We start from the raw sequence: 56,720 nt of genomic DNA on the forward strand, positions 1-56,720 counted from the left end.
TGACCTCACACTTTCCCACATTAAACTCCACTTGCTCAGCTTTCACCCACTCACTTGATGCAGGGTCACAATAACCTCATCACAACATCACTTTCCACCTAAACTTGGCTACATTGCACTCTGCCCCCTCCTTGAGCTCATTAATACAAATAGTAAATAATTGAAGACCAAGAACTGATCCTTCAGGCACTTGACTAATTACATCCTTCCTGCCTAACAAAGACCCATTTATTTTGAATCTCTATCTTCCGTTGCGATAACCAATCTTCAATCCATGCTAACACACTTCCCCCAATACCTTGTGCCCTTCAGTTGTGCACCAGTCTTTTAGCAGCTTATTAAATGCCTTCTGAAATTCCAAATGCATAAGTTCCCATCTATTGACTCAGTTTTTTATATCCTTGAATAAATCTAGCAAAATTGTCAAACATGATTTACCTCTTATAAAACCATATTTACTTGGTTTGACTACATTAAGCTTCTCTAAATGACTAGCTATTTCTTTTTTGATTATAAACCTCTGCATCATGCCAACAACAGGCCTATAGTTACCTGCTTTCTGACTCCTTCCTTTCTTGAACAATGGACTCACATTGGCTGATTTCCAATTCCTACTGGAATTCAGTGACAATTTTCAACCAACGGGTCCACTATCCCTGCAGTCACTTCCTTTAAAACCCATGGATGCAGACCATCGGGTCCCGGTGACTTGTCTGTCTTTATTCTGGTTAGTCTCACCAATACCTTGTACCTTGTGATAGGGATTAGAACATAGAACATAACAGCACAGTACAGATCCTTTTTTTTCTTTTCCCGCTCCTCCTGATCCAACTCGCCCTATCATCCTATTGCTTACCCCTCCCCCTACCCCCCTACCCATCACCCACACACTCCTCCCACTGGTTCCCCTCCCCACCTCCCTCCCTTTATTCCATGCCCCACCTCCCTCTCCTATCAGATTCCATCATCTTCAGCCCTTTGTCATTTCCACCTATCACCTCCCAGCTTCTAACATCATTCCTGCCGTCATCTGCCTATCACCAACCCCTCACCTGGATCCACCTATCACCTGCCAGCTCTTGCTCCACCCCTTCCCTCCATCTTCTTATATTGGCTACCTCCCCTCTTTCTTTCCAGTCCACATTGAAGGGTCTCGGCCTGAAACGGCGACTGTCCATCTCCCTCCATAGATGCTGCCTCCCCACTGAGTCCCTCCAGCGATTTGTGTGATGCTCATTCATCTCCTTCTTTTGGAACTGGAACTGGAACTGAAACTGGAATTGGTTTATTATTGTCACTTGTACCGAGGTACAGTGAAAAACTTGTCTTGCAAACCGTTCATACAGATCAATTCATTCCACAGTGCATTGAGGGAGTACAGGGTAAAACAATAACAGAATACAGAATAAAGTGTCACAACTACAGAGAGAGAGCAGTGCAGGTAGACGATAACAAACAGATGAGCTGCAAATAACAAACCTTCAGCACCCTCTTTCAGCTGACACACCAATTGCTTCTGCCATTCAGTCTCTCTCGATCTGATATCTATTACAAGCATGGAGGCACAAGAGATTCTGCAGATGCTGAAATCTGGAGAAGTGCACACAAAATGCTGGAAGAACTCAGCAGGTCAGGCAGCATCTATGGAGGGAAATGAACAGTTGATGTTTCGGGTCAAGACCCTTCATCAGGACTCCCAGCCAGAAACATCGACTGTTCATTTCCCTCCATAGATGCTGCCTGACCTGCTGAGTTCCCCCAGCACTTTCAGTTCTTATTTGCTGGCATTTGATTGGTGGCATTTTCTTTTAGGCGAATGACTTGTTTGTCTCATTCACTGCCTGTGGCGTTACGGAATGTGCAGCTGATGCCGGGTTCAGCTACACCGCAACAGTGGCAGCACATTGTGGGTGAGTATTCACCTCTGATGCACTTTGAGATGAATCAGTAGGGTGATTCCTTTCAAGTTGTTTTGTAGTTCAAGATGACATGGGGCACACCAACCATACAAACACACCTTTAGGCTTTGCCACGTCACACCTTTTTCCCGAGAGCAGGTAGTCCACTTAGCTCACAACAATAGAAAAGCAGCAGGTTAAAACTACGATAAAAAGTGTTTCCACTTTAATAGTGTATAGAAAGAGCCTAAATGGAGACACTCACCCATCCGCCCCCACCCTCTCCATGTGCCCACATTAGTTCCCCTCCCCACCTCCCTCCCTTTGTTCCATGCCCCACTTGTCCTCTCCTATCATCTTCAGCCCTTTGTCACTTCCACCCATCACCTCCCAGCTTTTGACATTATTCCTACTCCCCCCCTCACCTGCCTATCACTCCCTTCACCTGGATCCACCTACCATCTGCCAGCTCTTGCTCCACCCCTTCCCCTCCAGCTTTTTAAACTGACGTTCTCCCCTCTTTCTTTCCAATCCTGATGAAGGGTCTCGACCCAAAACGTCGACTGTCCATTTCCCTCCATAGATGCTGCCTGACCCAGAGTTCCTCCAACGCTTTTTGTGTTGCTTCTGAATAAAGCTAATATGAGTGAGCTATGACAACTAAAATATAAAAAATTAGTCCAAGGCAGTAACTTCAGGTCAGACTTTAAAGCAGGTGGAGCACACAGCACAGAACTAGACCATTTAGCCCATCAAATCCATGTTGTTACTACTCCAACCAAGCTTCTTAACAACTTTCTTGATCTAACCCTGTCACCATATCCTCTGCGGCTGTTTTTGTAACAATGTTATAGAGAAGTTTATTCTCTAACTTTTTGATGCCACGTCCAAGAAAGCTCACGAGCGCCTCTACTTCCTCAGGAGGCTAAAGAAATTTGGCATGTCCCCTTTGACCTTCACCAATTTTTATCAATGCACCATAGAAAACATCCTATTTAGATGCACCACAGCTGCGTAAGACAACTGTTCTGCCCGTGACCGCAAGAAACTGCAGAGAGTTGTGGACACAGCTCAGCACATCATGGAAACCAGACCCCCCTCCATGGACTCTGTCTACACTTCTCGCCGCCTTGGTAAAGCAGCCAGCATAATCAAAGACCCCTCCCACCCCGGACATTCTCCCTTCTTCCCCTCCTCCCATTGGGCAGAAGATACAGAAGCCTGAAAGCGCGAACAACCAGGCTCAAGGACAGCTTCTATCCCCCTGTTATAAGACTATTGAACGGTTCTCTAGTACGATAAGATGGACCCTTGACCTCAAAATCCACCTTGTTATGACCTTGCACCCTATTGTCTACCTGCACTGCACTTTCTCTGTAGCTGTTACACTTGATTCTGCACTCTGTTATTGTTTTCCCTTGTAGTACCTCAATGCACTGTGTAGTGAATTGATCTGTATGGACAGTAAGCAAGACAAGTTTTTTACTGTACCTCGGTACATGTGACAATAATAAAGCAATACCAATTCCAATTCATTGTTTGGTGACCACACTGCTGTAAACGGCTGAGATATCATCTGCAAAGGTTGTCATTTTCCACTCACTGCATGTTTCTGGGAAATTGCTCTTGTTTTATTGGAGAAATTGATGTAGATTCTGCTTCCTATGCTCCAGATGAAGGATCTTGATCTGAATCATTGACTATTCAGTTTTCTCTACAGATTCTGCCTGACTTGCTTAGCTCCTCCAGCATCTTGTTTTTTGCTCCGGATTCCAGCATCTGTCTCTACAAGTACCTATCTGCTTCACAATAGATGATTAAATACCCCGCTCATCTCCAAATCTTTGGCTGAGGCAGTGTTGACGCGAATACTCTGATCCTTTCATCTTTTCACATTCCCATCTTTATCTGGTTTCCTCTTAAAGTCATCAGTGGTATTTACTTCAGCTATTTCTTGCCTTATTACTGGCACACATTCCAACCACTCTATGAGACAAGTGGTTAATGCAGGCTCATTATAATACTGGAAGAATTGATCCTTGAGATAACCAAACTTTAAAAGACTATTGAAATGGGGAGTTTCTGATCCTGATCACTCTCCAATGTCCACTACTTGAAAGCACTCGTGTATATAGGAAGAAACAATTCACCATAGGTCAAATGTAAGGGGAAAGTATACAGTTAATGGCAGGACCTTCAACAGCACTGATGTACAGAGGGAGCTTGGGATCCAAGTCCAGACCTCCCTGAAAGTGTCCACACAATTAGATTGGGTGGTAAAGAAGGCATATGACATGTTTGCCTTCATTGGTTGGGACATGAGTATAAGAGTAAGGAAATCATGTTGCAGTGACATAAAACTTTGGTTAGGCCGTTCTTGGGAGTATTGTGTGCAATTCTGGTTGCCTCATTACAGGAAGGATGTGGAGGCTTTGGAGAGGGTACAGAAGAGGTTTACCAGGATGCTGCCTGGATTAGAAGGTATGAACTATAAGAAGAGGTTAGACAAACTTGGGTTGTTTTCTTTGGAGCATTGGAGGCTGAGGGGAGACCTGATAGAAGTTTATAAAATTATGAGAGGCATGGATAGCGTAGACAGTCAGAATCTTTTTCCCAAGGGAGAAACGTCAAATACTGGAGGACATGCATTTGAGGTGAGAGGGGGAAAGCTTAGAGGAGATGTGAAGGGCAAGTTTTTCACACAGAGAGTGGTGGGTGCTTGGAATGGGCTGTCAGGGATAGTGGTGGAAGCAGATACGATAGTGGTGTTTAAGGGGCTTTTAAATAGACACATGAGTATGCAAGAAATGAAGGGATATGGATCATGTGCAGGCAGAAGAGATTTAGTTTAATTTGGCATTGTTTTTGGCACAGACATTGTGGGTTGAAGGGCCTGTTCCTGTGCTGTACTGTTCTATGTTCATTGTTCTAAGGTCTCTTATACTTTTACACACTTCAATTAATTCTCTCTGCAGCTTCCTTCACTTTGCAGTGAACAACAACCTGAATGTGCGTTAGGATATCAGTCGTTTACCCAGTTTGATCCCAAGAGTTGGTCCATGCTTTGAAGAAACAGGGGAAGATGCAATGGTGGCTTAAGAGGTGAGATTGTCCATGTGCAGATCAATTGCAGATCAGGAAAAACTGGGAGTCTCTCTCACAAGGTGAGAGCTGTCGGAGATTAGATATGAAGGGTGGTTCTTCCTCCATCGAACCCGTGGAACAGGCTGGCGTTGTGGCCATTTCCATGAATTATTTCAGATGAGAGCTAGAATTTATCTGGTTGGGTGGAGATCATCTGGTGACAGTGTTTACTCTGTGACCTAGTGACAGGGATGTCCTGGACCCGTTTCAATTGCCCAATGAGGTTGCAAAGGAAATTCCTGCCCCCCACCCCACCCTCAAACTGCCTGTGTTTTTGATCTGCTTCAGAACATCACGTGGGGTGTACTGTCATAACAGGACTGGCTGGATGGACCGGTTGGTCCTTTGTCAATCAGCACTTGTGAGTTTGTTAGTAAACAAGGGTAGTACGTCTGCAGGAGAGTGCTTGCTACTTGGAACACGCTAATCAACGTTACAGAGTGTGTGTGGTCACCAGACCCTCCCAGTGCTCCCAGTAAGTTAATCTTTCACTGGCTGTCTGACCTGACACTCAAGTTTGTGAACCCTATGGTTGACACACTTCCAACTCCAGCCAGATCCTGAAGCAGGATCTTATGACACAACTTCAGACCCTTCAAAACATTGAACTGGGAGAGAATGGTTGACACACTTCCAACTCCAGCCAGATCCTGAAGCAGGATCTTATGACACAACTTCAGACCCTTCAAAACATTGAACTGGGAGAGAATAAGGGCAGGGAAATGTTATAAAAACTTTGAAGGCTGCTGAAGCTAACTGACCTTTAATGCGTTAATTAATGACATCAGTGTTGCCATGGCATCAGGGCAAGAATACCAACTGTTTACCTTTGAAGCTGATTGTTGCTTTCTGCACCTTAGTACCTTCTAGAATTTAACTGAAAGCAACTTTGTGAGGTAATACAATTGGATCATGCTTTTCTGTGTGGCCAACTAGTTAAGTAACTGGCGGCACTTGCACGGTACAGTGGTGTGGTGGCTACCTGACTCACTGGTAATCCAGAGGCCGAGAAGAGTAAGAGGGAATATGGTGTGTAGTGGGGTCCTTGTGTAATGGTTCATGAGACACAGTAAGTTAACACAGAGTCTCAAGAAGAGCTTCTTCCCCATTGCTATCAGATTTCTGAGCCAATCACTTCTTTCACATCCCTTTCCCAGTGGTGTGGCCACGTTCTCGCTTTTAGTTCTCCCTCTCAAGTTATTCCGTTATCGACACTTTAGCATTTCTTTTTTCACTACTTCAGTTTGCACTACTATCTCTGCACCATTCTGTTCTCGTCGCTGTATCTTTTTTTACCATGTACGCTGTTTACTCTGAGCTTCATGCGAACAAGGAATTTCATTGCAACCTGGTGTATGACAATAAACTAATCAGATCAATGGATAATCCTCCATAATTTCCCGCCACTCCAATGAGATTTCATCGCTGAGCAATCTTTCCCTCACCTAGATGAGATGCAGACACATCTTCCATATCTCATCGATTCCCCATACCTCTGCTCACACCCTCTCCCCTCCTGGACAGACCAAGGACAGAGTTTCCCTGATCCTCACCTTCCATCCCACCAGCTCTGTATTTAGTCGATCATCCTTCATAGCTCCAATAAGATTCTACCAATGGGTACATAGTCCTCCTATGTACCACCTTGGTACATAGGTTGTGTTACCTCCTTGTGCTCACCCCACCTCCCCTCTTTTGTCCACCTATCACTGCTCTGCTTTTCCCTCCTATATATTGGGCTTCCCCTTTTCCTATCTTCAAATGCTGCCTGACCTACTGAGTTCCTCCAGCACTTGTTGTGTTTTGCTCCAGATACATTCAGCATCTGCAGAATTTCTTGTGTCTCTGCCTGGAGCATTTTCTGTTTTTATGTCCGATTTCCAGGATCGGCAGGGTTTTTTTTGACTTCTCACATCCATCTTCAGCATTCATTTTAAGAGGATATTCTCTGGTCCATCTTTCCATCTCTGTCTCCACCAATCTCTCCCCTTCTCATGGCCCTTTCCCATGCAACCCCAGAAGACGTAACACCTATACCTTTACCTCTTGCCTTCCTATCATCTTGGGTCCCAAACAGTCCTTGCAGGCGAAGCAGCGATTCACTCGCATTTGGTGTTCACAATGGGGTCTCCCGCACATTGAAGAAAACAAATACAGGTTAGGTGTCGACTTTTGCAGGACACCTCCATTCAGTCTACGCTGAGCTTCCAGTCGCCATGCCAATTTAATTCTCTATCCCATTCCCATTCTGATCTTTCTTCAGCCTATCGATCCAATGATACCCAAAGTAAGCATGAGGAAAAAGTACCTTACCTTTGAAATATCTCTGGCGGATAGAATTAAGGTAAATCCGAAGGTGTTTTACAAGTAGATCAAGGGCAAATGAATAACTGGGGAAGGGCAAGGCCCATTAGCAATAACAGGGGCAATCTGTGTGTGGAGCCAGAAGATATGGGAGTGGACCTAAGTGAATACTTTTCATCGGTATTCACTAAGGTTCTGGACTTAGTCGTTGGAGAATTCAGCAAGTCTCAGTGAGGAAGTGTGTTAGAGTGGATGGAAAACCCACTGTCTCACAGGAAACAGAGTGGGAAGAAATGGGTCCTTTTCAGACTGGGAGGAGGTAACTAGCGGAGTACTTCAGGGATCAGTTCCTGCCCCACAGTTGTTCACTCCTTACATGAATGACCTGGGAGAAGGAACAGTAGGTAAGTAAGGCTTCCAAATTTGCTGATGATACGAAAATAGATGAAAAAGCATGCTGTGATAAGGATACTGTGAGTCTGCAATAGGAGATAGATAGATTGAGTGAGTGAGTGGGCAAAATAATGACAATGAAGTTTATGTGGGGAAGTGTGAGATCATGTACATTGGTAGATCAAAATGAGATTATTTTCTCAATGGAGAGAGATTGTGTGAGCAAAGTACAGACACACTGAAGCCTTTGGGACTTAATCCTGAATTTAACAATTACAAGTAACCATTCCATCTTTCTCTCTCTCCACAGATGTGACCATACCTCGCTGTTTCAGTTTATTTCTCTTTCCTTTTCTGCCTCCAACCGTTGGTTTTTCAAGTCAGTGCTACCATTACAACTTTGGTCTGCAACCTAACAGGCATTTCCCCTTGTTTTCTCCATCCCTCTGCAAGTTAAAATGAGCTTGCTTTCTTGCCTTTTCTGTTCTGGTGAAGGATCCTTGATGTGAAACGACGCTTTAAGTGTTTTACCAGCGGAGAGCTCCTGTGGTCTGAAGCATTTTCGAAGTTCCTTTCGGGCCACCCTCCTCACAAGGAGCGTGCCAACAGGATGGGCACATGCTTTTTTCTATGCTTGTTTTTATTTTCCACAATAGGACACGTAGGGAGGAGATTGGCAGTTGGTCAGTGTCAGATGGACTCAGTGCATTGGATTCTTGCCTCGGAATCAGGAAATTGTGCATTCATCTTGAGCTTACAAAGATGGGCTGTTACTTCAGGACAATAATTCAGGGAGTGTTGCACTGCTTTTCACACAAGTGACCCTCATTCCTTCTCTAAGGCGGACATAAAAGATGCCATTGAACTATTTACAAATTTCAATTTTTATTTATTTGCAGCGTGGTAACAGGCCCTTCTGGCCCAACGAGTCCACGCCGGCCTTCTTGGAAGAGATCCTGGGGTCCTCTCTGGCTATTCAGTATAAGAGATTATCTGGTCATTCTCACATTGCAGCTACTTCCCTTCAACCATTCGGTTCTTGAACCAACTGGTACAACCCTAATCACTACAGTTTAGCAACACTATGATCATTTTGCACTAAAGTGGACTTTGTTTTATTTTGTTCTAATTGTGTTCTTTCTTGTAAAAATTGTGTATAATTTGTTTTTCTTGTGAATGCTGTTTAGATGATGCTGTGTGCCTGTGACGCTAGAACACAGAACGTTACAGCACAGTACAGGCCCTTCCGCCCACGATGTTGTGCCAACCTTTTAACCAATCAATCTATCCATTCCCTCCCATATACCCCTCCATTTTACTATCATTCATGTGCCTAAGAGTCTTTTAAACGTCCCTAATGTATCTGCTTCTACCAGCACCCTTGGCAGCCTGTTCCACACGCCCACCACTCTCTGTGTAAAAAAACTTACCTCTGATATTCCCCCCCCCATATACCTTCCTCCAATCTCCTTAAAATCATGTCCCCTTGTGTTAGCCATTTCTGCCCTGGGAAAAAGTCTGACTGTCCACTCGATCTATGCCTCTTATCATCTTGTACACCTCTATCAGGTCACTTCTCATCCTCCTTCGCTCTAAAGAGAAAAGCCCTGGTTCGCTCAACCTATCCTCATAAGACATGCTCTCCAATCCAGGTAGCATCTTGGTAAATCTCCTCTGCACCCTTTCTAAAGTTTCCACATCCTTCCTATAGTGAGGCGATTAGAACTGAACACAATATTCTAAGTGTGGTCTAACCAGGGCTTTACAGAGCTGCATTTATTACCTTGCTGCTCTTGAACTCAATCCCCCAACTAATGAAGGCCAAGACGCCATATGCCTTCTTAACAACCCTATCAACTTGCACAGCAACTATGAGGGATCTATGGACTTGGACCCCAAGATCCCTCTGTTCCCTCCACACTGCTAAGAACCCTGTATTCTGCCTTCAAACTCGACCTTCCAAAGTGAGTCACTTCACAATTTTCTGGGTCCAACTCCGTCTACCACTTCTAAGCCCAGCTTTGCATCCTGTCAATGTCCCGTTGTGACCCTTGACAACCTTCTACACTAATTTTTCATTGCACTTGTGCATACATGTACTTGTGCACATGACAATAAACTCAACTTTGACTTTACAGTAATTTGTTCTGTGCTAATTGGCTGCTGTGTTCCCTACACTACAATGACTACATCAAAATATGTTCTTCATTCATTGTAAAATGGCTTTGGGTGTGAAAGGTGGATTGGAAATGCAGACTTTTGAAAAGATAGTATTTATTGACAACACTGAGCCAATGAGTTGGAATTGAGGCCTCTGAGGTGCTAATAGACAAATTTACACTAACCATCCTGAACAAGTAGGTTATGCAATTTGTACTGTAAAATGGCACTGTGGTGTAGCTGGTAGAGCTGCTGCCTCACTGCTCCAGCAATCCAGGTTCAATCCTAACCTCCAGTGTTGTCTGTGTAGAGTTTGCATGTTCTCCCTGCAACTGCATGGGTTTCCTGCCACATCCCAAAGATGTATGGATTAATATGTTAACTGGCCACTGTAAATTGCCCCTCGTGTGTAGAAGAGTGGTAGAATCTTGGTGGGGTGATGAGTAGTTGATGGGAACTTCAGCCCATTGTCCATCCCTTACCTCATTTCTCTGGACTTGCCCCTCCACAGTCGCCGACCTCGGTCTCTCAGATGTGCACAGCCTGCTTCTCCCACCTCCCCAAGATCCACAAGAGGTGCTGAAAGTCCTATCATTATAGACTATCCTTGTCCCTCAACGCTTATTTCTTCCTGCCTTGACTCTATTCTTTCTTCACTTGTCCACTCTTCTAACTTACATCCTCCACACCTCTGCTGCCCTCTGTCACTTTCACATCCAATCCCTCTACCCACACCAGGATAGCCTGAGGATGCCTTAGTTCCTCCTTGAGCAGAGACCCAACCAGTCCCTCTCCACCACCCTGTTCCCCTAGCTAAACAGGTTCTCACTTTGAGCAACTTTTCCTTTAACTCATCTCACTTCCCCCAAATTGAAGGTGTAGCTGTGGAAATCCACATGGGTCCAAATTATACTTGTCTAGGTGTGATGCAGGGAACAGTCCTCCTTTCAGTCCAACTTAGACCCCTCCCCTTACCTACGTTTCCTTTACATTGATGACTATATTCTTGCTCTCATACAACACTCGAAGGCTTCATCACCTTTGCTGCCAATTTCCACCCTGCTCTCACTTTCACATGGTCCATCTCTGACTCTTCCCTTTCTTGATGCCTTCATCTCCATCACTGTGGATAGGTTAGTGACCAAGACCCATTACAAGCTCACAGACTTCCACAGCTACCTTGACTGCTCCTCCACCCTGCTTCCCACAAGGGCAACATTCCATTCTTTCTGGCTTCTGCTGCTCCGTCGCATTGGTTCCGACGACCTTCCACACCTTTACTCCCAAGGTATCCCCCTTTCTCCTTAACCGTGGCTTCTCCTCCACCAGAGCCAGCACTTCACGTACTTTAAGGTCTCCCGCTCTCTCCTCTGACCCACAGCAAGGATAGGGGCTGCGCCTGACCACACCACCAGCCTCCACGTTCCACACTCATTTCTGTGGCTGTGTGGGAAAGGGCCGTGAGAAGGGAATGAGTGCGATAGAGAACGGAAGGAGGGAATGGTCCCTTTAGCATACTGAAAGAGCTGGGGTAGGGGACTTTGTGTCTAGTGGTAGCATCACTTTGCTTAGTTGGTGGAGGACTATTGGATTAGATTCAGAGCATTCCCAGCAGCTATCCCCTTCTCCTCCCTGGATCCTGCTGGGAAGGATGGAGTTGGAACACTACTTATCCCTTCCCTCGCCAGCACCACTGCTGATCACAGCTCAGAGGACTGTGTCTAAACCCACCTTTAAATACTGAGAGCTGGTCATATTTAACTGCCCAAAAGGAGGATATTAACCACTTCTGTATCTTTATTAACATTTAACAATTTGTGAGAAGCTACAGAATCAAGGTTCAAAGTTCAGACTGATGTTCCACCAACAGGGAGTGGCGGGGAGGTGGCTGGGGATTTTCTTGTCATTAGAACCTATTTGCAATCATATGCTGTTCAATACACAGGGGGAAAGATTTGGTTTAAGCAGGGAAGGACAGATTTAAGCTATAAATGGGGCTGATTATGTCAATTTCTCTGCTCCTGACGATGGGTCTGGCCTCTCAGTCTTTCTTGAAGTCTTGCAGGTTCAGGGCAGTGGGCTTGTTGATGAATGGGTTCCACTGACCCTGTACACTCGGGCTGTCGGTGTGATATGGTTTGCGGATGCGGATTTTGTCCAGGCCCGACTGAGTGGCCATTTTCTGGATGAGCTGGGCAACCTCCCGTGCGGTCTTGCTGCTTAAAGACTCTTCTCTCACTGCTCCATTCACTGCAACGAGATTGGGACAGGAAACCAAATATTTACATATTTATACATCTAACATAAACAGGAGGCACCACTGGATGATCAATGCAGTGAAAGGAGGTGCGGCAGATTTCTGATCCCCGCCCAGGAAAAGCCAACAGTAATGCAACTCAGTACGTTTAATCACTGCTCTCTACACTCTTTTACAAAGTGGCCATTCGGCCCTTCAAGTCTTTTTCATAGACTTGCAAAATGACCAACCTTTTCCCCCAAGTCCATCTTTCCCCATCTGTTCCCATTTATTCTTTCCTTTCCCTGCATCCTCCTTTATCTCTGTATCTGCAATTGCTTACAAACTGTTAACTCGCTAACAGTTCCGTTGCTATGAAGCATTAATTGTCCAAAGGTGCTGCTTGACCTGCTGAGTTTCCTGTTTTATTTCTCATGCATTATAGATCTGGTCCTACCAAGCTCAGTTGTACCTGGCATGAGCACTAAGATATGCACAGCGCCAGGTTAGCTGCCAGTCACTCCAGGTCTGATCATGATGCCAGGCAGCAGTGAGCGTGGAGACATTAAAGTGTTGATGTCAGTTTGTCTCAGGCAATATTCACCCCTTAAATAACATCAGCAAACAGGTCATGTGACCACCATCAAATTGCTGTTCCTGGGAGCTTGCAGTGCATGTGTTTCCCACCAGCACAGCACTTCAAAGGTATTGGCTGGGACAATACTGAAATGCTAATTATAAATGCAAGGCAATCAACAAAGGAAGGAATTCCCTCCTCACCCCCATTTGCTTAGAGGAGTTGAGGGTTAAAGACTACAGCTGTGGGTGCATGTAAGCTGCACACACGTACTGAAGTTGTGTATAAGTGCATGCAAACTGCTCGCATGCAAGCTAGCTCTGGTGCAAGCTGTGTGTGTGAGTGTGTATATTTTTGTTTAAACTGACTGCAAACAGCCTCACTTTTTTTTTGCAGGGTGTCGATAGGGATGAAGCACTTCATCTGGGGCTGCCAATTACTGGATTGTTTCTGAAAATAAGAGCTTGTGTCCAAAATTAGCAGCTGGCACTGGCATTTCTCATCAAAGCATTTGTGTCTGACTCACACAGAAAGCTCAGGAGCTTCTTCGACTGATGAGAACAATGAAGCCAATGACCCCAAGTAATTGGACCTGTATCACAGCAGTCTCCAAGTGTCTTGAAACTTTCAAAGAATATTCTAATGCTTATTTAACCCTTTCTCACCCAGCAAGTATTTTTTTTCCTGAAATTGCAATATTATGATGCCTCCATGTGTTGCTTTTTCATGGGTTCCACTTCCATTGTATCACACTGGTGTTTGTGGGAGCTTCCTGTGCACAAATTAACCGCTCCGCTTCTGAGATTGTAATAGTGAACCAGCATCAACTCAGTGGGTTGAACAACAGGCATTTTAGATAAAGTGGTCTTTACTTTCTGATATTTTTGTTTAATTTACCTACCACAGATAAGTCTATCAAGGTTGAGAGCTGTTATAATCTGGGTAAAGTATGCTTTTTCTTCCTGATGTTTGTTTAAGAGGTGTGTGTAAATATAGATGCGAGTTTGTGGGTACACCTGTGAATCTGTGGATATACACAATGTGAGTTTGTTGGTATATTTGAGAGTGTATTTTGAATTTGCATTTATGTGATTACGTGCATATATATTTATGCAAGTGTGCATATATTTACGCAAGCGCGTGCATACGTTTATGCGACTTTATGTATATGAGAGTTGTGGGTGTTTATGTGAGTTTGCACGTATATTTATGAGTTTATTATCAATCCCTTTAATGTGTGCATAATGTTAAACAGCTCCTTAATTCCATTCTGCTCCTCTCCACTCCCAGGGCAATGTCGCAGGTCAGCGGTGAGTCTATCCACCAATTGTACGGGTGCTTCGTAAGTCAAGTTCTGTCCTCGCATTTCCCAATGATTCAACTTTGTTACGTTGTGAGAAGAGGAACACGCGTGCACCGTAGGCCACTGTGCTGCTCTGCAGGCTTGACGACACCAATCACCAAGGGCAATTTACAAACACGTCAGTGGCAGTTCCACGTTCACCCATGACTGATGCTCGCCAGACTGCTGAGTAGATGTTCTTTAGAGGCCTTGCATTTAAATCTCTCAAGGGCCTAACACTTTGCTATTTCTAACCTCCTACAACCCCAGTTATAAACCACTCAGCCTGCTCTGCATTCATTAGGATTGCAGCTCTTTTACCTCAGCACCGATCCTGTATCCCTCGATTTCTTTCTCTTCTTCAGGCTCCAGGGTTTTATAAATTTGCCTTCTCTTCCCTCATCATTGGCTACTGTCTCCCCCCACCCCCCAAACTTCTCCGACTGTCCCAACTTCCCTCTCATTAGATCCTTCCTTAAGGCCACTCTCTTTGGTCACGCCTCCTAATTTTAGCCCAGCTTCTCCTCACACTTCTGTCAGTGCGAGTTGCAATAGATTGGGACTGGGGGATTATCTAATTGAGGCGTTTAAAGATGGTTAAAAGGAAGAGTTTTATGCTCTTGGCCTCACCAATATCCCAATTTGAAGATTTGCTGCCCCCTTGTGGAACCAAGGCAAATGGAACCAGGAGAGCCCCAGATCTGAACCCCTTTCTGTATGGTGCTGGCTGAATAGTATTAGATTTGGCTTCAGTGAAAAGGATATCAGTTAGATATTGTTTCCTTTCACCCCCATACCAACACCCAAGCCCACTTGCATTGGGGCAAAGGCTGGATCAGACTCGTTTTGGTTCTTACTCAACTTCTAGGATCCCATCCAAAGGGACAGGGATAAGCAAGAGACCATAGATCTGTGTGACAGTATAAGCTAGTGGCTTCAGGGGAAAACCGCTCCAGCTTTCTCTCCCCCTAGCGTTCTCTCCTGCTCCCTTCCTTTCCCATCTACAGCTTTCTTTGAATTTTATACACATCTCATTGTTGCAGCTCTTTCAAGAAACGGCTGATTTGTGCAAATCCAGCAGCACACTTGGTTGACAGTTCACTGGAAAGGGAATAAATGAACAAGCAGCAACTCAGTTCTACTGTTTTGCATTTCAAAACTGACAGCTCATCTCTTGATCAGTGCCAAACAGCCTCAGCCAATTCCTGATGAAGCAGAATGGCAAAGAAATTTGCAACCGAGCAAACTGAAATCAAGCCGGTGGACGACCTGTCTGGCTTTGCAGAAAATTCATCAAAGCAGCTCCAAGACCTGTTCCACTCAGCATGTCCCTACAGACCTTTACTAATTGATATTTATGATTTGTCTGGCATGTGGGAAGCAAATTCTGACAAGTTTCTGTGCTCTGTTAGTATCAGATGATATTTTTAATACATCAGCCTCTGCACAGACTAACCGTACTGCAGCTATGGTACATTGCACTTGTCACTCCTAAGAATAGAGGCACAGACTTCCCGTGGATAACATGTCCTGAGGAGATTCACAAGAATGATCCTGGCAATGAAGGGCTTAACATATGAGGAGCGTTTGATGCCTCTGGGCCTGCACTCAATGGAGTTTCAGAAGGATGAGGGAAGGTCTCATTGAAACCTACTGGATTCTGCAACGCCTAGATAGAGTGGAGTTGGAGAGGATATTTCCATTAGTGGGAGAGTCTGGAATCCAAGGGCACAGCCTCAGATTAAAGAGTGAGATGGAGGAGGAATTTCTTCAGCCAGAGGGTGGTGAATCTGTGGAATGTGTTGCCACAGAGGGCTGTGGCCAAGTTACTGGGTGTATTTAAGGCAGAGATTGATAAGTTCTTGATTGATAAAGGGGTTGGAAAAAAACCCAGCCACGATTGAATGGCGGAGCAGACTCGATGGGCTGAATGGCCTAATTCTGCTCCTATGTCTATGGCTCACTCGAGGGCAGAGTCAAATGTGGAGAGGACATCACACTGTTAAAAATGGTCTTCAACTCACCAACGATCAAGCATCCATTTGCACTAACCCCATTTTATTCCCTATATTCCCATTAGCTCCCCCCAGACTCTGCCACTACACTTACCCTCACACTAGGGGCGGTTTATAGTGGCCAATTAACCTATCAACTTGAATATCTCTGGGATGTTGGGAGAAAACCGGAGCAGCCGGAAGAAACCACAGGATCACTATAAACTTTTACTATAAGCCAACTGTGACACAGAAAGTCCAGACCGTCCCACTCTATTTCAAGTGCCCTGTTACTGACAATAGAGAATTTTAGAAATTTAACACCAATGGATCAACCATCTTTGGAAAAGATTCCATTAGGTTGGAAAATAGCAAAAGACAACTCCTTAGTTCAGGAGGGAGAGGGAGAAATAGCTTAACATCTGTGATATAGAAAATGTTAGAAGGTATTACTAAAATGTTATGGCAGGGATCTTACAAAAATTCAAGGTATTTAGGCAAAACCGTTATGGTTTTGTGAAAGGGAAATCATATTTTACCAATTTATTGGAGTTCTAAGTAACGTGTGATGTAGATAAAAGGGAACTGGATGGATGTACACAGATTTGCAGAAGGCATTTGATTAGGGGCACCAAGTTTACTGCATAAAACAAAAACTCATGATACAGGAGATAACACAATAACATGGATACAAGCTTGGCTGGCTAACAGGAAACATTCAGCAAAAATGAGTTTATTTCTGATTGGCAAGATGTAATGCGTGGTGTACCCCAGGGTTCAGCCTCAACTTTTTACAATTTATATTAATGACCAGGATGAAGGCACCAAGGTACTGTGGATAAATCTGCTGATGACAAAGATGGGCTGGAAAGAAAGAGGCCATAACAAGGCTGCAAAGGGATATAGATAGGTTAAATGAGTGGACAAAGTTCTGGCAAATGGAGTACAATGTGGGAAAATGTGGACTTGTCCATTTTGGCAGTGAAAATAAACCATGTATCTAAATGGTGAGAGCGCTCTGAGATGTGGAGGGATCCTTATGTCTTAATCCATGATTCATAGAAGGCCAATATTCAGGTACAGTAATTACGAAAGGTAACAGAACATTATTGATATTGCTAAGGGCTTTGGGTGCTCTGGTTTCCTCTAACATACCAAAGATGAGTGGTTTGGTAGGTTCATTGCTCCTACTGCGTAGATCCTGTGGGGAGTTGATCAAAATCGGGGAGAATAAAACGGAATTATTGTGGGACTGGTATAAATGGGTGTTTGATGGTTGGCACAGACTAGTGGGCCAAGGGCCTGTTTCCACTCTGTTTGACCTATGCTTCAGTCATGTACAGCTTTAGTGAGATCACATCTGGATCACTGCATACAGTGTAGGTGATTTTTTTTAAAGCATTTCAAAGCATTGGAAATAGTTCAGAAGTTTACTAGAATGAGATTTGAAATGGGCAGATTGTCTTAAGAGGTAAGTTTGGATAGGCTAGGCTTATATTTGCATTTAGAAGAACTGGGGGGTCGTGGAGTGGGGTGTCCTGACTGAAATATACATGGCTCCAAAAAGAGTACATTTCCCCTTGTGGGAGAATCCGGAACTGGGGATCATTATTTAAAAACAAGGGATCACCAATTTAAGACAGATGGAGTGTAAACATTTTTTTCTTTCAGAAGGCCATGAGTCAGGTTACAAATTTAGTGCAGAATACAGCACTGAAACACACAGGCGACCATGAACCTGTTGAACTCACAACTAACAAAACAAGGCACAGAAAATCAACCCCATTTCATTTCATTCCGTTCCACATAGATTATTACCAACTTAATAACTGTTAATTAACAACTGATCATCTCTCTGGCACTGAAAATCCATCCTTGCCAAGCATGGAGTTATATTCCTTCAATGTTGTAATTGTCAGGAACTCCTAATTGTAAATTCTTTTGAAAGTTTTTCCTTTCTATCTTAATTCAGCAACTGGGAGAATCTATGATAGGACAGCTGGTATCAATAATGTTGAGCGGCTGTTTAAAAATTCACCTGGTCTAACAACAATGTGGTTGATTTTTTTTTAATTGACCTCTGAAATGGCCTAACAAGTCTTCACTTGTACAGCGTTTCAAGAAAGTGGCTCCCTTCCTCCTTGCCAGTGACACCCACATCCCATGAAAGAAAGAACTGCTGGGGCCTCTTCTGCTTTCACATAATAAGAGCTGCATGTCCAAGCATCACATTTCACATAGACACAAAAGACACCCATTATAACTCTACAGCAAAAACCAGAATAATTCAATACCTTGAATGCAAATATGGAATAGTTAAAGTTCTAAATTTACCCAAGTTTGCTCAGGCAATGACTGAGTATTCCATTAGACTCCTGACTTGAGCTTTTTGTACGGAAGGAGATATTCCCAACTTTTGCCCCCCTACACTGCCTTTATTGGTTGCTGGTGCTTGCCTTTATTAGTTGCTGGTGCTTGCCTTTATTAGTGGATGCCTTGCGTTCAAGAGTCAGGAAGTTACACTGCAGCTTTATAAAACTCTGGTTAGACTGCATCTTGAGTATTGCATTCAATTCTGGTCGGCCCATTACAGGATGGATGTGGAGGCTTTGGAGAGGGTGCAGAAGGCTTATCAGGGTGCTGCCTGGATTAGAGGGCATGTGCTACAGGAGAGGTTGGACAAACTTAGGTTGTTTTCTCTGGAGTGGTGGAGGCTGAGGGGAGACCTCATAGAAGTTTATAAAATTATGAGCGGCATAGATAGACAGCTGGTTTCTTTTCCCCTCCCAGGGATGAAATGTCTAATACTAGTGGGCATGCATTTAAAGTCAGAGGGGGAAAGTTCAAAGGAGATGTGCAGGGCATGTTTATTTTACAGAGTGGTGGGTACCTTGAATGCGCTGCCAGCAGTGGTGGTGGAGGCAGATATGATAGAGGCATTTAACAGGCTCTTAGATAGGCACATGAATATGCAGAGAATGGAGGAATATGGATCATGTGTAGGGATTTGGTGTCATTAGCTCAGTTAGTTCTGCACAACACTGTGGGCTGAAGGGCCTGTTCCTGTGCTGTACTGTTCTAAGTACATGGACCTCTTAAATTGTCCCTGTGCAAAGATCAGAGGAAGAGGGCAGATGCCTGAATAGCTCTTCAGATTCTCAAGGTGTTCTGTAGGGGGAAAGACTTTTACTGAGTTAGAAGAAATTAGCATCACATTTTCAATAGCCCTTTCATAATGCTCAAAGTGTTTTACAGCCAATTATGTTCTTTTGAAGGACTGTCACTGCCATCACCTGGGAAACATGGCAGTTAATTGGCACACAGCAAGCTCCCCTAAACACCCAATATGATAACCATCAGATAACTAGAGAGGTAGAGGGAGGGATAAATATTGACCAGGCAAGGTGCAATATAAATGCAAATACTTCTTAATACTTGGCTAGGTTTATCACAGTGTGATTAGAATCTCCCGATATAAAAAAAATGTGTTAATCGCAACTACCATTCAATCATTTGTCACACTAAGAGCCAATTGGCTCAGTTATCAAACTGCTTCCAGAATATCAAGGCAATCTGTGCACTAAAAACACTATGATATTTACGCAAAGGTGGCACAGTAATGCAGCTAGCAGAGCTGTGGTCCTCATAGCTTCCAGTGATCTGGGTTCAATCCCGATCTCCAGTGCCGTCAGTGTGGAGTTTGCACGTCCTCCTTCTGGTTTCCTCTGACATCCCAAAGACATGTGGGCTGGAAGGTTCATTGGCCCTAGTTTGTAGGCGAGTGATAGAATCTGGGGGGGAGTCGATGGGAACGTGGGGAGAATACAGGAAAAGTTAGTGGGGAACCAGATAAACTTGATGGCCCAGAATGGTTTCCTTTTTTGACAAAAGGAAAATAAGGTAAAACATGGGTCATGGAGTTGGGGTGATATATTGGTAAGGACTGGTGACTGGCTAACAGTACAGTAGGAACAAACATCATTTTCAGGTTGGCAAGCTGTAACTAGTCTAATTCCATCGCTATCAGTAATGGGACCTCAGCTACTTACAACCTACAGTAATGGCCAATAAGATACAAGAGCAGAATCAGGCCATTCGGCCCCTTGAGTTTGCTCCTCCATTCAACCATGGCTGATTTTTAAAAAAAACCATTCTCCCGCTTTCTGCCCTTAACCCCCCTTACCAATCAAGAACCTATCAATCTCTGTTCTCATGAAGGGTCCTTGTACAGTATCTTAATTTGCAGATGACAAATAGACTGGAGGGAAAAATCAGTTGCAAGGAAGTCACAAGGAGATTGCAAAAGGCTAGAGATAGGTTAAGTGAGTAGGCGCAAAGATAAGGAGAATAATGGGTGGAGATGGGAGATTACCCACATTGGTATAAAGAACAGAAAAGTATGAGTATTATTTGAGACTGTTGAGTGTTAGTGCTTCAAGAGACCCACAATACATGAATAACAGGGATAACATTCAGGTGCAGCAAGTAATTAAGTCAAATGGAATGTTGGGCTTTAGAGTAAGGGAAATGGCAAAGGTAAGGAACCTTGCTATAACTGTACAGGACTTTGGTAGGAACACACCTAGAGTACTACATAGTCTTGGTCTCCTTATCTCAGGAAGGATATATTTGCCTTGTAGGTGGTTCTGTGAAGATTTAGTAGAATGATTCCTGGGACCTGAGACCTTCTCCATAAAGGAAAAGCTGAGCCAGTTGGGTTGCTATTCTCTGGAGTTGAAATAATGAAAGGTAATCTTATTGAAACACAGAAGACTCCTGAGGGGATTCGGAAAGGTAGATACCGAGAGTATCTTTTCCTTGGGTAGAGTATTTAGAACTAGGGGGCAAAGCCTCAGGATGGGGGGGTGTCAAAACATAACATAGCACAGCTGTCAGGGGTAATTTCTTTACTGAGGCAGATGAGGGTATTTGGAAATCTCTGTTGCAGGGAGTGGTTGATTCTAAATTGTTAAGTATATTCAAGGTGGATATTGATAACTTTCGGAATCCAGGGTGACCAAAGGTACATGGGAATCAGGGAGAAAAATGGTTGGGACGGCGGGATGGGCCATGATCCTACTGAACATCCAACTCCTACTTCAATTACACGTCAAGAGCAATCTCCAGATTGCGAGAACCGTGGTGCGACTTTGAAAGTGCAGCTTCAACTGAAAAATCAGCACTGCTTTTAGAATATTTCTCTTTCACTATTTGGGGTTCACCTGAAGCAGTGCTGAAGGTCCAGGCAATTTTGACAGTGATTTGCCTTTAAGCAGGCACCAGGCACTCTTGTCACAAAGGAAACCAAGTGCTAATGTGGTGAAACTTTATTAGAATGAGAGACTGACAACAACTTGTAATTTACATTGCACATTTAATCTAATCACCTACAAGTGGTTCACAGCACTGTTATTAAACAAAACCCACACCCAGCCACATAAGGTGGCATTAAGGGCAGAGGACCAAAAGCCTTTTCAAGAGAAAGATTTTCAGAGGGTCCTTGACACATGGTTTTTGTCTGCGGGATTTTGCTATGTAGAAGTTGCCAGTCGCATTCCCCACTGGACAAACATGATTAGGTATCCACTGTTAAAACAAGTTTGGGATGTCCAGAGGGTATGAGACACCACATAAGTGTATGCCTTTCTCCTGATGCTAATTATTTAGCTGGACCAGGGAAAACCGCAAAAGAACCAATTCCATGCATACTGGTGTTGAGCAAGGACACACCTACACCCTGACACTTCTTTCTTGCTGCATTGCTATCTCTCACCTCCAAAAGGTTTCCCAGTATACCTACAGAACAAATTGGGAAATCACTACTTTGCCTCCACTGCAGAACCCAGAAAAACCCCACCTATGGTACGCAGTTGTATTACTTTGATGAGGCTTACATGTGGGCACGTTCAGACACAGTCTCCAAGTCATCATTGACTTGTTCAACGAAGCACGAGGAAAGATGGGCCTGATATTCAACTTCCACAAACCAAAGCTCCTCCATCAACCCACACCCTGCTCTCTGCCAATAAGGATGACAAGACCCTGGAAAACATGGACCTCTTCTCATACCTCAGGAACCATCCTTTAGCAAAGGCAGACGTTGATCACGAAATGCACCAAACGCCTTCAGTCGACATACAGCTTTTGTCTCCACAGATGCTGCTTCACCTTCTGAGTTCTTCTAGCCTTCTGTTTTTTTTCAATATAAATTATGTTTCAAGTGTGGTCACCAATGTAATGTAGGAAACGTGGCAACCAATTAGCACACAGCAAGCCTTCACAAACAACAATACGATAAACTAATTGACAGAGGAATAAATTTCACGAGGGATAAACACCACTACTCAATTTCAGAACAAGCTCATAGGCTCTTTCATGTTCAAATGGGAGACCAAAAGGGCAATATTTTAACCTCTCAACCAAGTGGCAGCACCTCTAGGAATGTAATTCTACTCTTGCTCCTATTTTCTTGTGGACTGACTGAAGAAAAGACCAGATTAATAATCAAGAGATTGGTAATGTAGTCCAAAGAAAGATAAAACAGTGTAGAATAAGGCAGGAGCATTGTTTTGGGACCACAGCTTGGTTGGGTATTAAATAACAGTGTCACCTTAAGGATCAGGATTTACCGTTAGGTTTGGGCACCATCTTGTGGTGAATGGCTGCACTATGTGCCTGGGAAGAAATTACAGTACAGGCGATCCCTGCGTTACAGGGTAAGGGGGGGAACTGTTCCTAGAAAACAGTCCGTATTGCAGTTTTCCATAATGCAAAGCCACGTCATCTGCACATGCATCAAGAAATGCAAGTTGAAAAAAAGTGTTGATTTATTTACTCCCCCCCCCCCCCCCACATAGATTCTGTGAGAGTGAATTTTAATTCCCTATCTCAAATTTTTAAATTGGTGATTTGTTGAATTCTGCAAAGTCAAATTTCTGTTACCCAAACGGTTGTAAACCGGGGGGGTGGGGTTCACCTGTACAGTGAAAATTACAACGATGTTGAATGCTCAGTGGGAATTAGGGTGATGAAAAGGAGAAAAACTTGGCTTTCCTTTACCTTGCTCTTTGAGAAATCTCCAAAGGGCACCCAACAGCCTTAGATAGGTTACACTGCAATCCTCTAGCCTGTCAAATGTAAACAGGCCCTTCTATATCTGATCAACCAGGACTATAGTTCATTGAACCTAATTTCTTTTTCCAGCACTTCCTAATAAATGAATCAACACACATTTGCCTCTTGGTAGCGTAGCGGTAAGCGTAACGTTTTACAGCACCAGCGACCCGGGTTCAATTCCGGCTGCTGTCTGTAAGGAGTTTGTACATTCTCCCCGTGTCTGCATGGGTTTCCTCCGGGTGCTCCGGTTTCCTCCCGCATCCCAAAGACGTACGGGTTAGGAAGTTGTGGACATGCTATGTTGACGCTGGAAGCATGGCGACACTTGCGGGCTGCCCCAGAACACTCCGCGCAAAAGATGCATTTCACTGTGTGTTTCGAAGTACATGTGACTAATAAAGATATCTTATCTTGTAGTTAAATCTGAGAAATGGGCTTTGGGCCACCAGCCACAGCCAAGCTACAAGTCATGCCAAGCACACCAACTCACAAAGAGGTAACAGCCCTCCTCTTTGCCCCAAATCCCAGCTTTAGCAAATACTTTTGTAACATCCAAACCTTAAGTGATTGTAACATTATTAAAAGTCAAGGTTAGTAAATGTGTGTACTGGCAGGAGGCAGATTTAGAACAATTATCTAAAGAATCAGCAGCAAGATACAAATTTTTTTTTTTTGCAAACGTCAGAGTGGCGCTCTGCCATGCACTACCTGAAAGAATAGAGAGACCAGATTAAATAGCAACCTCCTGAAGGGAGAACTGGATAAATAGTTGAAAGGATGGAAGGGAGTGGGGAAAGTGCAAGGCAGTTTCGCAATTGGCAATTGCTTTCAAAACATTGGTAAAGGCGCAATGGTCCCCTTCTCTGTGCTGTGTGTATCTGAAAAGCCCTACAGTTAATAGGAAGCAGAGAAAAGAGTGTGGAAGTAGCACAACGCAGGGGCCAAGATGCAAGATGGCAGATTGGTTAAGCCAACATTCACTTGGGACACTGGCACACAAGCTGGACAAGAATGATCAGATTTTATCCTCTGATTTTCTAATCTCCTTCCTTGGGATGGAAACTATTCTCCACTCACAACGTACTTGGGATTGGGAGCAGTGCTCCAGCTACTCACAGTATTCCCCGACCAGCTTCGGAACGTGGCACTTCTTTTCAGTGACATAGAGGACAATCCCAGGATTCTGCCTCGCAAAATCTATCACGCCTTCTTCAATGTACTCTCTGCAGGGGGCCAAAGAACACGGAGACACTTTAGAAGCATTGAAACAGAAACAAAACCGGATACAGAAGTGTTGCCACGAGAAATCAGTGTCTCAAGGACAGAATAACGCTTTACAGTGCCAGTGATCCGGGTTCAAATCTGGTCACTGCCTGTAAGGAGTTTATACATTCTCCCCGTGTCTGCGTGGGTTTCCTCCGGGTGCTCCGGTTTCCTCCCATATTCCAAAGACGTACAGGTTAGGAAGTTGTGGGCATGCTATGTTGGCGCTGGAAGCGTGGCAACACTTGCGGCTTGCCCCCAGAACACTACGCAAAAAGGTGCATTTCACTGTGTGTTTCGATGTACATGTGACTAATAAAGATATCTTATCTTCTCAGACCACACCTCACAAACAACCTGACATCACTCCCAAAACACTGCAGACCTGCAGAATGTCCTGGACTGCCCTGAAACCCACCATAATTACCAGCTGTGATGAGATTCCTGGCCTCTCTATCAGAAAACACCAGGACTAATTTTATGAAAATGACCTGGAGATCTGGCAGCTAATTAATGCAAGGGATTCTTAGATTGCAAAGTGAACTGTACCCCAGAGGAAAAGAAACAGTTCTACAGGCACCTGAAGGCCAAGGTTCAACAGAAAATGTCACTTAAAAAAGGGATGGTGGATAGAGTGCATAAGGTCCAGCAACTTGCTGGTAACCATGATGTGCAGATTCTTCAACACCATCAAGGCCTTCTATGGATCAAACACCCAAGGGCCCACCCTGTCAACAGTCAAGGACAGAGGTTATTCAAGGACAGAGAGGCAGGTTGCACCTGCTGGAAGGAATACTTGGAAGATCTGCTCAATCATAACTGTCTGACTTGAGTGCCTTTGACCTCATCATACAGCCTTTGTCTTAAGCTTCACCCTCCCGTATCCCCCACCTGTCCGTTATCCTACATCTTTATACTGGTCACCTTAGTGCTGACTGATGCAGGTTTTGACCCTAAAACGGTGACAATTTCCCCATCCCCACCCCACTACAGATGCTACTCGATCCATTGAGATCCTCCAGAGATTTGTATTTTTTTGCTACAAAGAGTCTCTCTTTTCTTGTTGAGGAGGTCATCATTGGGGTCCTCAGCTACCAAAGAGTCACCTTCCTCTGAGTGATGAAGTTCCTCACTCAGTCCCAAATGGCCTAACAGTATGGGGGGGAAGGGAGGGAGAGGAGGCGGGGGGGGGGAAGGGAGAGGGGGGGGAAGGGAGAGGGGGGGGAAGGGAGAGGGGGGGGAAGGGAGAGGGGGGGGAAGGGAGAGGGGGGGGAAGGGAGAGGGGGGGGAAGGGAGAGGGGGGGGAAGGGAGAGGGGGGGGAAGGGAGAGGGGGGGAAGGGAGAGGGGGGGGAAGGGAGAGGGGGGGGAAGGGAGAGGGGGGGGAAGGGAGAGGGGGGGGAAGGGACCTCGGTCAGCATAAACGTGTTGGGCCGAAGGGCCTGTCCCCGTGCAGTGTACCTGTGACCCTCCCCTCCCCTCGATGCAGGGTCTGGACCCGAATGCCCCGTCCGCCACCACAGCCGCCGCTCGGCCCGCGGGGTCCCTGCAGCAGGCCGCGTGTCCGGGCCGGGGGGACGGCCACTGACCTGACGCCTCTGCTGCTCGCAGCGCCCCCGCTGAAGACGATGTTGAGCCTCTTCAGCTGACAGATGTACCTGCCGACGCCGTTGTGCAGGACGCCCTGCAGGAAGCGGCTGGCCGTCCCCCGGGCCGTCATCTCGCTCCCTCCACCATGTCCCTCCCTCCACACACACACACACAACCGGATGCCGCCAGCCACGGTGCGCCGCTCAAACCCCTCCGCCGTGCAACCCGCTCCGCGCACCGGGCGGGCGGCTGGAGGGAGGGAGAGAGCCCGGCGGCGGTTACCCCGGGCAACGGCGTGACTGACAGCCTCACCACCCACCCTGGGGGCGCGCGGGCGGCGCGGCTCCCGTTGCTCGGGGAACCCCGGTCCGGGGCAGCGCGCGCGCCCCGTTGTCAGGGCGACGTCGGCGCACGTGCGGAGCCCAGCCAGCCGCCCGGGAGGCCGGAGAGTGCAGGCAGGCAGGCAGGTAGGTGAGATGGTCCCTGCAAACCCGGCGCCCCCTCGACCCTCCGCAGACGCTGACCCGACCCGCTGCGTGTTTCCAGCATCGTCTGCATTCCATTCCCTTCGGAACGGCGCTCATCCGGGGAGACCTGCAGATGCTGGGATCTGGAGCAGCTCAGCGGGTCGAGCAGCATCTGTGGGACTGAGGACTACTCCTTTCCCCCCCGCAGATGCTGCTCGACCCGCTGAGTTCTTCCAGCATCGACCCTGCCTGTTGATGCACATCTTTAACCCGCATCCGGAACACGGTGCAATAGAGAGCGGCCAAGGAAATGTCAGGGGGGCCTCCTTTAATCCAAGCCCTGTCCTGATGCATACATTAGCACAATGCATCCACCAAAAAAAAACGCGTTTGTTATTCTTCTCGGAACGAGTTCATAAATAAGTTCCCATGGCAGTATAAATGCGTGCGACCTTTTAAAGGTCCTGCTCTGTAATCCCATTCCCCGTGAAACCCATTCTTGGTTTTGACCGCTTGAATGCTGCGCACGGATACATTAACGGTCTCAGTTATTACCTTTGACGTTCTTGTACTCACATTGTGCTGAACTAAAGTTAGCTAATCATTTACCCTCGTCGCGAAACCCAGTATTTACGTCGCTTAGTCTCCCTCTTGCTTATGCAATCTAAAGCCAATGCAACATGATCTGACCATCAGTCCCAGCTCCCCATTCACTCACACCCCGACACAATTCCCTTCCTATGGTTTAGCTCCGGGGGAGACGAGTGCAATGCGCGTTTGAGAAGAAATAACCGTTCTTCGATTTTATCTGATAACAGAAAACGCGCGGAGCCACACGTGATAGACAGCTCCCCGCCCCCGGTACATGCGGGTTTCAGTCGCCGCCTTTCCCGGGACGGTGTCCCGCCGCCTTGTCTGGACCACGTTGTGTTGCATAAGGCTCGGACCTTGGTGCACGGGGCAAATCCGGTGAGTCGGTGGTCTGCGGTTCGCAGTAACAGGGTATGGTGCATATCTTTAGCGTAGCATATTTCAGAGAACAGTTACAGAATGGCCACTGACTTTGGTAAATGACACCAGCAAAATGCATGGAGAAGCGTCTCCTTCAAACTGATTACTTTTTACTCGCGTTATTGCAAAAAAAAACTGTTAATTAAGGATTGATGAGATTACCTATTTACTGTTTATTTTGGAAAGAACCAAGAATTGCGCTGGGATCTGTTGTTTTGTAACGCTTACGTAATTGCATCTCAGTCGCAACTTCTGTGGTGGGCGCGAAAGTTTAGGTAAAATTGTAATTTCGTGTAACCTGCTCGGTGTTTGGTTCCTGCAGATCGGAACTTGTTACAAAACAAGTTGAACGGTGAATTCTAGATAGTGATACAAACCGTGTTGTAAATGGAAACATTTTACCCGCAACTCGGGACGAGCTTGATCAAACGTTCCGATTCAAATATCTTTCCCTTCCCACCCCTCTCTGCCTTTCGCAAGGACTGCTCTCTCCGCGACTCCCTGGTTCACTGCTCTCCCCCTGGAGTGGAGGAGGCTGACTGGTGACCTTTTAGAGGCTTATAAAATCATGAGGGGCATAGATAAGGTACATAGTCACAGTATTCCCCCCCTCCCCCCCCCCCAGGGTAGGGGAGTCTTAAAGTAGAGGACATGTCTTTACCTCTTGCTGTCTGGTTGAAGCAGCCGGCATAATCAAAGACCCCACCCACCCGGGTCATTCTCTTTTCTCTCTTCCATCCAGTAGAAGATACAGGTGCCTGAGGGCACGTACCACCAGACTTAAGGACAGCTTCTACCCCACTGTGATAAGACTATTGAACGGTTCCCTTATACAATGAGATGGACTATGACCTCACGATCACCTTGTTGTGACCTTCCACCTTATTGCACTGTACTTTCTCTGTAGCTGTGACACTTTACAGTTATTGTTTTTACCTGTACTACATCAATGCACTCTACTAACTCAACGTAACTGCACTGTGTAATGAATTGACCTGTACGATCAGTTTGTAAGACAAGCTTTTCACTGTACCTCGGTACAAGTGACAATAATGAACCAATACCAATATCAATAAGTTTAAAGTGAGAGGGGAAAGGTTTAAAGGGGACCTGAGAGGCACCTTTTTCACACAGAGGGTGGTGAGTATATGGAATGAGCTACCACTGGAAGTGGTGGAGATGGCTACAATTACAACGTTTCACAAACATTAGGATGGGTACATGAATGGGAAAGTTCAGAGGGATAAGGGCCAAATGCAGGCAAATGGGTCGGCATGAATGAGTTGGGCCTTTCCCGTGGTATAACTCTGTGATTCTATGCATCTATATATTTAAAGTTGGAATCTATAAATCTGTTAATTACTATCCCTTGGATTCTGGAAGTGGCTCAGCAAGGAAGTGAGAGATCAGCCGTGATCTAATTGAATGGCTGTACCACTTCGAGGGGTTGAATACCCACCCTGGTTCCCTTGTGCCTCAATACGCACCAAGGTCGTACTCTCTAAATCCATAGCTGTAAGAAATCCGTTGCAGAAAAGACTGAACTCCGAGTGGAGCTGACGAGCCAGGCACGGCTTCCACTCAGACAGGGCCGGAGAATGTGACTGGGAACTCGAGGAACTGATGGTTCGGTTGTACAAGATCGTACAAGAAAGAGGGAGACTGAGCGATGTAGGACCATGCTAAGTTTTTGCAGCTCGAAGAAAGAATGAGTTGAATTAGGTGACTATATTTCACAAAGAGCATGGTACCAGTTCCCCTTTTTCCACGGATGTTTTGGTGTTGGTTTGTTATTGTCACATGTACAGTGAAAAGCTTTGTTTACATGCCATCCAGACAGATCATGTCATACATAAGTTCATCAAGGCAGTAAAAAGGAAAACAGAATGCAGAATATAGTGTTACAGTTACAGAGAAAGTGCGCTGTTATAAGGCTACTGAATGGATTCCTTGTACGATAAGATGGACTCTTGACCTCACAATCTACCTCGTCATGGCCTTGCGCCTTATTGTCTGCGTGCATGGCACTTTATTCTGTATTATGTTATTGCTTTTCCTTTGTACTATCTCAATGTACAGATGTGATGGAATGATCTGCATGGATGGCATGTAAAACAAAGTTTTACATGTAAAACATGTACTGCGGTGCATGTGACAATGATAAACCAATTTACTAGTGCTGGCAGACAAATAAAGTGCAAGGGCCACAGCGAGGTAGATTGGGAGATCAAGAGTTCGTCTTTTAATGTGAGAAGTTAAAGCCAGGAATGGGCTTTGGATTAGAGGGAAGGACTTCATTTGTAAAATCGCACACAAGAGCAATTTTGGCGTAGCCGTTCTAACTTACTGTGCCCACCTTAAACTTACACCTTGAAATTGCACCCCGCTACAAATGACTATACTGCACTAACTCAGTTATTCAGGATCTTCCCTTTCTTTCATTGCGGATGTGGGAATTTGAAACTGGCAAGACTTGTGCACAGGTGTAAAATTTTAAAAATACTCTGAAGTTGTCCTTGTTTATTTGTGACGACAGATACAGGTGGTGGTGCACGATGCCTTGATGTTGGAGCTCTCATCGTTGTGTCCACGTGTCTCTATGGCCTCGCCTTTGTCAACTCTGAAACCTTCTTCCACCACTGCAATTCTCTGCCTTCCTCTAGTTCCAGAACCATGAACAGTCTCCACTCCCTTCACTGGCAGCAACAAACACTGCCGGAGGAACTCAGCAGCACCTGTGGGAGGAAAGGAATCATCGACGTTTCAGGTCGAAACCCTGCATCGACCCGCTGAGTTCCTCCAGCAGATTGTTTGCTGCTCCAGATTCCGGCATCTGCAGTCTCTTGTGTCTCCTTCAGTGGCAGTCCTGCCTTTAACTGCCCAGACCTTGTTCTCTGTAAACCCCTCTGCCTTTTTCTTCTCCTTTAAGACCTGCCTCTGGTCATCTCTCCTGACGTATAGAGTTATACAGCACAGAAACAGGCCCATCGGCCCAACCGGTCCATGCCGACCAAGATGCCCATTTAAGCTAGTCCCATTTGCCCACTTTTGGCCCATATCCTTCTAAACTTTTCCTATCCATGTACCTGACCAAGTGTCTTTCATTAATGTACCTGCCTCAACCCTCTGGCAGATCGTTCCACGTATGGACAACCCTCCAGGTGACAAAGCTGCCCCTCAGTTTCCTATTAAATCTCTCCCCTTTCACCTTAGACCTATGCCCTCTAGTTCTTGATTTCCCAACCCTGGTTAAAAAAAAAACTGTGCATTCACCCAATCTATGCCCCTCATGATTTTATACATCTCTAAAAGATCACCCCTCAATTTCTTACGCTCCAGTGAATAAAGTCTCTACCTCTCTCCATGGCTTGGGTCCTCAAGTCCCGGGAACATCCTCCTAAACCTCCTCTGCACCCTTTCCAACTTGGTGGCATCTTTCCTGTAGCAGGGTGACCAAAACTGAACACTATATTCCACATGCAGCCTCAGCAATGTCTTGTACAACTGCAAGGTCCAGGAGATTTTGACACAGTGATTTACCTTAGAGTAGGCACTAGACACCCTCCTTACAGAGGACACCAAGTGCTAATGTGGTGAAACTTCATTAGAATGAGAGACTAACAACAATTTGCATTTACGTAGCATGTTTAACCTTGTTATAAGTGCGTCTCAGCAGTGTTATTAAACAAAATGTGTGCATTCACCCTATCTGTTATTAAAAATTACGGGGGGATCTTGATCAGCTAGATATGTGTGTTGAGGATTGGCAAATGGTTTTCAATCCAGATAAATGTGAGGTATAGCATTTTGGGAGATTGAACTAGGCTAGGACTTGTACAGTGAATGGTAGGCATGTTACGGAACAGAAGGACCTAGCAGTGCAAGTGCATAGTTCGCTGAAAGTGGTGTCACAGGTAGATAGGGTCTTGAAGAAGGCGTTTGGCATGCTGGCCTTCATCAGTCAGGGCGTTGAGCACAGAAGTTGGGAAGTTATGTTGCAGTTATATAGGATGGTGAGGCCCTACTTGGAGTATTGTGTACAGGTTTTGTCTCCCTGTTACAGGAAAGATGTTATTAAACTAGAAACAGTGCAGAAAAGATCTACTAGGATGTTGCCCGGACTTAGGGGCTTTAGTTACAAGGAGAGGTTGCGTAGACTAGGACTTTATTCCCCAGAATGTAGGAGATTGAGGAGAGACCTGACACAGGTATATAAGATCATGAGGGTCATAGACACGGTGAAAGCACATGGTCTTTCTCCCAGGGAGGGGGTGTCAAAAACAAGAGGGCATAGGTATAAGATCAAGAGGTGAGAAATTTAAAAGGGACATCAGGGGCAGCTTCTTCATGCAAAGTGAGGTGTGTATAAGATAAATTAAGATACCTTTATTAGTCACATGTACATTGAAACACACAGTGAAATGCATCTTTTGCATAGAGTGTTCTGGGGGCAGCCTGCAAGTGTCACCACGCTTCTGGCGCCAACATAGCATGCCCACAACTTCCTAACCCATACATCTTTGGAATGTGGGAGGAAACCGGAGCACCCGGAGGAAACCCACGCAGACACGGGGAGAACGTACAAACTCCTTACAGACAGCGGCGGGAATTGAACCCGGGTCGCTGGCGCTGTAATAGTGTTACTCTAACCGCTACACTATTTGGAATGAGCTGCCTGAAATAGTGGTTGAGGTGGGCACATTAGCAACTTTTAAAAGCCATCTAGATAAGTCCACGGATAGGAGAGGTGTAGAGGGCTGTGGGCCAAACGTGGGCAGATGGGACCAGCTCGCTGGCAACACGGTCGTCATGGACGCGTTGGGCCGAAGGGCCTGTTTCTGTGCTGTAGGCCTCCAGGTTGTGTTTGCTAATGTCCAATGAAGCACCTTGGTTGCTACCTCACCTGACTTATTGCCCTCCTTTCCTCAACAGACAGCATGCTCTGCTTGCGTCACTGCGCCCACAGAGTGCTCCCCCGCCTCTCAGGAGGACTGTCCCCCTCGCGACGATGTTGCAGCCTGGCGGAGCTTGCACGCAAGCGGTGGGCTGTCCCGGCCGGGCAGCTGAAGAGGCAAAGCGTCGGGTCGGCCTGGCCGAGGGTTGCCGCTCCCCTGAGCACCACCACCTCGCTCTGCTTCTGCCTCAGCGGCAGCCCGAGGAGCAAAAGCTCCAAAGCTGACGTCGACCTCACCTACTCGCCGGTGACCATGACGGAGATCCGCCAGTACCTCCGCGCCAAGGGCATCCCATTCTACGACGGCTTCAGCTGCCTCCACGTCCCTAGCCTGTTCGTGGGCAAGGTGTTTGACTCGGACCAGACGGAGAAGGAGACCTTCTCCCTTTTCATCGACAAGACCACCGGGCAGTTTCTGTGCAAGGACACGCTGCTGGAAGGCAGCTGGGAGGACTTCCAGGACTGCCTGGAAGTGATGCAGAAGGAAGGGTGGGATAACCTGGGCCCGGATGTCCTACTGAAGGTGCCAGAGAGCGACTGGGAGCTCAGTGCCCAGGAGATGGATCTGAGGGAGGTTCAGCAGATCTGGACTAAAGCCACGGCCTTCTCCAGCATGGAGGAGGAGGAAACCCAGCTGGTTAAAGCCATGTTCGGCATTTCGAAAGTTACCAATCAGACGCTGAAAAATATGTGCGTGAGGTACTTCAAGCCCACCAAGAGCTTGGTCTTCCCCTGGTTTAGCTGGAGGGACTCGAGCCTGAAAGGGTTAAAGCTGCTCTCGACGGAACAAGACGGCCACCAGGTCAACTACGTTGCGACGACCCTGCCGAAGCCCAGCGATTACAACAACCTCTTCGGGCTCCACCTCCTGACGAGGAAAGACACCACGCTCGTCCTGACCAGCAAGGAGACAGACTGCCTGGCGGTGGTCAGTGCCACCGGCCTGCCCTGCCTCTCCTTGCCCCGGGGCGTCAGCTGCCTGCCCCCTGTCCTCCTCCCGTACCTGGAGCAGTTTCGGAAGGTGGTGCTGTGGCTGGGTGGCGACCTCCTGGCCTGGGAGGCCTCCAAGATCTTTGCCCGCAAGCTGAATGTGAAGCGCTGCTCCCTGGTGCGTCCCGGCGACAGCCAGCCCTGCCCCCGCGAGGCCCTGGCCGCCGGCCTCAACCTGGGGAAGATTGTGAAGGGCGCCGTCCCTGCTGGCCACAAGTCCATTATTTCCTTCCGGCAGCTGCGGGACGACGTGTTCGGGGAGCTGGCCAATGCTGACCAGATCTCTGGCATCAAGTGGCAGCGGTTCCCCGACCTCAACAAGCTGCTCAAGGGCCATCGCAAAGGGGAGCTGACGGTTTTCACAGGTAGCCGACCTTCTGGTCTCCACGATCCCCCGAGCACTGCACTCGGATCCCCTGGCCATTTATCTTGCTCGATTGTGGGAGCTTGCTGTGCTCAAATTGGCCCTTGGCCTTTCTGCATTAAGGCAGTGACTACAATTCACATGCGTTCAAGTTCGTTTATTGTTACGGCCATACATACCCAGGGTATAAATGCCATGAAATTTACCTTTTTGTAGCAGCAGCACAGTGCATTACAGACATAAATTAAATAAGTTTAAATAAATATAACTTGTACATAATGTACAGGACACAAACAAATATAGCGGAGCATTAGCCACAGGAGATTTTGCAGATGCTGGAATCTGGAGCAACACGCACAGAATGCTGGAGGAACTCAGCAGGTCAGGCAGCATCTATGGAGGGAAATGAACAGTCAATGTTTCGGGTCGAGACCCTTCATCAGGACTGGAAAGGAAGAGGGCAGTAACATTAGTTGAGGTAGTCCGAGGTGGAGTTAGGGTTTTTCAGGTCAGTTGAAGAACCTGAAGGCAGTGGGGAAGAAGCTGTTGTTGATCCTTGAGGTGTGGGTCTTCAGGCTCCTGTACCTTCTGCCTGATGGCAGCAATGAGAAGAGGGCATGGCCCTGAGGGTGGGGGTCCCTGATGATGGATGTCGCCTTCCTGAGACACTGCCTCTTGTAGATGTTCCTCGATGCTGGGGAGAGCTGTACCCGTGATGGAACTGGCTGAGTCCACCACTCTCGAGTCCATTCATTTCATTGCTTGTAAGGAGTTTAGAACATAGAACAGTACAGCATAAGAAGGGGCTCTTCACCCCATGATGTCTGTGCTGACCACGGTGTCAATTTATACTTCCTGCTCATGGTCTATATCACACCCCTCCCCCACCCCCCCCATTCACTGCCTGTCCAAATGCCTCTTAAATGTTGACATTGTATCTGCTCCCACCACTTCCCTGCAGCATGTTCCAGGCACCCACCACTCTATGTGTAAAACAAAAACTTGCCACGTAAATTTCCTTTAAACTTTTCCCCCTTTCACATTAAAGCTAAGCCCTCTAGTATTTGATATTTCCAACCTGGGAGAAAGACTCTGACCATCTATCCTATCTGTGCCTCTGTTAATTTTATATAATCAGGTTGTCCCTCAGATGCTCTAGAGAAAACAATGCACGTTTGCCCAACCTCTCCTGAAAGCTAAATTAGCTAATACTGAAAAGATCCTGAGGCAGCACAAGGCAACATTGGGGTACCTTCACCATGTTGATTGTACATTCACCAAGGCAATTAATGGTGGTCTTGCAAGCAATACCACATCCCCTGAAGGAATTAAAGAAGGTTCTTTTTTTACTTCTTGTCAGTCGCTATCATGAAAAGAGAGGCTTGCAGTTCTATAGTACTGTTTATTTCAATGCATCTCAATGCAAAGCAGGAAACACAGCTGTCAATTGCACACAGCAAGCCCCCAAAAACAAACTGTTTCTCTATGATGTGGGTTAAAGCATGAATGCCTGCCAAGACATTGAGGAGAATAACCCTGCTCTGGTTTGAAATCGTGCTACGGTATCTTCTGCATGTATCTGAGGGGGAGAGTTTAACATCTCATCCATGGCACCACTGACAGTGTGGCACTCCCTCAGTACAACATCAGCCTAGATTTGGTGGCCTTAAACCCACAATGTTCTGATTTGGAGGGGGTTGGTGCTACCATCGATCCCCCTCACTGGGCTCCATGTACCAGGAGAGTGCCAGGTTTGATCCTGCCCTTCGCTGGATTCAAGATCATAGCAGGGTTGATGAGAAAGATAGTTTCCAGCCTTAGGAGCCTTTTTGTGCAGTTAGAGGTGTGTAATTGAAATTTAAAGTGTTAACCTAATGATATTTTTCCCCTAATGATTTCGAACAATTTTATCAATGAGTTCCTATTTTTCTGTTTAGCTCCTGAATCAGAGCTTAATAGGGCAAGACCTACTGCCCTCTCAATACAGTGGGTGTCCCTTCTCCCATCTTTATCAACCATTACGGTGGTAAAGTGCACCCCTTGCTCATCATCTCTATTTGGCTCAGGGACATCTTCTGGAGTCAGAAGGTTGTGAGTTCAAGTCCCTCTGCCCTCCCTGTCTCCCCTGACTTGGATTCCAAAAAGCTGGCATGCAGAAACAGTAGGGAGATTGACAGAATATGATCTTTTATTGTGAGGGAGCATTCATACAAAAGTAGGGAGGTTATGCTTTAGTTATATGGGGCATTGGTGAGACCACATCTGGAGAGCTGTGAACAGTATTGTATAGGAGAACAGTATGGTTTAGGGAAGAGTATTACTGCATTGGAGGCAGGTACCAAGGTTTACTTTACGAATACCTGAAATGGGTAGGTCATTTTAAGAGGAAAGGTTGGACAGGCTAGGCTTGTTATCTGTAGAAGATTGAGATGAGATGGTTGAAGCACATAAGATTGATAAGATATCTTTATTCACCAGAGAGATTCTGGTGGGTCTGGGAATTGTACAGTCATACAGCACATAGACAGATCCCTGGCCCACTAAATCTGTGCTGATCATTAAGCACCCATTTACAGTAATCCTATTTTATTTCTCACCACATTCCCACCAACTTCCCCCCAGATTCTACCAATCCACCTATGCACTGGGAGGGGGGGCAATTTACAGAGGCCAATTAACCTACCAGGTCTTTGGAATGTGGGAGGAAACCCACACGGTCACAGAGAGAACATGCAAACTCCAGGCAGTCAGCACTGGAGGTCGAGATTGAGCCCGGGTCACTGAGGCAGCAGTTCTGCTGACTGCTACTGTACTACCCGTTGACGAGGTGATGGTTCCTCTTATGGGAGAATCTAGAACTAGCAGATGGTTCAAGAAACAGTAAATTTCGGACAAAAGGTACAAGGAAGACTCAGAGGGTCGTTGTGACCAGACACACACTGTCTGGGTAAAAGTGGAGGGGTCAGAGTTATCAGGGCCTTCAAAAAGAATTGCACAGGCTGTTGATCATGCGTGATTTACAGGGGTACTGGGAAGAGCAGGGAAAATGGGACTGATGGGATCGCTATCCCAGTAGGTATTATAGACCCAGTGGTCCGAAAGTTCTCCTGTTGTAACATAATTTATGTTTTTCTTGTGAATGTTGTCTCTGTAATGCTATGTGCCTGTGATGTTGCTGCAAGTGAGTTTTTCATTGCATCTGTACACACATGTACTTGTGCATATGACAATAAACTGGACTTTGAACGCCCTCAGTACCACACTGGAAGTGTCAGGTGGTGTCTGAAGCAGGGGTTAAACCTGTTTGAGTGTGGCTCATTGAGGCACAGTTAACCCTGCTGTTCAAGCCTCCAACTACTACATGGTTGGGGGTCTCCTCCATAGCTTATCGTGGCAGGGGTCGGGTAACCCGTGGCAGTACGCCAAGTGTGAACTGGGTGCGTCCTCAACGCCTGTCTTGCTCCCACAAATAGGTCCAACAGGCAGCGGGAAGACCACCTTCATCAGCGAGTGCGCCCTGGACCTCTGCATCCAAGGGGTGAACACCCTGTGGGGAAGCTTTGAGATCAGCAACGTCCGCCTGGCCAAGATCATGCTGACTCAGTTCGCAATGCAGCGCCTGGATGATCAGCTGGACAGCTATGACGAGTGGGCTGACAAGTTTGAGAACCTGCCGCTGTTCTTCATGACATTTCACGGCCAACAGAGCATCAAGTGAAGTACCTGGCAGTGACAGTAGCAGCTTATACTTGGGGAGCAATGTTTACAGTGGGAAATGACCTGAGACAATCCCTAGGGTCTTATCGAACAAAAGGGCACCCAGCATATGAGGAGACAAATGTAAAGGGAAAGGACCCTTAACAGCGTTGAGGCACAGAGGGATCTTGGGGTCCAAGTCCATAGCTCTCTGAAAGAGGCTGCACAAGTCGATAGGGTGCTAAAGAAGGCGTGCTTGCCTTTATTAGTCAAGGCATTGAGTTCAAGAGTCAGGAAGCTATGCGGCAGTTTTATAAAACTCTGGTTAGGCCCCATCTGGAGTATTGCTTTCAGTTCTGGTCGCCCCATTATAGAAAGGATGTGGAGCCTCTGGAGAGGGTGCAGAAGAGGTTCACCAGGATGCTGCTTGGGTTAGAGAGTATATGCGCTAAGGAGAGGTTGGACAAACTCGGGTTGTTTTCTCTGGAGTGCTGGAGGCTGAGGGGAGACCTGACAGGTTACTATTAGATTATGAGAGGCATAGAAAGAGCAGACAGCCATTATCTTTTCCCCAGGATTGAAGAGGGCGTTCATTTAAGGTGAGGGGAGAAAGTTCAAAGGAGATTTGCGGGGCAAGTTTTTTTACACAGAGAGTGGTGGGTGCTTGGAATGCACTGCCATGGGTGGAGGCAGATACGACAGAGGTGTTTAAGAGGCACATGGATGTGCAGAGAATGGAGGGATATGGACCATGTGCAGGCAGGAGGGATTAGGTGTCATTAGCTCAATTAGTTCGGCACAACAGTGAGCAGAAGGACCTGTTCCTGCTGTACTGTTCTATGATGTTAGGATAGGAAATCAGTGGGCTACAAACAGATTCCATTTTTATGGACATTTATGTCAATTTTGTCCATGTCAGAAAACACACAAAGATCACTCAAAAGAACAATTACTGAAAGTGGACAGAGAGAAGTAGAGAAACAAAGGACTGCAGATGCTGGAATCTAGATGAAAAACACAATGATGCTGGAGGAATTCAGCAGGCCAGGCAGCATCTGTGGAGAAAAGCAGGCGGTCAACGTTTCGGGTCAGGACTGAAGATAGGAAAAGGGGAAGCCCAATATATAGGAGGCAAAAGCAGAGCAGTGATAGGTGGACAAAAGAGGGGAGGCGGGGTGGGCACAAGGTGGTGACAGGTAGATGCAGGTAAGAGATAGGCAAGTGCTGGGGAGGAGGGAAGAGCAGATCCACCAGGGATGGGTCAAAGGTAAGGAGTTCTGTAGTTTGTAGGAACAAATGTATGTACGTATGTCAGCCTTTTGAACTTACTAATATTATGGAAGCTCATTTGTATGCAGGGCTGTTCGTAACCCAAGGACAGCCTGTATAATGAGACGGGTTAAGGAAGGAATTCTAAGGACGGCACCCTGACGCAGCAGGTAGTGCTGCTGTCTCATGGCTCCAATGACTCGGGTTCAATCCTGACCTTCGGTACTATCTTTGTGGAGCTTGCACCTCTTCCCTGTGACCCTGTAGGTTTCCCCCAGGTGTTCCAGTTTCCTCTCATATCCTAAAGACTTGCTGGTTAATTAACTGCTGTAAACTGCCCCCAGTATAGGTGGGTGGTGGGAGAATGACAGGGAGTTGAGAGAATGGGTTGCAGGGAAATAAGTGGGAGAATGGTATTGCCTCAGAGCCGGCATAGGTCTGATAGGCTGAATGGCCTCCTATGTCATAAGATAATAATGAAATAACATAAATTAAGTTCAGGACACAAGCTACTAAATGAATGATTCTTTCAGGGAGCTAGTAGCCATGATGGCAAGGTGGAAGTTTGGGTGCACAGAGAAATAACAATGTGAATGCACACACATTGTTCATGGAGTAACAGAGCAGCAACACATAATATTGCACAGAGCCATGCACGTACTTTAACATTGTATTGGCAACAGAGGTAAACTTTAACCTGGTGTTATTGAACTGAAACACAGCTTTCCTGCAAACAGTGTGAGCTTAATGGAACAATCCCAGCTTCAAGTTTGCAGTGAGGACAGAAGACTGCAAATGATGCGCAGTGAAGTTAAGAACAGTGCAAAGGGTCACTGAGCCTGTTTGAGTTTCCAAGTGTTTTACAGTTTTTGTTCTAGACCTCGTCTGTGTTTCTGAGAAGTGTTGGTTCATTAATGTGTGGACTGGCTGTGATTAACAGAATGCCTCTCTTTGCCGTCCAGGTCAGTCATCGACACAATGCAGCATGCGGTCTACATGCATGACATCACTCATGTTGTTATAGATAATTTACAGTTCATGATGGGACAGGAATACCTCTCTGTTGACAAGTAAGTTCACCTCTTGATTAAAACGTAAGCTGTTTTGTGATTGCAATAACTTGGATTTATTGTGACCCCTTCCATTTAAACTTGAACGCAAGACAGCAGCTCAGTGCCACGTTTACAAGAGGAATAAATACTGATCTTACTTGTGACCCTCCATGTCCTGGAAATAAATATAAAAAACCTGCCTATTCTTTCGTTGGGCTTGAATACTTATTTCCCCCTCTCCCTGTAGTTAAATTCAACAGCTTCACACAGTGACTGGGTAATAACAGTACAAAAGACACTTACTTTAAAGTTATATTAGTGACTGATACCTACTCAAACAAGAAAGGTTTAATGGAACAATCCCAGTTTTAGTCCCATGGTGAGAAAAAGCAGCACGGTGGCGGAGCTAGAGAGCTACTGCCTCACATGCCAGAAACCCGGGTTCAATCCTGACCGTGGCTGCTGTCTGTGTGGAGTTTGCATGTTCTCCCTGTGACCACATGGGTTTCCTCCCACGTTCCCAAAGCGTTTGGTTGGTAGGTTAATTTGCCACTGAAATGAAAATGGGATTAATGTAGGATCAGTGTAAAAATGGGTGGCTGGTATTTGGTGTGGGCTCAATGTTCTGAACAGCCTGTTTCTGTGCTGTGTTTCTCTTTGACTCAGGATGACAACGTAAAGGGTGCTTGGTGGGATTCAGAACAGTTCAAAGAGTAGGCCTTGTCAAATCTACTGGAACAGGAGTTCCATTCATCAATCTCCCTGAATCTTCCCCAAGTCCTCAGTCCCCCTGGGTTAATCATTGCCAAACAGGTCCAGTTGTGGGCCATAGCTCTTGCTTTAGGCATTTGTTGCCAGGTTGGTTGAAGCTCTCTAGAAACTTAAGAAAATACGTCTCCTCTGAGGCCTGATTCACCGTTCCAGAAGATAGCTGGGATCCTCTGTTTCAGCAACTCCCCGGTCCCCAAGTCCCATGTTCCTCAGTGTCCAGAAATCTCCTGCACATGCTCTTGACCCTCCTCACTGACTGAGCACCCACACCTCCGCAGGGCAGAGATCTGAGTCAGTTCGCTGTTGTACATTCTCTGCTGCCCAGCAGGAAGTCCAGGACATCTGGGCTGACTGAGGTCAGAAGCACCTACTACTGGTGAGCATGCCCACTTGCACTGTTCCTTCGCATCAGTGAGGCACCTAAATCCATTCGTTATATAGTCATACAGCACAGAAGCAGGCCCTTCGGCCCACAATCGCCATGCTGACCATCGTGTAGCCACCTTTACTAATCCTGTTGTCCTACACCTGACCTTCTATGTGGTGATTTAAGTGCTTGTCAAGATACTTATTAAATGTTGTGAAAGTCTCTGCCTCCACCACCCCTTGTCTCAGTCAGAGTGTTCCAGATTCCAGCCACCCTCTGGAAAATCCCCCTCTCACCATAAACCTATTCTCCTTGGTTTTAGAGTCTATTCTTGTGCTTCCTCTGTTCCCAGTCATAGATCTCCCACTCGCCCCTACCCTGCCTCCTCAGACTGCTCCCCTTACCAAATTAGCCTGCAAAAGAGAAGACCCCTTTGTCCCTCCAATCTGTTCAAACCATTCAGTTGGATCATGCCGGATCTGAATATTATCCCACTTGCTTGTTCCATGTCCTTCCCTGGTATAAATGTTTGTTGGCCTTGTATTTTTCAATTGTCACTCCCCCCCTCGACAGTATTTTGGGAAGGGAGGGTTGCACTTTTTCTGAGCAGGGGTAGCAGGCTGGACTGGGTTAGGTTTGCGAGGGAATGGAGCTGGGCAGAGGTCTGGAAATCCCGTCTAATTGGATAGGTGGAGGATTTAGTTCCTCTTCAACTTAACGTTAGTAAAACTGAAACATCCCCGTCCACTTCAGGTTTTCCGCGCAGGATTACAGCATTGGAATGTTCCGGAAGTTTGCCACGGACAATAGTTGCCACGTGACTCTGGTCATCCACCCGAAAAAGCAGGAAGATGATAAGGAGCTGCAGACGGCTTCCATCTTTGGAACGGCCAAGGCAAGTCTGATCTCCAGAGAACGACAAGAGGGGTTGGGTGGGTGAAGGTTGCTTCCAACTCCCCGAGTCTTTGTTCACCCTGTTCTGATGCCTTTAGTGAACTTGCCCCTCAAAGTTCCTGTAAAATGAGGCAGGTTAGGTTTGTCAGCGTGTAACTTGCACCAGTTTGCCCTTGGCTCGTGTACTCATTGCCTTGCACTGACTCCTACTCCTGTGGCGCCTCAGCTGAACAATTCCTCATTCTCCTGTTTGGCTTTCTCAGCTGCTTCGCCTCTGTGTATTTCTATAAGATTTTCCATTGTAGGGCAGGCACGGTAGTGTAGCGGTTAGCATAACGCTTTACAGCGCCAGCGACCCGGGTTCAATTCCGGCCGCTGTCTGTAAGGAGTTTGTACGTTCTCCCCGTGTCTGTGTGGGTTTCCTCCGGGTGCTCCGGTTTCCTCCCACATTCCAAAGACGTACGGGTTAGGAAGTTGTGGGCATGCTATGTTGGCGCCGGAAGTGTGGCAACACTTGCGGGCTGCCCCCAGAACACTCTACGCAAAAGATGCATTTCATTGTGTGTTTCAATATACATGTGTGGCTAATAAAGATATCTTATCTCCAATCCACATAGATTAAATTAGATCAGATTAGTTTATTGTCGTATACACCAGGGTGCAATGAGATCCTTTGACTGTGTGAAGCTCACAGAGTAAACAGCATGCATGGTGTGAATAAATACAACAATGAGTGTAAAACAGCAGAATGGTGCAAAGATAGTAGTGCAATCTGAAGTAGTGCAAAAAGAAATGCTAAAGTGACAATAATGGAATAACCGAGAGAACATAGAACATAGAACACTACAGCCCATAATGTTGTGCTGACATTTTATCCTGTTCTAAGATCTATCTAACCCTTCCCTTCCACATAGCCCCCTATTTTTCTATCATTCATGTATCTATCTAAGAGTCTCTTAAATGTCCCTAATGTATCTGCCCCCACAATCTCTGCAGGCAGTGCGTTCCACGCACCCACCACTCTCTGTGTAAAAAAAAAACTTATCCCTTACATCCCCTTATCCCTTCCTCCAGTCACCTTAAAATTATGCCCCCTCGTGTTAGCCATTGTCGCCCTGGGAAAAAGTCTCTGACTGTCCACTCGATCTATGCCTCTTATCATCTTCTACACCTCTATCAAGTCACCTCTCATCCTCCTTCTCTCCAAAGAGAAAAGCCCGAGCTCACTCAACCTATCCTCATAAGACATGCTCTCCAATCCAGGCAACATCCTGGTAAGTCTCCTCTGCACCCTCTCTAAAGCTTCCACATCCTTTCTATAATGAGGCGACCAGAACGGAACACAATACTCCAAGTGCGGTCTGACCAGAGCTCTACAGAGCTGCAACATCACCTCGCGGCTCTTGAACTCAGTACCCCGACTAATGAAGGCCAACACTCCATATGCCTTCTTAACAACCCTATTGACCTGTGTGGCAACCTTGAGAGATCTATGGACGTGGACCCCAAGATCCCTCTGTTCCTCCACAGTTCTAAGAGTCCTGCCATTAACCATTGTATTCCATGTCATGCCATTAACCTCGGACTCTTACCTTGTACTAGCATACAAGGTAAGAGTCTGAAGAGGTGGCGCACTACCGGGAAGAGGATGTGAAAGAGGTGATGGGTTCAGAAGTCTGACAGCAGTGGGGAAGAAGCTGTTCTTGAGTCTGGACGTTGGGGTTTTGAAGCTCCTCTATCGTCTCCCAGAAGGGAGAAGAGAGAAAAGGGAATGGCCAGGGTGGCAGGTGTCTTTGACAATACTACTAGTCTTCTCTGAGCTTGTGTCCATTGCCCTGTTGACAACCATGCCTTCAGCGGTCTAACTTCAAAGCTCTGAAGTTCCCTCCCTAAACCTGTGGTCACCTGACCTGATATCTCCTCATTTGTCCCATTTTGTCTTGTAACACTCCTCTACAAGATAGATAATCATGGAGGAGTGGGAGACCATTTGGCCCACAATGTCTGTTCTGGCCAAAACTGCATAATCGTGCTTCCTGGTTCTTGCAGCCTTGTTGGTTATGCTGTCTTAACATGAGCTCCACTCATTCAGGCTTGGTATTTGAGTAGGAAGGCAAATCTTTCCCTCAGTGTACTCTCTGTTATAAGGCCGCCTTGTTCATTTTATTCAGCTCTCATAATTCTTTTGTACCTCTCAATTTATACATGGAGCACCTAGGGACTTTTCACGACATTAAAGGTGCTATATGAATGCAGGTTGTTGTAGTTTTACCAATGCCTCAGGTACCTTTAAAATGTTGTTAATGGACCTGCCTCAACCACTTCCACTGGCAGCTCATTCCATATACGGACTACCCCTCTGGGTGAAAAAGTTGCCCCACAGGTTCCTATTAAATCTCTCCCCCTCTCACCTTAAACCTCTGCCCTCTAGTTCTTGATTCCCCAACTCTGGGGGGAAAAAAGGACTGTGTGCATTTACCCTTTCTATGCCCCTCATGATTTTATACACCTCTGTAAGATCGGTCCTCATTTACCTACGCTCCAATGGGAACAGTCCGAACCTGCACTTATGGTCTCTCTGGGGTGGAGGGAGGGGGGTGGGAAGAGGAGATGCAAGATGCTGAACTCTTGTCCCTTTGTTATCCCCCAAACCTTTCCTTGCAGGCCAGCCAGGAGGCTGACAATGTGCTCATCCTTCAGGACAAGAAGCTGATCTCGGGTCAGGGGAAGCGTTACGTGCAGGTAGCGAAGAACCGCTTTGACGGAGACCTGGGTGTCTTCCCACTGGAGTTCAAGAAGGCCTCGCTGACCTTCTCTGCCGTCAAGAGCAAAGCCAAGCTGAGAAAGGTGGAGGAGGAGGACAATGCCACAGCTGCAGAGAAGCCCGTCAAACCCGCCAAGCCCCGAGAGAAGAAGGTGAGGCCACGGGAGGAGCCTTCATCTTCCCAGGAGAAGTGAGCAGACCCGTGGGCTCGGACTGTGCCCGATGCACCAGCTTACTGGCGACGACTCACCTCTGCCATTGTGGTGGGACCTGCCGGGAAACCACATGGGTGTTCAGTGCAGAATGGGATCTTGGACTGTCCCTTGTGCACGACAACCGTGGAGACTCGGAATAGTCATCCAGCAGGTTACCGCTGGTGATGTTGGAAAATTGACAGAACTTTCAAAATAAATTGAAGCACTTTGAATTGTTTAAAAGGCATCTGTCACTCACCAGCCTTGTTTTACGTGTGTGGGGTGGACTCTCGGCCAATTCTAGGCACCCCTCCTGAAAGCCTCTCTCGATGTGAAGGCTTTCGTTCGTTTCTCAGTGGTAGGATGGAGGACTTGCATTTGTTTAGCACGGCTCAGCCTCCGGACCTCCCAAGCTGTTCTACCACTGGTGAATTACTTGTGACTTGGAAGCACTCCCGTTGTGTTTGTTGCCCAGTTGTGCATTGGATGCTCCACAAGCAGTAACAAGAGGGGTGATCTGTCTTGGTGAAGTTGGTTGAGGGCTGATAATTGGACTAGAATCCAGAGGCAAACTCACCAGAATCATCTTCTGGGATGTTTTATCTGGGGGATCCTGCTTTAGTCTGAGCTCTGTAAGAAGCAGATAGTCTTTCTGGGGTCACTAGTGTCAATTGCTCTGGAGGTGTTCAGAATTAACTGCTCTGCCTGAGACTGAAGTTATATTTTGGCCAGACTGAACATAGAACAGTACAGCACAGGAACAGGCCCTTTGGCCCACTGTATGCATGCCGACCATGATGCCGGTTTAATGTCATCTGCCTGCATGTGGTCTATATCCCTCCCTTCCCTGTCTGTTCATGTGTCTGTCTAATGCATCTTAAACGTTGCTATCCTATTGTTTCTGCCACTCTCCCTGGCAGCTTGTACCAGGCACCTCCCACACTCTGTGTAAAACAAAACCTTGTCTTGTAAATCTCCTTTAAACTTTCCCTGTCTCACCTTTAAAGCTATTTAACATTTCCACCCTGGGGAAGAAAGACTCTACCCTATCTAGACCTCTCATAATTTTATGTACTTCTGTCAGGTCGCCCCTCAGCCTCCGCTCCGGAGAAAACAATCCAGGATTGTCCAACCTCTCCTTATAGCTAATACTCTCTAATCCAGTCAACATCCTGGTGAACTTCCTCTGCACCCTCTCCAAAGTCTCCACATCCCTTCTATAATGTGGCGACCAGAACTACACACAATGCCACAAAGTCCCACAGTACTGGGACAGTTGTTCCCCCTGAACCACGGTTGTGAGGCATTCTCGATCATGTTGCTTCTGTTCTCTGCAGGTAGCCCACACTTTAACAAAGTTATCAGGTTTAGTCTGGTAACTAACTTGTGATGTTTGGCTTGCTGACCCAGTGATGTGATCGGTGCAGTCTTGAGAGGTTTTGTTTGTTAATGGCAACTCTTTTTAAGTACATCGGATTCGCAGGAGACTGCAGATGCCAGAACCTGGAGCAACAGACACCCTGCCGGTGGAACTCAGCGGGTCAAGCAGCATCTGTGGGGGGGGGGGGGGGGGGGGAGGAATGTCAGTGTTTCGGGTTGAAACCCTGCATCAGGACTGAGGGGAGAGGGGAGATGGCCAATACAAAGAGGAGAGCGGGGAGACAGGGGCCAGAGGTGATTGGTGGACTGAGGGAAGAGGTTGAAGGATGATGGGTAGATCGAGCCAGGTAGGGGAAGGGAGGCAGGGTGGAGTTGGGAGACGGAGGCAGGTGGATGATAGATGGAGGCAGAGAGGCGGATGGAGCGAGGTGGAGACAGCAGCTGGACGGTGATAAGCAGGAACACAGAGGTTACCAGTGTGGAATCTGATAAGTACGGAAGGTGATAATGGGAACTGTCAGGGGAGAGGTGAAGGGCAGGTGGGACTGCAACCAGGTGGGGGTGGGGGTGGGGGTGGGGGAAGCCTGTGGGTGAAATGTGTGGGCAGCAAGTGGACGGAACCAGGAGGGAGACAAAAATGGGTGAAGGGGGGGGGGAATGTTGAAGGGGACAAAAAAATAGGACAGGAGGAGGATCGGTAGGAGGGGAGGGTTACCTGAAATTGGAAAATTCACTTCCATGCCGTTGGGTTGCTGACTACCCAGGCAGGACGCGAGGTGTTGTTCCTCTAGTTTGCATTAACAGTGGAGAAGGACAAGGATGGACAGGTCGATGGCAGGGGGTAGGTTACTGCCCCACTTCAATCTGAATTATGATATTTTCTTATTTAATACTCTGTACATATGTTTTTTAAAAGAAGAATCATGTTAAATATGTAGAGTATAGAATGTGCTGCTATTTTACAATTACTGTACAACCCCTTATTAGATTATTGTATCTGGAGTCGTGTAAGGGAGTATTTTTAATGATTGGATATTTGGAGTCCATGCATTTCTGATACTACATTTTATTATAAAGTAGAACATAATCCAAAGGTCTCTTGACTTTTAAACCTCTAGAACTGAAGGCATTCATCTTAACTATAAGCTGGGTGACATGAAACCGAGGGAGTAGTTCAGGGAAAACCTCTGATGGGAATATAGAACTGGGGTTATTTTATCATATCCTCAGAGCTCCTAGGGAGCTTTTATGCCAGTGAAGTAATTACGGAGCAACTAATTACTGGAATGAAAGGTTTGGAGCTGCCAATCTGAACAAACAGCAATATGATACTAGTCATAGTCATGGAGTTGTAGGACACGGAAACAGGCCCTTCAGCCCAGATGGTCAGTTCTGATCAAGCTGCCGAACTGAGCTGGTCCCATTGCTCTGTGTTTGGCCCACATCCCCCTAAACCTTTCTTATCCTTGTAACTGTCCAAATTCCTTTTAAATTTTGTGATTGTATCTGCTTCTGCCGTTTCCTCTGGCAATTCGTTCCATATACCCATCATCCTCTATGGAAAAAGTTGCCCTCGGTTCCCTTTTTAAATCTTTCTCCTCTCACTTGAAACCCACATTCTCCAGTGCTGGACTCCCCTACCCTGGGGAAAAGACTTTGGTTACTAAGAGCTTATCTATGCCCCTCTTGATTTTATAAATGTTACAATGTCACCCTCCTATGCTCTGGGGGAGAAAAGTCCCAACCTATCCAGCCTCCCTTTATAACCCAAGCCCTCCAGTCTTGGTAACATCCTCATAAATCTTTGCACGCTCTCCAGTTTAATGACAATTTCTTTTAGTAATGTTGGTTGAGGGTTAAGATAACCCAGAACAATGGAGAAAACTGCAATCCTTTCTAATTAGTGCTATGGAACTTTCTCCATCCATGTAAACGTTCACTCCCTCCACCAGTGGCTGTGGTCCTGCCAAGTACAAAATGCACTGCTGTTACTCACTTTAACTACTCTGACAGCACCTGCCAAACCTGTGATATCTTCCACCAGGAAGGTCAAGGGCAGTAGGTACAGGAAAGTACCACCACCTGCGGCTTCCCTTCTGAGTTGCACACCACCCTGATGTGAAAATATACCAACAGTCCTTCAGTATGGTTGGGTCCAATTCCTGGAGCCCCATCCTTCCCCAACTACAGGAAGTCCCCGGGTTACGAACGAGTTCCATTTTTGAGACTGTTCGTAACCTGATTTTGTGTGTAACTCGGAACAGTGTCCGCGCGTGCGCACTTGGCCCGGGGATCGTGGCCGCACATGCGCGCTTGGCCTGGAGTTGGGCCAAAGAAGGTGTACCGCTGCCGTGGTAGGATCGGGGGCTGGGCCCGCTTACTAACCGACCACGAAGGTCGGTTCCTAAGTACGGATGTTCGTAAGTCAGGGACTTCCTGTACACTGTGGGACCACCTTCACCGGAAGAACTACAGCAACTTGCTAGCATCTTCTCAAGAACAATTAGGGAAGGACAATAAAGTGATGTGTTTGCCAGCAACAGCCACATTGCAAATATTGAATAAAATAAACTGAACACAATTTTGGTGGAATGTCTAATCCAAAAAGTCAGACACTCTAAAAGCTGTCTATTCAGCTCAGGTTATCATGCACAGTCCCTGGACCTTGAACTTTTGGGTTCAGAGGGGAGACTGCTGTGGACAGAGCCACAGGTAGACCAACTAGGTTGGTTGCACCATTTCTGTATTGTAAATGCTCTGTAGTCCAAGGAAGATACAAATATCTCTGCCGGTGCGCCATTTGTGGACTGCAAATGCTCTGCAATTCATTTCCTTTACAGCAGGTGGTGCTAAATCAACGTGCCACTGAAAATCAACACAAGCATTTTTGATTGAGAAACTCCTGATAAACTGGCAAGATTGAAAAATGATTTGAAACAAAATATATCAAAACATGGACGGCACAGTAGCGTAGCGGTTAGCGTGACGCTATTACAGCACCAGCGATCGGGGTTCAATTCCTGTCGTCTGTAAGGAGTTTGTACGTTCTCCCCGTGTCTGCGTGGGTTTCCTCCAGGTGCTCGGGTTTCCTCCCACATTCCAAAGGCTTACCGGCAGGTTGACATGGGTTTAAATGCGGACTCGTTGGGCCGGAAGCGCCTGTTACTGTGCTGTATAAATAAAGTTTAAATGGTGTAATTAAACATGGATTAAGAGTCAGAAGATGTTTGAAGGATTTGAACTGTTGAGACAGAATGAGCTTCCAGCTGGTATAGAGTGGAGGAAAATTGTCGGTGCAGAACACGCTTTATAGAGTCAGAGTAAGACAGCATGTAAACAGGCCCTTTGGCCCAAATTGTCCAACTGGACCAAGTTGTCGACTTGAACTAGTCCCATTTCCTGCGTTTGGCCCATATCCCACTAAACCTTTCCTGTCCATGTATCTGTCCAACTGTCTTTTAAATGTTGTAATTGTACCTGCTTCAACCACTTCCTCTGGCAGCTCGTTCCATGTACCCCCCACCCTCTGTGGAAAAAGTTGCTCCTTAGATCACTTTTAAATCTTTCCCCTCTCACGTTAAACTTATGCCCTCTAGTTTTGCCCTGGGGAAAACACTGTGACCATTCACCTTATCTATGGCACTCTTGATTTTATAAAGCGTTATAACGTCACCCCTCAGCCTCCTACGCTCCAGGGAAAAAAGTCCCTGCCTATCCAGTCTCTCCGAGCTCAAGTCCTCCGGTCCCATTAACATCCTGGTGAATCTTTTCTGCACCCTTTTCAGCTTAATGATATCCTTCCTGTACCCAGGCAACCAGAACTGCACACAGTATTCTAAGTGCGGTCTCACCAACATCTTGTACAGCTGTAACATGACATCCCAACTCTTGTACTCAGTGCCCTGACCCAGTGAAGGCAAGCATGCCAAACGCCTTCTTCACCACTCTGTCTCCACTTTCAGGGAACTATGTACCTGTACCATTCAATTCCTCTGCTCTGCAACACTTTCCAGGGCTCTAGAATTTACCGTGCAAGTCCCGCCCTGGGTTAATTTATCAAAGTGCAACACCTCACACTTGTCCGAGTTAAATTCCATTTGCCATTCCCTGGCTCACTAGATTCCCCCCTAAACCACTTCTCTGTCCACTACACCATCAATTTTGGTGTTGTCCACAAACTTACTAACCATGCTAACAACATTGTCACCCAAATCGTGAATATAGATGACGAACAAAGAGTGGGCCCAGCACCGATCCCTGAGGCACACCACTGGTTACAGTCCTGCAATCTGAAAAACAACTCTCCACTACCACCCTCTGCCTCAAGCCAATGTTATATCCAATTGGCCAGCTCACCCTGGATTCCATGTGATCTAACCTTCCAGACCAGCCTACCATTGCAGGACCTTGTCAAAAAGCCTTGCTCAAGTCGACGTAGACCGTGTCTACTACACTTCCCTCATCTGCCTTCTTGGTCACCTCTTGGACCCAGGTGAGGAGGGGTGGTAGGCAGATGGGGGAGTGGAGGGTGGAAGTGGCGACAGAGGCTGGGAGGTGACAAGTGGAGGTGACCAAAGGTGGAATCTGACAGGAGAGGAGGCATAGAATCAAATAAGGGAGGTGGGGAGGGCAGATTGGGGAGGAGAGGGGGATCCAGTGGGAGGAGATTGTGGGTGATGGGGAGGGGGATCCAGTGGGAGGAGTTTGTGGGTGATGGGCAGGTTGAACATAGGTGGAAGAGGGGAAAGGAGCAGGGTGATGGGGGGACTGGGGTGGGTGCAGGAAGAACTGGGTCGATCAGGAGGAGAGAGAAAAGGGACAATTGCTCCCCTATTCAACTGCTGCACCTGCACTGATCTGTGCACAAGCACACCTCAGGTCCCTTTGACCATCAGTATAGCCAAGTTCTCACCATTTTAACAGATTCCTGTTTCTGTTACGTGCACCAACTCAGACTTGGGTCACACAGTCTATCCCAGATCCGCTAGTAGCTCGATTGAGACCCGTATCGCATGAGAATCATTGTAGGTCAGAAGCTTTCAGCCCCAATGGTAGAGTCTGGATGTTAACCTGACCTCCAGTAATGTAAGTTTATCAGGATGCACGAACACTGCATCATCCAATCCTTCACCTGCTTCATCCTAGGTGTTCAAGACCACATTTCGTGAGTAGGGACCTGGGATAACTGGTGCAGACTGGGGTGGGAGGGAACTAACTGAGGAAACAGAATAATCTGGGAGTCCCACCCCAACACCACTGCCAAAAGTTCCTCCAAACCAGGACCCATCTAATACCGCCCATGTCACAAGATGCAAATTAAGGAACGACATCATGAGACTGACTTTCTGGAACAAGCGGCCCACTAAAAGAACATAGAGAATGTTTGTTAAATTTTAATTAGGTCACTGGGCAAGCCACAGGGAAACTTTTCTTTCAGAATTTATTTTTAAATGTGGGACCTGATCTTCAAGAGGGCCAACGTGGAGGTTGCAGAGAGCTGTCCCTGCTGTACCTGAGGCAGGCCCAGCACACACTCCAATGGACTCCTCGTCAACACTAAATATTTATCTACCTGCTGACACTGAGAAGTGGGTCATGGACTAGAGGGTGGGCAGTGATCTCACCCAACCAAACATATGTCACCATGGAGACACAGACAGGAAACTTAGGGTCTATTTCCTCCCCCATGAATAATTACACCTTTTTAATCAGTATCTGACACATTGTCTGGCTTGGACAGAATCTACTTCTGGCATGTTAACAATACAGGATGGCTTTGTGGGGACCCAGACGAACAATCCAAAACTGGGACTTCAAATCCCATAATCACCGGAGTCACTTAAACTGAGTTAATTAAAGAAATGTGGAACTGGAAACTAATCTTAGCGTTGGTGATTATGTTGCCACTGGATTATTAGAAACTCCATGTTCCTTCTCAGGGATGGAAAGTCCGTCCTTACTCGGGGTCTTGTTTATATGTGACTCCAAACTCAGAGTCATGTGGTTAACCCTTTAGGGCTCTCTGAAATACCTGAACAGCCCACTCAGTTGCGTGGTAGCCAGGTGTGGGCTATAAGTGCTGGGCTTCACAAGATCACAAGACAAGGGAGCAGAAGTAGGCCATTCGGCCCATCAATTCTGCTCCAAAGAAAAGGGGAAAAAGAAAAAGAAATGAGAAATTGGGGGGGGGGAACAAAAAAAATCACACTATTCTAACCCCAATTTCCGGCCTTATCCCCATATCCTTTGATACCCCAACTATTTAGATATCTATCTATCTCTTCCTTAAACGCCTCCAATGATCTGGCCTCCACTGCTGTACCTGGCAAGGAATTCCACAAATTCACCACCCTCTGGCTAAAGAAATTTCTCCTCATCTCTGTTTTAAACCTGTACCCTCTAATTCTAAGATTGTGCCCTCTGGTCCTGGACTCACCCACCAAGGGAAACAGCTTAGCCACATCTACTCTGTCCAGTCCTTTCAACATTTTAAATGTCTCTGTGATGTCCCCTCTCATTCTTCTGTACTCCAGTGAGTACAGTCCAAGAGCCGACAAACGCTCATCATACATAAGCCCTTTCATTCTGGGAATCATCCTCGTAAATCCTCTCTGAACCCTCTCCAACATCAGCACACCTTTCCTAAGATAGGGCCCAAAAGTGTGCACAGTATTCCAAATGAGGCCTCACTAGTGCCCTGTAGAGCCTCATCAACACTTCCTTACTTTTATACACTATACCTCTTGAAATGAATGCCAACATAGCATTCGCTTTCTTTACCACCGATCCGACCTGGTGGTTAACCTTTAAGGTATCCTGCATGAGTACCCCCAAGTCCCTTTGTACTTCTGTACTTCGAACTCTCCTTCTAGATAATAATCTGCCCGTTTATTTCTGTTTCCAAAGTGTACAATTGCACATTTCTCAACATTGAATCTCATCTGCCATTTCCTTGCCCATTCTCCTAACCTACCTAGGTCTCTCTGCAACCTTCCTGTCTCCTCAATACTCTCTACTCCTCCACCTATCTTGGTGTCATCCGCAACTTGGCTTCCCCAACATGTCTGTGAATGGATAAAAAGTAAATTTTGGGCTTTATAATTCATAATTGGGAAATGCACAATGCCAATTTTTTGTTAGAGGAAATGAAGTAACAAACACAATGAAGAATGGAGAGAAAAATTAATTTAATGTTTAGATGTAATTAATCAATAGAAGGATCCACTAATACATTAAGCAGGTGACATTACAGAATGTGACCAGGAAACATATGTTCATACAAACTCCAATATGGATTAGGAACAACTACCCCCTACTCTCACAAGTCATTCTGAAAATATTCTCTCAGTTGTAAGAGGTACAGCTCGTATCTTTGGGTCTTTATAAATATTTGACATTTTGTTTTAGCCAGATTATTAGTTTAAAGTCTTCTGGTTCCAATGACTCTGGTCTCTCTTTTAGTCTCAATTCCTGATTGGTACTTTGCCTTGTGTGGGGTTGCCACAGTAACCCGTTCCATATTCCCATCATGACGTGTTGGTACACCATCGAACTGCCCTCCCATTTGAGATCAGGATCTCATCCCATAGGCCATCAGGCTCCCAGTAACCCCATTGGCTGGCTCACTGATGACTGTCTAACAAACCGGTTCACTGCAGCTGAAATGGCCTGTTTCACAGCAAAAGATATGGGTGGCCCAGTGGTGCATACATAGACCTTTCACCTTGGACTTGGGTTCAAATCCAGCTGGAATGCAAGTCTCCTCTTGTGAAGAGTTAAGCAAAATGGGTTTGGTTAATTGAATTCTACCTCTAAGTCATAATATTGATAGTTTGTCTGGAGATATGTCAGGAGCTGGTATACTGAAGGTTGATGTAGGGGTGGTATAGAGGGACCGTTACACTGCATCACACCCTGTGCTGTATACAGCTGGGTGTGTGACAGGGCACTATCTGTCTGTCTCTAACAATACTGTTCTTTGACTTGATGTGCCCAAGAGAAATAACTAAAGGATCCAAGCAGCAATCCCAGATGTGTTATGGACTGGGTTACTATTGGTGAATGTCTCTTTAAGATAGAGCATAGTGGTGTGTGTGTGTGTTGGCGTGGTTATGACAACAGAAGATAAAGAACGTAATGACACTTTTGAAGCAGTCAGTCGGAATCAGTCAGAGGAGAGAGAGAAAGAGACTTTAAAATTGCCAGGAGAACAATGGGTTAATTTGCTGGACTGTTCAGAAATTTAAAAACTTGCAGAAAGCCTGCCAGATTGAACGCCTTTGTGTTGTGAAAAAAACAGCTGTGGCCAACTCTGTTGACATTGAAGTATCTGAAAATTTGTAGGTTAAAGCTTATGGCAGTCTAAACATTGTATTAGTGAAACTCGTACACAACATTGAATTGAAGAACCTTGAAACAAAATTGGACCAGTTCCAATTGCAGCAAGGTCAACACGTGAGAGAATTAATTTTGTTTGAAAATGGATAAAATGGAAGTATGAACACGTGATATGTCACATAGTCACATGGAAGGCAATCAACCATGACTTTCCTGATGTTAAATGGGAGATATGTATCTTTACTAATCTGATATTCTGTAATTGTGTAGAATAATAGTTATTAACACATTACTAACTGTATGCGTGGTTAGATTTTTTTTGGAAAAAAGTTTTTTAGGTGGGAGGTGTGTCACGGACTGGGTTACTATTGGTGAATGTCCCTTTAAGATAGAGCATGGTGGTGTGTGTGTGTGTGTGTTGGTGTGGTTATGACAACAGAAGATAAAGAACATAATGACGTTTTTGAAGCAGTCAGTCAGAGGAGAGAGAGAGAGAGAGAGAGAGAGAGACCAGCCTGCTAGTCTCTGTCAATGGATGAAAAACAGGAACTGTGTCTGTCACTACAATCCACGTGTGGATTTTTGGAGTAATCCGGTGGAGTTCACTTTGTCGTTAACCTGTAGAAGGAAACAGGTATTTGTGTGGATGGCCACATCTTGGATGCCTTTCAGGGTGGCAGATACTTTGGAACAAAGCAGTGGAGTTCACTTTGTTGTTGACCTGTAGAAGGAAACAAGTATTTGTGTGGACGGCCACGATTTGAGTGCCTTTCGGGGTGAGGCAGATGCATTGGAGTGGTCACTGCTGAGTAGACACTGAGGTGTCGTTTGGGTTCCATCGTGGAACATTTGGATTTCGTAATTACTCTCTATTTTCTCTCTACATCTACATTTTGTCTTCAATCAACGGTGGTTTCAATCAACTGCCAAACTCCCTTGGCTTGGGAGTTTGGGAGTTTGCCACTACAAGTTTAGTTTTGGGGGTTAATGTTTAAGATTTAACATTTTTACTTCTAAATTCTAACATTTTTACTTTTATTTTTCTTATTATCATAAGTAGTTATTAATAAAGTAGTTTTTAACACTGAATCATGACGCGGTGTGTTTCTTTTGTTGCTGGTACATAACATATGCCATCTACACAAGCTGGAATGTATGGGTTAATGCCAAGCAGAGTGCATACAAGTGAGACTTACTTGCAATTGCTCATTAATCCAGGGCAACAGAGCTCCATCTAACACATGTAACGATCTTAAATTACTCACAAACCCAAGGGACTTGAAAGCAACATTGTGTAATGACTGTGACTGCTACCGGCCACCTCTGAGATGTACTTAAGCTCTAAGCCTCCGACCGTGTTTCGTGACACAGCTGTGAAAAATACTGCAGATGCTGGAAATCCAAAACAAAAACAGAAAATGGTGCCCGACCTGCGGAATGTTTCCAGCATTTTCTGTTTTTATTTGTTGTTAACAGCACATCATTGGGTGGAATTTTCAGCAGAATCATTTGAAGTTGGATTTGCTTCCTGATTTTATTTTTGGCCTTTATGTTGGAATGCACTTGGGTGGATAGCAGGCATGAGAAATAGAAGCAGGAACAGGCCTTCGACGAGATCGTGACTGATCTCCTGGTGACACATTCCCACACTTCCCTGCACCAACCCCACTGACCTCAACATCCAAAACGCCAGCCCCAATATTACCCCTTTCTTGCCTTCTCCCCATCCTCTGTTGAAAGCTCCAGTCTAAATTTGTTCTTATGAGCAAGAAATAGTTTGAACCAATCACATCACAGCACAAAATAAATGCTATGGCAACGTTCAAGATAACTTAGACTTCGGAGATTCACCTGAGGGAAATAAAGCTTTAAATGTTTGAGGAGCTTTTCTGCTGTGTGGGTTGATAGAACAAGAGGGCACTGGGTGGAATACAAACCAGAACAAACATGTTGGGCTGAGTGGCCTGTTTCTGTCCCATACATGCTACATTCCCAGAACGACACTGCCACATTTTAGGATTTTGTGTTTCAGATCATAATCACCGTGTTCACCGTTTCAGACAGACGCTGTTGGTGATGGTTCTGCTGTTGTCATTAACACCTCCCTCAGACCTATCGTGTTACTTTACTTGCCCCATTACCATCTCCGATACCCACGCTGTATTCCCATTGCTCTATTACCCTCTCACACTTTC

The 56,720-nt window shown here is 46.2% G+C and overlaps 2 protein-coding genes across 4 annotated transcripts; one reads left to right on the forward strand and one right to left on the reverse strand.

Moving 5' to 3' along the window:
- Positions 1–11,678: 11,678 nt before the first annotated feature.
- On the reverse strand, positions 11,679–26,468 carry mrpl43 (mitochondrial ribosomal protein L43). Of its 2 annotated transcripts, none has more exons than XM_052027713.1 (3): positions 26,084–26,468; positions 24,281–24,387; positions 11,679–12,149 (listed from the first exon to the last, which is right to left on the reverse strand). In XM_052027713.1, the coding sequence occupies exons 1-3, from the start codon at positions 26,143–26,145 to the stop codon at positions 11,941–11,943; spliced, it is 378 nt and encodes a 125-aa protein (XP_051883673.1). In that variant the 5' UTR covers positions 26,146–26,468; the 3' UTR covers positions 11,679–11,940. The 2 variants fall into 2 exon arrangements, with proteins under 2 accessions (XP_051883673.1, XP_051883672.1); XM_052027712.1 differs by having other exon boundaries at positions 26,015–26,449.
- An 843-nt stretch (positions 26,469–27,311) lies between these two features.
- Positions 27,312–46,366, forward strand: twnk (twinkle mtDNA helicase). 2 transcript variants are annotated; one of them, XM_052027691.1, is made up of 6 exons: positions 27,312–27,451; positions 32,426–33,802; positions 37,275–37,515; positions 39,729–39,836; positions 41,710–41,851; positions 44,515–46,366. In XM_052027691.1, the coding sequence occupies exons 2-6, from the start codon at positions 32,431–32,433 to the stop codon at positions 44,806–44,808; spliced, it is 2,157 nt and encodes a 718-aa protein (XP_051883651.1). In that variant the 5' UTR covers positions 27,312–27,451; positions 32,426–32,430; the 3' UTR covers positions 44,809–46,366. The 2 variants fall into 2 exon arrangements, with proteins under 2 accessions (XP_051883651.1, XP_051883652.1); XM_052027692.1 differs by lacking the exon at positions 32,426–33,802 and having other exon boundaries at positions 27,378–27,451.
- Positions 46,367–56,720: the final 10,354 nt, after the last annotated feature.

This window comes from Pristis pectinata, chromosome 12 (assembly GCF_009764475.1).
Source record: "Pristis pectinata isolate sPriPec2 chromosome 12, sPriPec2.1.pri, whole genome shotgun sequence".
Taxonomy (NCBI): Eukaryota; Metazoa; Chordata; class Chondrichthyes; order Rhinopristiformes; family Pristidae; genus Pristis; species Pristis pectinata.

What these genes read in the sequence shown, in the direction of transcription:
- mrpl43 (XM_052027712.1), bottom strand. Translation starts at nt 26,145, where the DNA reads ATGACGGCCCGGGGGACGGCCAGCCGCTTCCTGCAGGGCGTCCTGCAC. An exon ending in GCGAGCAGCAGAGGCGTCAG is followed by an intron (nt 24,388 to 26,014) that starts GTCAGTGGCCGT and finishes GGCCCCCTGCAG; the next exon opens with AGAGTACATTGAAGAAGGCG. An exon ending in GAAGCTGGTCGGGGAATACT is followed by an intron (nt 12,150 to 24,280) that starts GTGAGTAGCTGG and finishes ATCTCGTTGCAG; the next exon opens with TGAATGGAGCAGTGAGAGAA.
- twnk (XM_052027691.1), top strand. Translation starts at nt 32,431, where the DNA reads ATGCTCTGCTTGCGTCACTGCGCCCACAGAGTGCTCCCCCGCCTCTCA. An exon ending in CACGGCCAACAGAGCATCAA is followed by an intron (nt 37,516 to 39,728) that starts GTGAAGTACCTG and finishes TTTGCCGTCCAG; the next exon opens with GTCAGTCATCGACACAATGC. An exon ending in CCATCTTTGGAACGGCCAAG is followed by an intron (nt 41,852 to 44,514) that starts GCAAGTCTGATC and finishes CTTTCCTTGCAG; the next exon opens with GCCAGCCAGGAGGCTGACAA.